This window comes from Schistocerca gregaria, chromosome 4, assembly GCF_023897955.1.
Source record: "Schistocerca gregaria isolate iqSchGreg1 chromosome 4, iqSchGreg1.2, whole genome shotgun sequence".
NCBI lineage: Eukaryota > Metazoa > Arthropoda > Insecta > Orthoptera > Acrididae > Schistocerca > Schistocerca gregaria.
In genome coordinates, this window is record NC_064923.1 from 74,417,500 (window position 1) to 74,489,588 (window position 72,089).

Consider the following 72,089-nt stretch of genomic DNA (forward strand, 5'->3'; position numbering starts at 1 on the left):
CCTACTCTCCTCTTGTCTGCACTGCTCATCGTCCATGATCAAGTAGTACAAGGTTATATTCGAGATAAATACCTTGAGAAAAGACTTCCTAACAAATAAATTTGTATGAAAAGATAAGAGGTTCTCTTTTTTAACAATGATTTCTTGCTAATCCAGTCTATATTTTATATCCTCTCCAATTCGATCAATAGCAATTATTTTGCTGCGAAATAGGAAAATTCATCTACTGCTTTTAGTATCTCATTTCATAATATAATTTCCTCAGCGACGCCTGATTTAATACGGCTGAGTTCCAGTGTCCTTTGACTTTTGCTGACGTTCATCTTTTCTAGACTGTATCTATTCGACTCAACCGCTCTTTCGACTTTCTGTTGTGTCTGACAGGATCACAGCTTCATTAGCAAACCTCAAAATTTTAATTTATTCTCCCATAACTTTGGTTCACTTTCCAAATTTTTCTTGGTTTCCATTATTGCTTACCCAAAGTACAGATTGAATGACATTGCGGATCGCCTACAACCCTGTCAAACTCCCTTCTGAACCGCTGCTTTCTTTTCACTGTAACTATATACTTTATAATTTTTTGAGCATTTCATCACATTTTGGTGCATACGACGTCACATGGGAACGAAGTTTCTCGTGACGGCATTATCGTTTAAAATATTTTTGGAAGAAAGAGTGAGAATGTTTTATACAAGACGTTGCAAGGAATATCATATATACAGCTTACCTTCTATTAAAGTTTCAGAATGTCCTCAGCACAAATACTCGACGAATTTTTTTGAAGTGTACCGAGCATGTTTTATACAAGGAATTAATAGTGTTCATCTTACCTCCAACTAAAATTTCAAAATGTTTTCAGCATAGTTTTTCTCCGAATTTTTTTGAAGTATACTTATTCAAACAGATTCAATTCTTTCCTGAAAATTTCTCTGATTATCATTATTGTCCTCATCGACTACTATAACATAGGAAAAGTAAGGAACATATGCTTATTTATTTGTTGAAAAATGCGAGTTTAAGTATTGAATTGGGTGGTTAATTAACTTTGAGAGATTTTAAAGTGTTGAATCTGTTAAATGTACAGCTTGCACAAACGCCCTGATATCATGGAGCGGTTAGTAAGGTGTTGTTAAAGTGATGACATACTCCCGATAATTTTTACTTTTAGGACATCCAAATGTCGAAATTTGTCCCTCGATTGAGCGCACATTGTTGGCTGAGACGTCTTGACAAAACGGGCTATTATATAACAGGAAGAATGGTTCGGTTGCTAAATATGTCGGAAACAGGTACGTCTAGTTGCATAAATATTCGATGCACGAGGAGAGGGGTTCACGCATATTTTTCGCTGTGGTTGACTGGTTAATGGAATATCACATTCTCCATTTGACAGCTGACGCTCGTATACCGCTAACACGTTCGGCGTCTCTTTTAATTATGCATCACACGAATTGTGAGCGAATGTCGGACTAAAATGTGGTAACTACACAGCGTCAGAGTAGTTAACAGGAACGCCTCTTGCACTTGACATTGTATGCTGTCCTCTGGTACTGCTGGAGTTTACACTGTCTGAGCAAACGATGTTCACGGCATCCGGCATTTAACGAATAGACCCAGTTTCGAATGGAGGAATACTTTGGTGCATGCCTGAATTGAGCGTCTAAGAATAAACTGTAATCTCTTCCAAGGCATTTAGAGCGAAGAGATTAGGGTAATCGCATCTTCTTTTAAAATACACTAGATACTCTAATTTTTTTGGTACTCACATTACACCTCCGGGAAATAGGCTAGCAACGGCCGAGTTGCTGTTCTTAAGAAATTAAAAGCAATTAAAATGTATCGCATTAGAATAAAAATTTGATTATAAGGTAAACTACCAGATACTAACCATGTGAGACCTTCGTCTGTTCCTTGCAGATTGTGGTTGTGAGTGCAGCAAGAAACGATTTGAAGAAATATGTACCTGAATTGCAACTAGGCAGGAAACAAATTTGGGGGGCGGGAGAAGGGGGAGAGGTATAGTTTACGGTTCGTGAAGTCGGTGTATCTTAGAGGTGATCTGATAAGCTATGAGTGGAAGGGGATTAAGGTGACGATACGAAATGACACGAATTGTTTGGGGTAATAAGCAGGTTGGGCATGTGTGGGTGGTAGTAGACCATTACTCAAAGATGAGGGATGATGATGATAATGGATGATGATGATGAGTTGTCTTCAAATTTATGGGAAATGTAGGATTGGTGAATGTGACCTGGTGATATTATGTGAGTGAACCTCGCGAAGTGGTAAACTTAAAATTTTTGTACTCTTTAGTCACTATCATTAATCAACGCATGTTCGGAATATCTACACAGAATAGAAGGACTACGTCAAGAGGAACATTTTCTGCTTTAATTACGGATTATATGGTTTAGCATTCAGTGCCTTGCGGAAACCAGTTGAAATCGTAAGGTTCGTTATAAAGGACATGGCGGGCAGGAACCATTTTCTCATATTCCGTCTTTGCGATCACAGCAGGTGTTTCTTTTAAGCAATAACTGACTGTGAGGCAATACGATACCGTGATGCAACTGTAAGCCTCTCTAGCTTCTAAAACAGTGACCCGTGGTTAGCATTATACACTCTAAGGAAAATAAAAGAAGTCCCGATGCACCACGATCAATTTCACAAATCGCTCACAAACTGATATTCGTATAGGCATCGACGGAAAACGCAAAATGGTAAATTTCGGCTGCCAAAGGATGAATATGGGGCGCTGCAGCGCAATTTCACCGATCAGCTGGCGAGAATAGTAAACAGGAGACATATAGATACCAGTGCATGAAGTATTTGCGAAATTCATTCCCTGCACTCAAGTGAACAGGACCGGTGGTCCTACATAGGCCGTAACGCAAGAAGAAGTGGACAGTAACTACGCCTCGCAGACAGGCCTTTGAACAATAAGATATCAGCATTTGAGAGAGGATGCATAGTTGGACTCAAAGAGGCGGTTGGATTAATCAGCGAATCACTCGGCATTTGAGTAGGAGTGACAAAACTCATCGACGATGTTGACAGTACTGGCTGACCCATGGCCGAACACAGTTTCAGGAAGGAGGCGGTGACCTGCAGAGACGACAGAACAGAGCAATCGCCAGGGAGGCATTCAAAGCCGCTGATTCATCATTATCATCTATCTGACGTTCAACTGCCAGGAACCATTTCCTCATATTCAGATCGTTTTTGCGATCACAACAAGTGTCTCTTTCACTTTCTTCACTCTTTCTTTAAAGTGTTGTCGGCCACATTCAGCATAGAATTCTACTGACTGGCGTAGAATTGTCTTCAGTGGTGGGTCGTGCTTCAAACTGAGCCCCGATGATCAGTAAACAGGTGTCCAGATACGGCCCAGACGGCTCGACAGCCAGTGTGTTGACCTGGGATGCTGTTTCGTTTTATAGAACGACGCCTTTTGTTACCCGCGGCAACCTGACAGCACAGAGGTACCTAAACGATTTCCTACATACCGTTTTGTTGCCCTTAGCGGAAAGTCAATCTGACCTTGCAGTAGAGGAAGATAATTCCCGCCCAAACGCGGAGAGGGTTTCTACTGCTTGTCTCCGTGCTTGGAAAATTCTACTTAGGCCAGTAAAGTCGACGGATCTTTCCAGTATCGGATGTTTGGAGCATTATGGGCAGAGCCTTCCAACCAGGCTGGAATTCTGACGATCTAACGAGCCAATTGGACAGATTCTGGCACGATGTCTCTCGGGAGGACGTCCTACAACATTGCCAAGCCGAATGACCGCTTGCGTAAGGGCCAGAGGTGGACCAAATCGTTATGGCTTGCCCGAGTTCTGAAGCTCTTTCGCTTGAATAAATCATCAGGCTTTTCTCAAACTGTTATTATTTGTGTGTACACGTACAGCACATCTACCAATTTCCCTCCCTTTTGAATTATTCCTTCGTGGTGCGTCGTTTTCTTTGACTTACAGTTAGAATGTATGTAGTCCAGACGGCACCCATGAATTTCCCTGGAGTGTTACCCAACATGACAATAAGGACTAAGAACGTGATAGCATAGGTATATCGTATCCTAATAGTGGTGGCTTTTCTATCGTGGGTGGGGTAGGGGAGGACACATACCAGTGTTACGACTAGTATCATGTGGCCTACCACGAATCTCTCCCCTGAGTAAACCGTGAAAGTTATTCCCTCGTGTCTTAATACACTGTCCCGCCTTTTAGTCACTGCATTCAATATATACTCCTTTATAATGTTACTTATAATCAGTCTTGATTGCGAATTTTTTTTTCATATGACAGGTTTCGGTTCATTCAAAAATAAAGATCCGGATTTAATCCTCAACGAGCAAATCTAATTCAATAACAACGCCTATTTTAGCATTTATGACGACTTACAAAGATGACAACTGTTACGTGTGGAGATCCAGGCCGAGGGATGACAGGTGGTGGGCGGCCCTCTTGCCCACGGCGATGGACATCAGACGACCGGGCGGACCGCGGCACAACACCGAAATGGCGGGAACCACGGAAGCAGACCGTGGAGGAAAACAAGTCCACACCAGCACCATAGATATATAAATCGCCCTATGTTTTTTAGATCATATGAAAATGATAATTTTACTGTTTTTTTTAATTTTGATAAGTACAGATTTTAACCCTGACATCTACGTATTTTAATTAACTATTTTTAATTAAAAAATCTACTGAATATAGTATGTGCAAATGGAATATAACAAATGTACCAGACGCCACCTGTTCTGTCGGTAATAGTGTTATAATTAATATAAATGACGCGCACTGTGCCAACCAATTTTATGCGACGCAGCATGTCAAATTTGCTGGATTTGGACTGGTTACTCCTGTAACTGAAATATCAGATCTGAAGATGGTTCTGAATGAACCGAAACGGGTCACGTAAATAAAACAAAATTTCGCAATCAAGACTGATTATAAGTAACATTATAAAATCACTGATTGCTGTTATCCCAATCAGACATTATGTCTGTTTTTGAAAAATATACTCCTTTCCTCGCCGATTCTGCGGAATACCTCCTCATTTCTTATCAGACTACATAATTTGCACCATCGTTCGTTAACACCAGTTAGAATACGTTGCTTTCCCGTTTTCCCATAGTTCACAACCCACTTCCGAACAATGCTCTGCTCCAGACGTATATTTTCATAAATTTCTTCTTCAAATGAAGGCGTATGTTTGATCCTTATTGACTCCTTTTGTCGGGGAATGCCTCCTTTGTCTGTGCCTAGTCAACTTATTACCTCCAGTTCTTTGTCCATCATGTGTCATTTTGCTCCTTCAAATCGTCTACTTTGTGGTCCCAAATTCGCCTTCCTTTGAGTTGCTCTGAATCCATATTCATTGCTTATAAGACTGTGTGTTCCATTCAAAAAATACCTGTACTTTTTCCTATCACTCACAGAAGGTAGTAATGTTATCAGCGAATTTTATCATTGACATCACTTAGCCGTAAAATTTAATACCCCTCCTGAAACATTCCTTAATTCCATCACTGCTTCTCAAATGCATAGTTTGAGTAATAGGGTGGAAAGACAACGTCCCTGCCTTATTCCCTTTTAAATTTCTCGATATCCCAATCTTATTATTCATTCCTGGTCCTTGTATGTGTTACATATTTCTCTTCTTCTGCTGCAGATTATACCTATATTTATAAGAATTTAAAACACTGTGCACCGGTCTACATTGACAAACACTTTTTCCAGGTCGACAATTCCTATGAAAGCGTCTTCATTCTTCTTAGGGTTTGCCTCCGTTATCTCAGGGAACATTAGACCTGCCTCTCCGGTACATATATATTTCCTAAAGAGAAACTTACAGGAATTTAACAGAAACAGTATTTTTACGTTGTTCTATACATTACAAGATCCATTCACATTAAGATGATCAACACGTAAGCTCGACGTCAACATGCAATAACCAGTCACAGACGGGAGAACCAGCAATGAGGACTGTATGACGCGGGTCGGGGTGGATTGGGGAGGGGGGGAGGAGGGTACGGAAACAGTGGAGCATTTGTCGTATCGTGTAAACGGACTGGTTATCTGACACCCAGGTTTTTAAACTGTTCGCGTGCCAGCCCAGTAAAGTGTATCGAGAATGTCAAAACGCCAAATTCCAAAACCATGCCGAGGCCTTACAGCCATAGATGACAGGGATCAACAACTGCTGCAGAGACGTGTAAAGGCGAATGGGCGAGCGACTGTTGAGCAGATGACCACCCAGACCAACCAAGGGGCTACCAAGAGTGTCTCCTCAACGACCGAACTTTGCTGTGTAGGGGCCTCTGTAACACGCGCCTGGATCATACTGTTCATCGAGGACAAAGTCTGGAATTTACACTCCAGTACCGCATCTAGAGCTTCACTGAGTTGCGAACGTGGCCTTTTCAGATGAATCTCGTTTTATGCTACATGGCACAGATGTCCATTGGCGCGTATGGCGTGAAACGCCTGAAAGCAAACAGCGTTAGGGTTTGGGGAATGGTTTCCTGGCCTTCTGTGGGTGATTTCATATTTATGGAAGGCACAATATCTGGACACAAGCAGGTATCTATCCTTGGGGACCACGTCCACCCTTACATGCAGTTTGTTTTCCCTCGGCACGGCGGTATCCGCCATCAGGACAATAGAACGTGTAACAGAACTCGAAGTGGAAGAGCATGGTTCGAAGAGTACGAGTTTGTCGTACAGCCCTAGCCACGAAATCATCAGCATTAAAAACCAGTCGAGCATCTGTGAGATCACCTCGATCGGGTTGTTTGTCCCATGGATCCTCAACTGAGAAGCTGACCATGGCACTAGAGTCGGTATGACTCCACATCCCTGTCGGAACCTTACCAAGTGCCACTGATTCTCTTCCTGCAGTCTCGCTGAGGTCTACGCTGTAAAGGTGGCTATTGAGGGCTTTGACAGGTTGTAACATTAATGTGACTGGATGGACTGTGTATAGTTGTCAGCAACTGAGACCCATTAACTGACAGTTTCATTTTCCATTGTCCTACGAACCAATCTTCAGAAGAACTTTCCGTCGTACGAAAGCTGTGAGTACCCTTGGAAAGGCATTCACCTATCTGTGTATTAAATGATCAACTTATGAGATGAGACCCATTCTTTGAAAGACATTTGTTTTATATACTTTACGTAACTGTAAATATGCGCTTCTAGCGCGGACTCTAATACATCAATTTCGCAGTCAAAGAAACATTTTAACAGAAGCTGAACTGAACATTTCTTTTCGATCTAGATAAAAGCTCACAGTAAAAACCTTTGTAGATCTTCAGATTTTATCGTACTTCTGCTTGTAATGCGAAAGCGTAAAGAAGGTCGTCTTTAAACCATAAAAATGAGCGGTCTTGCCAGCGTGCTGACAACAGTTATTATTTAATAAAATTTAAGTAATTTATGTTTGACACTGTAAACCGGCAAGTCATTGTTATGAAAGTGTTGAACGGTCCAGGAATTGTCTCGAAGGAAAAAGAAAAGTAATGACTCTAATTTGTGACAAAAATGTGAACCAAGAATTTAGCACAGGATAGGCTGAAATCTGATCGCACCATACAGTTAGAAAAGTACTTATGTAAGTTATACTGTTTATAAATAAGCCCTAATTGCTTGTGAGAATTGTTTGACTATATTTAGTGTTTACCAGATTTCTTATTCTATTCTTTTCCTTTATATATTTTTTTTACCTCCATGTCATATTATTTTTGTAAATATCAAACAGCCTTTACTGCAGCAGAGAATACTGTGGCATCCTGGTCGTAGACAGAAGGCCGCTCCTTGTCTTCTACACAACTCATAGCTGCCCCGTTCATGAATGATTTCACTTGCAAATGTAATTTTTTATTGTTCATTGTTAACGGTCCCTTAGGTAATTATAAAATTCATACTGTTTATGCAAAGAAATCCGGGTTGTTCTTTTCAAAATAGTAGAAGCCTTTGCGTAATGAAAAACTATCCTCCTTCTGACGACGATCAGGAGCCGACCAGAAGACGGACGTCTTCGACCAATTTCGTGTTTCTTGTGGCATGGCTGTGCCAAAGTGGAAACACGACATTCTAGTATGGATTACAATATCAGATTAAAATTTAAAAAAAATTAAAATATATTTAACTTTTTTTTCTTTTATCATACTAGAACTCGTATACATGAGGTGACTGTAAAATAGTTTTTTTTTTTCTTTTTCGTCTCTCTCTCTCTCTCTCTTTCTCTCTCTCTCTCTCTCTCTCTCTCTCTTTTTATCGCAAGTGTACCACAGCTCTATCAAACTCTGACACTAACCCTATATGCTCCCGCTATATGTTTCTGTATGAAATTTAGCCTAAATTTATGTCACAATCTATAAAAAAAAGTACTATAACCGAAAGTATGTACCCAGAAACTGTTATTCATCTTAAAATCGTGTGGTAACCTTTGACTAAACATAACGTAATTTGAACTGAACTGTAACTGATTTAGGTACAACTTGTCTTTATATCAAATGCACAACTGCAATAAAACATTTATCCGGGCCTAATCAAAATTTCCACTTCCCTCGCGTCTTGAAAATATTGTTGCAGATTTTTCGAAAGCACAACAGCAGACAGCAAGCAGGCAGGCAGCGGCTTAGCTATATTTCTGTTTTTAAATAAAATTTCCAAACAATATTATAACTGCTGCACACCATATGGTGCAATGTTGTAATGCGTAATACAACCCTTCTTTAGAAATTGGGATGGGGAGAGTAACTATTCCTATGAAATCACATTCCAAGATAACGATTTTAGAATGGAATATCTACTCTAAAAGACAGAGTAAAACTTTGTGTGATATTCACACATAGCATTGGTCTGAGCAACATTATACTCAACAAAATGAACAATGATTGGAAAAGGGTACAATATTAACAGAGAATTTCAGTGAAAACCAGAGAGCTTAACCAGTTGATATCTTAATGCATGAGTCAGGGAAGTGAGACGGTCTTTCTCGCAGCTGTAAGCAAGATAACTAGCTGACAATAATCATTCCCGCAAACCAGCTGCGCAGTGCTGCACTATTGGCACGAACTTCTTCTCTTCACAAATAACAACTTCACTCAAAATTTCTTTTCGCCTTCCAATATATGCACCATATACAGCCTTGCTGTCTTTTAGAACAAACTTTTCTTCATCTAACAGTTACAATCACAGATCAACACAGCACCACTGAATACGTCCATCACCTACGACACTCAACTACGAATGTATCAAACAGCGCAGAGACAAAGATTGTGCCTCGACAAGACCAAGACTTGCTCTTCAAAATGGTTCAAATGGCTCTGAGCACTATGGGACTCAACTGCTGTGGTCATCAGTCCCCTAGAACTTAGAACTACTTAAACCTCTCTCTGACATGGAGATCGATAACTTACAAAAATCAAAATGACTTGCCCACCATACAACCCTGGACACCTGTATATTGGGAAGTGACACTCATTTCTTCTCATAGCACGCCAATAAACAGTCCTTCCTCCTCGTAGACGTTTCCAGTGTCCTTTTTCCATCTACACGTTCTCTCCGTTGCTTCGAGAAGTAGAAATGCTTTTACGATCTTAATATGGAGTGTTGTCCTTTTAATTTTACCAGTTGGTTTTTTCATGTGATGAATCTGCCCTTATGAGAGTTGTCTCCTCCTCGATTTCATCACATTTTTCCTGCAGACGCTTTGCTTTAGCTTCCCCGCTGTTCCAACTGATTCTATCCTAAAATTATTTATATTGCTGTATGCTTTTATTTTCCTGACTGTTTTTTTCGTCGTTCGGTTGAGGTTTCCCTTATGCAGAATTTCGACAAACATCTTACACATAAAATCTAATTCAATAAATACATTTTGAGACAAAATTGCCGCACACGTGATTCTATAGAAGCTAAGACTGAAGAAGAACTTGGGAGGGATAATGCAGCATAACTGGCAGCTCAACAAAAGATCTTTTGAAACTACTGGCTCTTGAAACAAGAAACTGAAGACAAACTAAACGTGAGGTGGCACGGGCCAACTGTTTTGATCAATAAAAATTGGCATTTCAGTCTTTGATCGCTATTTTTTATTTTCAATGACCGGTTTCAGGCTAGCTGCCCATCTTCAGATCATGTTTTGCAGTTAGAGAGTAATTTGTCAGTACAGTTCTGTACTGATAAGTTACTCTGCAATATATGATCTGAAGATGGGCAGCTAGCCTGAAACTGGTCACTGAAAATAAAAAATAGCGATCAAAGACTGAAATGCCATTTTTTATTAAATGAACGATCGCGGAAATCCCATTAAAACGATCATGTCTAGTTTTGATAAAATGTTTTGATCACCATCAGACAGAAGAGATTAAAAATAGAGACCAAATGGCCCAAACATTGGCAGCTGCTATTCCACTAAGTCTTCAAGAAAGAATAGACACAATCGCCTGTCAGCAGTAAGTGGAAATATTCCTTCAAAATAAAACACTGTTACAAGAAAAACTCGAAATACACGCTTTAAGTTGCTCGGCTCTCGGCTTTGCAGGATCAGTAATTGGTGTATCGGTGATCTTTCCTTATCTCGCACGCAAACTCATACCAGCGTCACAGCTGCCACTAAAAAACAAATGCGAACATTGTGCTTTTTCTGAAATCGCTGCAATGGATTACAAGAACTGTTCCGTCAGCATCAACCCGGTGTTTACTTTGTATGCAGAAGCCGTCTGTAACTCCAACTGCCGGTTTGCTCGTTATAAGTGCGTTTTGGTTCTGGCCGTTTATTGCATCTTGAACACTGACAAAAAAGCAAACAGCTGTAAAAAGAAATTGGAAGAAGGAAGTAATGGGCGAAGTTATTCCCCCTGTGTTTTGCTAGAAGAATATCAAAGCGAATGGTTATGGCAAACTGTTACGGCTCTGATGGCTGTTCCAATACACTGTTTTCGTTATCGCAGCGTAGTTTTGTTTCGAAAAATCTGTCGCATTTTGCATTTAAAATACGCAAAGGTCGACGACAAATGTATGCTTTTATATTTCATAGTCTGTTTATACTGACCATTATCAACGTAAATGCGAAGGTAGGCGATTTATAATTGTAGTAATGCACTGAGTGAGTTTTACGCAGACTCTGACACGGCTTCTACTGGTACTCGAGAACGGAATTTTTTACCGACGAGAAAAACTGCGCTGTTCAAAGACCACTTTGGTAAAGTCGTAAGACGTAGACACATGCATTTTACAACATACAATAAAGAAATAAAATTTCTCAATCTCTGATAGCTCTCTTACATAACTTCAAGTTTGTTGTTCAGCAACATAAAACAAGTATCTGATTACCTGTTTCAGCATTATCCAACATGCGAATACCCGGGCGTAGTACGAAAATTTGTTAAAAGGTAAAAAACGACACTTGTATTCTGTACTCATTAGAACGAATACTTTCGCTTAGAATACAAATTCGCTGTTGCGAAGGCGCAGATGGTGAAAACGCCCGAGAATGGTAAAGAGTGATTCCTATTACGCAGTATTTGAGCCGGTAAGTGAAGCGGATGCATTGAACAAAGTGTGTTTGAGAGAGGAAGAGAGTGAAAACGAGTCAATCTAGGAAACGGCTATCACGTACGCGAGCAAATGGAACGTGTTCGTCTGTTATTAGATAAAGTCATACAACAACCGTTTGATTTTACCAGTACTTCCGCTCTCTGAAAAATGAGGAACGTCGCCAGGAATGAAAATGAATGGAAAACAGAAACAGAAAAAAAGGGAGAAATATTTCTCGTAAGTAAACTGAAATCTAGTGACACAAAATACAATGTGTTTCACGTGCTATGTCGTGAATAAGTTTGCAGTTTCTGGCGAGTAACGAGCAAGCAAGGTGGTGGGCTTGAAAATGTGACATGGAACATGCAGTAAACAGCAAACGCCCCTAAAAATACGTGTATTTAGGATTATTTGTATTCCTCAGTTATCAACACAGTCCTGGGTCCGCATTAACTCCGATAATATGGAGCATATACACAAGTCATTCATAGATTATAATCATAGGATACTGAAACGCCACAACAAATACAACAGCAAGGAGGACACGCTACATCGCGTTCACTGTCTGCCATATTACATAGGAATAAGACAATTTCAGCAACGAAATTTCTTTTAGACTGTTACGCATGTTGAGTCAGAAAGTACTTAATAACTTTGGAATGATACAGACATTTATGGAGGTGACTTACAGAATCGGCAGATGTGCCATTTTCTAGGAAACAACCTCAAATTTAATTCATATACTGCATCAGTACCTCATTTAGCCACCAGGCTCACCAGTGTAGTGAAAAGTTAAAGTGGCTACTTTCGCTGATGGGAAATGTGCTCGCTATGTGTTTTGGTTTCACGAAACGAACTCTGCAATAAATGTTTAACATAAGATCGTGTGTATGTTGCTCGTCTACCAAAAAAATTAGCAGACCTCAAAAATCTAATCTACGCTGCCTTGCACAAGATACACACGATTTGCTGCAATGAGTGTTGGAAGATATTGATTGCGGGTGGAATGTTTGCTGCATCATAGATGGTAGTCACATCGAACCAAAATTACACTTGACGCTTTTATGTGAAACTTGAGATTGTTTGCTAAAAAAAATGATGCATCAATAGATTCTAAGTTTGAAATCCTTTTTCACTCACCCTGTACATTCATTTTTGTCCAATCATTACATACTTACAATACTTTTTCTGGTAGCTTTGGCTACACTCTGATCCATTATTAACTTAATTCCCTGTTTATTTCCTCTTTTGACGAAAAACTGGACTCGTGTTTGGGACGGGGAAAATTCAAATCTGCGACTAGCCATCCAGAATTAGGTTTCCTGCATTTCCCTAAGTTGCTTGAGCAAACGCCGGTATGTTTCCTTTGGAAAAGACACGACCGGTTGTATTTACCCAAGGATGGAGAGAGATCTTTGTACGTAAACGATCTGGCACAGAGTATGGACAGAAATCTTACGATTGTTTGCTGATGAGTCGTGGTGTAAACTAAGGTGTCGAAGTTGAGTGACTGTAAGAACATATAAGACGACTTTGACAAAATTTCCAGTTGGTGTGATGAATGGCGGCTAGCCTAAATGTGGAAAAATATAATTTAATGCGGATGAGTAAGAAGATCAAACATACAATGTTCGGATACAGTATTTCTAGTGTCCTGCTTCACACAGTCTAGTCATTTAAATATCTGAGCGTAACGTTGCAAAGCTATATGAGGTGGAACGAGCATTGTGAGAATTGTGGTAGGGAAGGCGAATGGTCGACTTCGGTTTATTGGGAGAATTTTAGGAAAGAGTGATTCACCTGTAAAGGAGACCGCATATACTGTAGAACGCTGGTGCGACTACTGTAGAGTACTGATCAGGTGTTTGGGATCCGTACGAAGTCGGATTGAAGGAAAACATCGAAGTAATTCCGATGTGGATTGGTAGATTTGTTGTCGGTAGGTTCTTTTCGAGAAACGCTACTGAGAAAATTTAGAGAACCATCATTACAAGCTGACTGCCGAACGATTCTGCTGCTGCTAACGTACATTGCCCATAAGGACCACGAAGATTTGTTGTTGTTGTGGTCTTCCGTCCTGAGACTGGTTTGATGCAGCTCTCCATGCTACCCTATCCTGTGCACGTTTCTTCATTTCCCAATACCTACTGAAACCTACGTCCTTCTGAAGCTGCTTAGTGTATCCATCTCTTGGTCTCTCTCTACGATTTTTACCCTCCACGCTGCCCTCCAGTGCTAAATTTGTGATACCTTGATGCCTCAGAACATGTCCTACCAACCGGTCCCTTCTTTTCGTCAAGTTGTGTCACAAATTCCTCTTCTCCCCAATTCTATTCAATACCTCCTCATTAGTTATGTGATCTACCCATCTAATCTTCAGCATTCTTCTGTAGCACCACATTTCGAAAGCTTCTCTTCTCTTCCTGTCCAAACTATTTATCGTCCATGTTTCACTTCCATACATGGCTACACTCCATACAAATACTTTCATAAAAAAATTCCAGACAGTTAAATCTATACTCGATGTTAACACATTTATCTTCTTCAGAAACGCTTTCCTTGCCATTGCCAGTCTACATTTTATATCCTCTCTACTTCGACCATCATCAGTTATTTTGCTCCCCAAATAACAATACTCCTTTATTACTTTGTCTCATTTCCGAATCTAATTCCCTCAGCATCACCCGACTTAATTCGACTACATTCCATTATACTTGTTTTGCTTTTGTTGATGTTCATCTTATACTCTCCTTTCAAGGCATTGTCCATTCCATTCAAGTGCTCTTCCAAATCCTTTGCTGTCTCTGACAGAATTACAATGTCATCGGCGAACCTCAAAGGTTTTCTTCTCCATGGATTTTAATACCTATTCCGAATTTTTCTTTTGTTTCCTTTACTGCTTGCTCAATATTCAAATTGAATAACATTGGGGAGAGGCTACAACCATGTCTCACTCCTTTTCCAACCACTGCTTCCCTTTCATGCTCCTCGACTCTTATAACTGCCATCTGGTTTCTGTACAAATTGTAAATAGCCTTTCGCTCTATGTGTTTTACCCCAGCCAGCTTTAGAATTTGAAAGAAAGTATTCCAGTCAACATTGTCAAAAGTTTTTCTAAGTCTACAAATGTTAGAAACGTCGGTTTGCCTTTCCTTAATCTTTCTTCTAAGGTAAGTGATGAGGTCAGTATTGCCTCACGTGTTCCAACATTTCTACGGAATCCAAACTGATCTTCCCCGAGGTCGGCTGCTACCAGTTTTTCCATTCCTCTATAAATAATTCGTGTTAGTAGTTTGCAGCTGTGACTTATTAAACTGATAGTTCGGTAATTTTCCCATCTGTCAACACCTGCTTTCTTTGGAATTGGAATTATTGTATTCTTCTTGAAGTCTGACGGTATTTCGCCTGTCTCATACATCTTGCTCACCAGATGGTAGAGTTTTGTCAGGACTGGCTCTCCCAAGGCCGTCAGTAGTTCTTATGGAATGTTGTCTACTCCCTGGGCCTTGCTTCGACTTAGGTCTTTCAGTGCTCTGTCAAACTCTTCACGCAGTATCGTATCTCCCATTTCATCTTCATCTACATCCTCTTCCATTTCTATAATATTGTCCTCAAGTACATCGCCCTTGTATAGACCCTCTATATACTCCTTCCACCTTTCTGCTTTCGTCGTTTCTTCCTCGGTTTATTTGCCAGTGGATCAGGAAAGGAAATGACAATTAGTGGTACAGCGTGCCCTCCGCCAACTACCGTACGGTGGCTTGCGGAGTGTATTCGTAAATGTAAATGTAGACACGTTCGAATTGTCGAAATATGGTGAAGGAAACAGAACGAGGTGGCGTAAAAACCGTACTAGCATTTGGAATATATCTGAGTATCCAATCTGACTTATCTGACAGAAAACACAACCATATACGTAAGAGGGTGACGGTTCCTTGACGTTTGTTTCCGTGATGAAGCACTAGTATCGTCCGAACTCCTACGACAACTAATAATTTGTGACTAGAGGTTAATGGGCGAGGGACGCTGCATTTCAGCGTGCGATAAATTTAGAATGTGGGTGGACAGAAAGTGTGTCCAGATGGCCGAAGATATTACGACAACTTTTCTAGGGAAGCTTGTGGACGCACGAACGTTCTTGGCAACCTCCTGTGAGTATTAGCCATGATACGACGGATTGATTTCGTCAGCACTCATCTGGCCTCGTGACTACCCCGTATGGCACAGATTTTACCGATGCCAAAGGCAATAGCACACAGACTGCACGCGGCGATTGGCTACTCTGAAAGCGCGGGCCTCACCATCAGAGCCTGATGCGACACGCTAACTCTTCCTCCCCAGGACAGCGGCCTTGGTCACGTCTACGTCCAATCAGGAACAGCTGCCCTATATGTAAGTACGATGATCTGGACTAACGGGAAACCTGATTGATGAACTGGCCCCTCCCTCCTGAGTGGCGACTTTGCAGTAGTGCCTATTTCTGCCTCCTTTCACACGTTAGGACCTTCTTCATGGAATATAGTTATGTTAATACAGAATTTCCTTGGACCCTACAGCGCGTGATGGTTATCGCCCGATGACTAGAGATCATGCGGAATCTGGTAAAAATCCGTTATCCTATGGTCGCATCGGCTGTGCCTTCGTGTTCTGCGCAATTTATCTTCCTCGACAAGACCGTTCGTACGAAATCACATTCCAAGATGACGATTTTAGAATGGAAGATGTATTCTAAAAGAGAGAGTAAAACTCCGTGTGATGTTCATACATAACAATGGTCTGAGAAACACTACAATCATCAAAATGAACAATGATTTGAAAAGGGCACAATATTAACAGAGAATTTCAGTGAAAACCAGATAACTTAATCAGTTGATATCTTAATGCAAGAGTGAAACGGTCCTTCTCGCAGAAGTAAGCTGACAATAATCATTCCCACAAACCAGGTGCTGCGTGGAAATACATGACACAATGTCGTCTGCATTAACATGATAGATTCGCCGCTTTGCCCTTGGTGTCACACGCCTGTCACAGATGAACATACACTGAGGTGTGGTAGCTGATTCGGAAAGAGCCATTGCACCAAAGTCACTTTTGCTCTCAGATGAGACCTATTTCCCACGTACGATGGCATACACAGTCAATTCCATAAAACACCTATCATTCTCCTGCTTGTTTCATGAACGAGACCGGAGCATTCTTTATTGTTAGACATTTCTGCAAAATCGTTTAATCTCTTATCGCCCACAATTCCAGATACTGTCAATATTATGCCAACTTTTTGTTTTGTGTTGTTGGACAACTCGCTCCCTCCCACCCTGCTGCTGGGGTGTCCCAGGAATGAGAAGGTGATTTCAGTGTGAGTGTGTCGTACCAGGACGTGTAGCAGTGTCATGGCAAAATGGAACATTCAGCTGCTGAGAATTCTTCCGGGTTGTATGGCCGTGGTCCATGGAACTCTTCAATCCCTGACGTTTCGTCCATGCCTACGTTGGACATCTTCGGAGGTACTCCTGCTTGTGCTGAGTCTTGCCGACTGAATTACAATGTCGTCGGCAAATGTCAACTTTTTTATTTCTTCTCCGTGGATTTTAATTTCTACTCCAAATTTTTCTTTTGTTTCCTTTATTGATTGCTCAATATACAGATGGAATAACATCGAGGATAGGCTACAACCCAGTCTCACTCCCTTCTGAACTACTACTTCCCTTTCGTGCCCCTCGACTCTCATAATTGCCATCTGGTTTTTGTACAAGTTGTAAGTGGCCTTCCTGTATTTTACCCCTTTCACCTTCGGAATTTGAAAGACAGTATTCCGGCCAATGCTGTCAAAAGCTCTGTCGAAGTCTACAAGTGCTATAAAAGTAGGTTTGTCTTTTTTTAATCTATCCTACATAGAACATTCCTTAAGAAGACTTGCCCTGGGCATGCCCGCAGTGTAGGTGCCGAGGAGTTGTTCCCCTGGAAGACGGCGGATTCGCGTTCTCCCACCGGCATGCTAGATAAGGTATCGGGATTCATGAGATAATGCAACGCTATGCCACTGCGCAACGTCCAGTGCTGATTGTCATGTGCCCATTTCAGTCCTAGTAGCCGATGTCGTTGTGTTGTCATTGGCACATGCATGGGTAGTTGGCTGCGGTGGTCCATCGTTAGGAGTGTTCGGTGCACTGTGTGCTGAGACACACTTGTACTCTACCCAGCATTAAATTATGATGTTAGTTCGCCGTCTGTCCGGTTTTACCAGTTTCCCCAGCCTGTGGCAGCCGACATCTGTAATGAGGGGCGGCCGCTCAGCCCCACGATATCTTGACTTGCCTTCACCTTGGTTTCGCCACGTGTGGAAGACACTCACCGCAGCACTCCTCGAACACCTGACAAGTCGTGCAGTTTCTTAAACGTTCGTGCTAAGCCTCTGCACCTTCACAATCTCCTCTCAGTCAAACTTAGATCGCGCGCCTTCTCTATTCTACACCACGCTCACCGATGCTACATGCATCGTCCGTGTGTCCTATTAGCAGCCATTCCTCGTCAGGTGTCGCTGCTGTCGCCAGGACAGGTTTATGTCAATAGTAGGTTGGTGGTCAAAATGTTTTGGTTGATCAATATATGCATAATACATGAACAGGGTTCGATTTCTCTAAATAATAGTTGCTATTTTGTCTGTGTTTTTTCCCTTCTCCGTCATCGAAGTGAACATGTGAAGTTTCAGTTAAATTATTAAAGCGCAGCACAACTGAGCAACTATAGGTAATACCCCATTTATCATCCTTGTCAATATGTCGGTCATGATTGTCGATAGAACATACATATCTGCCCATTTCTAAATAATTTCTATGCGGTTTTAGCATTCGAGCTTATGTTCTTCCCTAATTAACGTATCATCCATTTTTTTGTGGAGACACAAAACTGAACTGGAATCAGGGCTGACAGGTACTCAAAAATATTTAATGCATGCAAATGACATTTTCATTGCCATTTTGCCATACGACACTCGACTTGCGGCAGAGCCTCCTCACATTACAAGTCCACTTACAGTTGCGACTTTTTTGTATCTGCATCTACAGTAACAGAAGACCTTTTGTCTCTCCATCTGCAGTAACGGAAGATTTAGAACCAACATCCACACCTGAGGCGGAAATAGGCCTCTGCAACAGGCTGCTTCCGCGTTATGAGTCTGCGACGGTATCTCACTATCACGGAGGGTGCTGAAGATAAACTTGGGCAGATACAAAAACAAATGCAGCCAGTGTACCTCCAACCTAGAAGAGTAGTTTCACTGTTAATGTCGAGAAAAGAATCACTCAGTACAGAATGACGTAACGACAGAGAAATCTTCTTCAGGAAGAAGGGAATGTCTCATATCGTCAATTTAATTCTTTTCGTAGTTTGTAAACAGACTGTGAAAGTTACCCTTTCCAAAAACAAATTTAATTATCTACTATCAAGTGACCTCCGCTTGAAATGGAATCTATATAAATCTCGAGTATTGTGACTGCTGTAGATCAAAAGTCTTACACATTAACACGGAAACTTAACATAATCAAAAACCTTCACAAAAGTATAGTACCTCGACAGTTTTGTTTATGAAATAACTTTGTCTTCTACGAATCTCGATTTTCTTTTTATTTGCATTTTTAAGAAACGTTTCGGGAAGTGATTCTCATTTTTAAATGCGTTTCCCGGGTGTTGTTCCATTTATTCCTGACGTTCTCCATAAGAGACATGAAATATTGTTCTGTTGTCTTGTCTTGTCTATAGTATATAAAAAATAAAAATATATGTAATATACATATACATAAATTTTTAAATAACGATCGATATTTATTAAAAGTGGACCACAGGAGAACCTTAAGTAGGAGTTCTATATAAATTTCGGCACAAACTGTATATAGTAGTCAATAGTTAATTGTGCTAATTTTTATACATTACAGTAAAGGCAACATAAAAATGCAGCACCACATGGTAAACATTGTGAATAAATGGGAATAAATGGCAAAGCACACAGAAAATGAACCTGAAAATGAAGAGCGCTTCCCGAAACACGTAAAAATAGAAACAAACTTCTTGTTTTCGCAGTCGCAGAATTTAACTGCTCATTTCTAATGCATCAAATCAAAATACAGTACTTCAAGTGAAATTAGTGGTAAGTGAATAGTGGGTTGTGATACAGTTTATCGTTGTGAACATTTCCATGGTCGTCACATGGCATGGCTTAAATGATTCAGGGGTATAGGTTGAAACACGAACAGATGAATGCACTGAGTTAATCCAAAATATGAGTGTATAGGGTATATTGCCGTCGTTGTGGTCTTCAGCCGAGACACTGGTTTGATGCAGCTCTCCATGCTACTCTGTCCTGTGCTAGCTTCTTCACCTCAAGTACTGCACCCGACATTCTTCTTAATCTGCTTAGCGTATTCATCTCTTGGTCTCCCTCTATGATTTTTACCCTCCTCGCTTCCCTCCAATACTGAATTAGTGATCCCTTGTACATTTCTAAAGCTTCTATTCTCTTCTTGTCTACGCTATTTACCGTCCATGTTTCAGTGTCATACATGACTACACGCCATACAAATACTTTCAGAAAAGACTTCCTGACAGTTCTATGTTCAATGCTTCTCTTCTTCAGAAACTATTTCCTTGCCATTCTCAGTCTACATTTTATTTCCTCTCTACTTCGACCATCATCAGTTATTTTACTTCCCAAATAGCAAAACACTTTCACTACTTTAAGTGTCTCATTTCCTAATCTAATTCCATCAGCATCACCGGACTTAATACGACTACATTCCATTATCCTCGTTTTGCTTTTGTTGGTGTTCATCTTATATCCTCCTTTCAAGACGCTGTCCATTCAGTTCAACTGCCCAACCAGATCCTTTGCTGCCTCTGACAGAATTACAATGCCCTCGGCAAACATCCAAGTTTTTATATCTTCTCCATGTATTTTAATTCCTACTTCGCATTTTTCTTTTATTTCCTTTACTGCTTGCTGAATATACAGATTGAATAACATCGGAGATAGGCTACAACCCTGTTTAATTCCCTTCCCAACCACTACTTCCCTTTCATGCCCCTCGACTCTTATTACCGCCATCTAGTTTCTGTACAAACTGTAACTAGCCTTTCGCTCCCTGCATTTTACCCCTTCAAATCAGAATTTGAAATCTCTCTCTAAGTCTACAAATGCCGTAAAAGTAGGTTTGCCTTTTCTTAACCTATCTTCTAAGATAAATCGTAGTGTCAGTACTGTGTCTCATGTTTCATCATTTCTACGGAATCCAAACTGATCTTCCCCGAGGTCGGCTTCTACCAGTTTTTCCATTCATCTGTATAGAATTTGTGTTAGTATTTTGCAACCGTGACTTATTAAACTGATAGTTGGGTAATTTTCTCATCTGTCCTTCGGGATTGGAATTACTATATTCAAGTCTGAGAATATTTCGCCTGTCTCATACATCTCGCTCACTAGATGGATGAGTTTTGTCATGGGTGGCTTTCCCAACGCTATCTGTAGTTCTAATGGAATATTTTCTACTCCAGGGGGCCTCTTTTAGACTTAGGTTTTTCAAAGCTCCGTAAAATTCTTCTCCAATTTCATCGAAGTCCTGTTCCATTACCATAATACTGCCCTCAAGTACATGACCTTGTATTGACGCTCTATATACTCCTTCCTCCTTCCTGCTTTCCCTACTTTGCTTAGGACTGGTTTTCCATCTGAGACATGACGAAGTAGAAATAAACTTTCACGTTGTAGCCTAATTGTCAGTGGAGATCATTCTTAGTACGAAAACAGAAGCACTTAGTTTTTGTGTAACTATTTGAATGAGATAGATCTAAGAAAGCTTTTCATATATCTTCAGGTTTAAGTGTTTAATTGAACAGGTTTACCGATACAGTGAGCTTCTGTTGATTGGCAGACGAGAAGACTAAGTGAGAAATTATGGTATGGGCAGCCATAACAATTTTATTGTCAAATTTCGATCTTGGACGTTGAAGGTGGTGTTAGTCCTCTAGGTGTCCCATCAATACGGCAAACCATACTTCTGGGTGACCAGATGGAGACCTCGGTTGGAATAGGTGGGTGCACAAATTCGTTGCGTTTTTGATTTTGCTAACAAATACTATGGAGAATCTTATGAACAGGTTGATGGGGTAGCCATGGGTTCGCCACTTGCTCCAGGGATTGCCAATCTCTACACCGAGCACTTTGAGGATTTGTCACTAAAAACGGCATGGCTTAAACCTAAACACTTCTTCTGTTACGTTGATGACACATTCATTGTGTAGGAACATGGAAGAGAAGCCCTGAATGAATTCCACGAACACCTGAACAGAATTCACAAAAACATACAGTTCATAATGGACTTAGAACATGATGGATGTCTTCCATTTTTGGAGATCCTTATAAGGAGAAAAGCAGACGGCACGCTAAGACATGCAGTATACAGAAAGAAGACCCACACGGACCTGTATCTCCATGCTTCGAGCTGCCATCACCCAGCACAGCGGCACACCGTTCTAACGACGCTGGTTCACAGAGCAAGAGCCATCTGTGACAAAGACAGCCTTCCAGCTGAGCTGCAGCACCTTAAGGATGTGTTTCGTCAGAATAGTTACAGCAAAATGCACATTAGACGTGCATTGAGAAGAAAAAGAGTGACACAGCCATCCGCAAAGAAGAGGAGAGAAAAAATACTCGCATTTATCCCCTACATTGGGTCCCCATCAGCCAAAATTGCGAGAATAATTGGGGAAGACAACATCAAAGCATTCTTTCGACCACCTCCAAAAACGAAAGAGTGGTTGGGCTCGGTGAAGCCAAATTACAGCTACAAGTTACCGGTATATATAGTATACAGTGCGACTGTGGGCTCCAGTACATTGGTCAAACACGACGTTGCATATCACAATGCTGCCAGGAGCATATTAGATGCGTTCGGCTGGAGCACAAGAACAAATCGGCCGTGGCAGAACACAGCCTCGATGAGGGACACGCCTTCCAATTTGAAGAAACGAAAATGCTTTGCCGAGTCAGTGGCTTCTCGGAGAGCGACATCAAGGAATCAGTCGAAATAAGATTACATGACAATCTCATCAACAGGGACCATTTAAGTTCGGCGTGGAGCCCTGCAATAGCAGCTATACGCTGGAACCGTGCTCAGCTGCTAACGCTGCAAGGCTCCCCCCCCCCCCACCTACCACCTCCACCACCGGTCCAGCTGCGGTAGGAGGGGGGGGGGGGGGGACTATATATAGAGGACCGCTACGGTCCACACGACGCACAAGTGGGAACCAGCTGCTAACGTACCTGGATACTTACCCAGCAGTACAAGTAGTAGCGCCAGATGAACTCACCCACTTTCCATACGATTCCAGACACCTGCCTGACAAGCTGGACATCTTCCTCCTGAAATACATTGACTTGGCCACAACCACAGAGGTCATCAACACGCTACATTTCGACCACAGTCCGGTCTTTTTAAGATTCGAGAACGACCAGATCATCCCCACAGACAGCATCCAGACCACATACCACACTAACTGGGTATGATACAAGGAACTTGTGGCACATCATATACCAGACCCAGCACCAAGATATCAATCGACAGGAGATATCGACAGAGCCACAGAATAACTAACATCATCAAAAGCTGTGCCGAAGCGTCAACCACCAAAATCACCCACAGTAGAGGCAGGAGCAACCTACCACTGGACTTAGCCCAACTAATAGCTGGAAAAAACCGAAGAAACGCTCGGAAACATCATGTCACCCACAAGACAGGAGGCTAATAGACCAAATGCCCAGAGAGATAAAAACCAGGCTACATATGCTCAGATTTACCAGATAGCAGCAAGCTCGCAGGCGGCAGAACAAAACCCAGAAAAATTCTGGGGAATCATCAGGGCTAGACGGCAACCCCAGTCAGCCGCAAGACCTCTGCATGGGCAACAGCGGCTGGTGTATACCCCTAACGAAAAGGCGGGCGCCTCGTCAGACACATACGAGCTCCAGTTCCATGAAAACGTAGTGGAGGATGATGATGAAGAAACAGAAAGGCTCGAGAGGAGAGTGGAGAGACATCTCGAACGAAAACTCAACGCCAGGGTCGACACCGCCTTCGTAGACACCAACGAACGAGCAATAAGTTTACATCAGGCGGATCGGTAACGAAAAAGCCTCTGGACCCAACCGTATGAAACCCCCAATTCTTAAAAACCTCCCACAACCTGCGAACTCTCGTCTAACAAGTATCCTATACCACTGCCTGAAACTACAATATTTCCCTTCAGCCTTTATGATTGCCAGAATTATCTCAAACCCCAAACCAAACAAAGATCACCTATTCCCACAAAATTACCGCCCTATCTGCTTGCTAAATCACCTATTAAAACTTGAAATCCTAATCCTTACCCCCGAAGAGTTCGGCTTTTGTGCTGGACATAGCACCACCCAGCAAGCCATCCACCTGGTGGAGCATATCTGTGCCGAGAAACATGATGGAGATAGTACTGCAGCCATATTCCTCGACATGACGGCCTTCTCTACAAGCTGTCGAAGCTAAACTGCCCAAACCACCTGCTCAAAATGACATACTCATTTATAACAGGAAGAAAATTTTTCACCTCAGTCGATGGAGCGAAAAGCCGAATAACGGAAATAGAAGCGGGTGACCGACAGGGATCTGTGCTTGGCCGCCTCCTCTATCTTGTGTACACAAACTATATCCCCAAAGACCCAGGAGAGAACATAGTGCTCTATGCCGATAATACAGCGCTATATCACAGTGGGTGCAATATAAACTGCATAACGTGCAGCCTCCAACGCCACTTTAACTAAGTCAACAACTGGTGCAACTTGTGGAAAGTGAAAATAAACCCAGACAAGTGCCAGGCCATATTATTCACTCACAAAATCAAAAGACCTATCAGAAACCTCGACCACAATGGATAGCCACTCCCATGGAAGAAGGTAATAAAGTATCTGGGACTCAACATCGACAAAAGCCTAACTTTTAGGCAACACATCACAGAGGCTAGGAACAAGAGTTCTGCCCAGCTCTACCAATTATACCCCATGCTCAAAGGTAGGGGCTTAACAATAGATTCAAAGCTCCAAATCTTGAAAACCATAATACTGACATTTACTCTCTATGGATCAGAGGTTTGGAGCATGGCAGCAGACACACACCTGTCCTCCCTTGAAGTAACTCAAAATATTTCGAATAATCACCGGATGTCCCCTGGTTCTCCAGAAATTAGGAAATTATGCTGGGTCAACCAACTCTAGCTCATCTCGCAAAAACAAAATCAACAAAATTCTATGAAAGCGCTCATGCCCCGTCATTCCCGATCATTAGTTCTCTGAGACCGGATATTCTCCCGAACCACAGGTCCCGTTACAACCATCACCATCAATTCAGATGATAGCCTATGCCTCATTGCGTCGACTCCCATCACAAACTTCACTAATATAAAACTAATCAACTTTCACCTACAAAACAAATAATGTTCATATACCAGGGGAACATCCCCCAAGCAATTACAGACAAAAACCGAAATCAAACTCATAGGTAGCATTTCGTAAGTCACGGCGTCGTTAGGATGCTGGTACTTCAAACACCAACTGGGGAAGGAAACCTCATCCATATCAAGTCCAGACGCCGGCACGCACGCACTCCGCTGCTGGACTCGGTGGGGCTCACTTCGTTACCGTCGCCAACGCCAGTAGCCCAACGCCATGTCGGGACGCGGAAAGCGAGGCAAGCTGGCTGTCGTGGCCAAGCTCCTGCTCACGCTGGCGGGAGATGGCCGGGGCAACAAGAAGAACAGGCGAAGCAGACCGTAGCACAGGAGGCAGTGCAACAGCTGCCAGAAGGTCGGACACGTCGCCAGGGCGTGCAGGGACACAGTCGCGTGTTTGAAGTGTGCCCAGGCGCATGACACGAGGGACTGCGGCAAACCGCAACACATCGCGCCTACGTGCGCGAACTGCGGCGGCGCGCATACTTGAAGAAGCAGACACGCGCCGCCTCAAGGGAGAAAGCGGCACGCAGAGAAGAGGTTGCGGCCCGAAACAGACCGCACCACCAAGTAGTCGGCGGGGCTGGAGTCCCGCACAGCGCCGCCAGCGACGACGCAGTGGCTGCTCTCAAAGCCGCAATGGAGGTATAGAGGGCAGCCACTCAGAAGGAGCTCGTCGCTGTCCATCAGCAGCTTCAACAGCTGCGAGAACAACTCAGGATGGTGCTGAAGAAGACACCCGTCCCCGACGCCACCTCTACGATGGATCGACAAGCAGGGGTGGACGTGGCGACGCAGACGGACATTCCGCCGCAAACGGACGTGGCTACTTAAATGGACGTCCCCCCGGAACCTGTAGCAATACACGAAACCGAGGAGACGCCCATGAACGTGCCCCGTCCTCTCCTTCCCCAACTCCCGACCGAGAGATAAAGCAGCAGGGGAAACAAGAGGAATAGGATGGGAAGCTACGTACAGACGTCATTCCATTCCCAGACAGCACCATTATGCCCCAGGTGCTGAAGAAGATCGCCACCATGCTGCAAGAAGGGCGCTACAACACCCACAAGAACCACTACCTCTTCTCACAGGTCGAAGGGAAACGGAGGCCATCGCTTCCGCACAGGCCGTTTGAGTTACGTGGCGGACATCGGGCAATCATGCTCGAATTTGCCTCCAAAAAGGACATGTGTATCATCAATGCGAACCCCGTCTTTACGCCGTGCGACTGGTACTACATCCTGGAAGACGCAGTCGTGCTGCTACGGAAGGAGGTTCGCGACGGCGAGAGGAAGCTGTCAGCAGAGTTGGCGACAGCACTACACAACGCTACGCGTGAAGGAAAGAAGACCCAAAACCACAAGTCCACCCGCTATCATCCCTGCATGCTAGCAGCTAGGAATAACCAACGGAACATACTAGGACACATCATAGTCAAGCAACTTTAACCCACCCCGAAAGGAACTAGGAGGAAAAGCTGTCATAAGCTAAAACTCCTTCACCTTGGGCCATGGCCTAGGCCCATCTGTACAGCACCAGCGTCCATCGACACTTCGCCAAAAGATCACGAGAATGACACGCACCGAAACGTCACGGATTTTCGACACAGCTATCCGGATGGAAGCCCGAGAAGATTTCATCAACCGACCCGATGTCGGCCTGCTGCTTTTAGTCGACGCTGACCCCGATGAAGTGCTCTGGTATCTTCGCTCTGCTGAGGGCCTTCTTGCACAGCTCGTGTATTCAGTGACTCGAACCTCGTGACCACCTGTTGTCGCAATACTACCGCCAATCCCCAAACTCTGTGCTTCCCTCTCGGGCCAGATAACCCCCCCCCCCGCCCCCCAATATATTGGAAATCAAATACCTTTTAAGGACACAACCCACAGATACCAACTCTTCCTTATACATATTGGCAACAGGGCCGCAAAACGAATACTCGATAGTGATACTACACCTGAGCCAGTGGCGCCAAACAGAACATTCTACTAATTCAATGGCGCCATAGCTCAGTGTAATATCTGAGTCTATATTTTATTCAGAATAACATTCACGACAGCATTGTGTGTGTAATGTGAATGAACATTCTCGTTATTTAATAAAAAGGACATCATCGTTAATAAAGTAATAAATAACTATCGTCAATGACATAGTTTAATAATTTGTAAAAAATTATATCTCTCACATTACCCATGGAAAATGATGATGAAAAGCTCAATCTTTTGTTATCTGTGATTCTTCTAGAATAATCCTTTTTGTTCGAACTGCTGTACTGATAGGATGTGTTAGATGTCTCGTAACACAGAGGCCCATAAAAAAAATTCTATGTTGCTAATTCAATATTTTTTTTAAAAAAGTAGAGGTTATGTGTCATTGAAATGAATTTTCTTTATTTGGAGTTTTATTTCATTGTGATTCTCGTCCTATATAAATGTTAAACTTTCTGATCAGCTACAAAGGAGGGCAGCCATTAGCGCTATTGCTCTAAGCATGGTTTATTGGTAAATGCTGAATAATAAGCGATTAACATTGAGAAATATTTTCAAATGTTAATGTATATGGTGAAGGTACAAAAAGATTTAATATATATTATTTGTTAGTAGTAAAACACGACCTGAGGGAGAATCGATAATTCTATTATGTTAGCCGCCATGTTAGTGAAATATTACAATGGCAGTTTTAAACTGATTTTTTGTACTGACATGAATGTCGTTGGTCATAATGGCGATAATAATTGTGTATTAGTTGCCCAGAACCCACTCTGACGTAATAAAGCCGGTCGCGGTGGCCGTGCGTCTCTATGCGCTTCAGTCCGGAACCGCGTGACTGCTACGGTCGCAGGTTCGAATCCTGCTTCGGGTATGGATGTGTGTGATGTGCTTAGGTATACTTAGGTTTAAGTAGTTCTAAGTTCTAGGGGACTGATGACCTACGATATTAAGTCCCATAGTGCTCAGAGCCATTTGAACCATTTTTGATGTAATAAATTCCAGTTAGACTGTGAATAATCTCTAAATACAGTGAACTTCTATGAATGCAAACAGCATCTTACATGATACAAATTCTTATATGCTGGTGTATGAAGCCTGGTTATATCACAACAACTTTTATGAAATATTTTGACAGGGAAAAATACTTTAGTGTTGTGTGCGAGAGGTATTGTGTGACAAAACTGTTTATTTTTATTATAGAAAAGTGTTGCCACTTCGAATAAAAGTAGCATTAAATTCGATAAACGATTACAAACTAGTAAAGAAACTATTATGCAACTGAAGATTACTAAAAATCATTAATCTTGCTTAGTTCAGATTACTTGTCATACATTTGGCTACTTTGAAAGGTATTGTTGTTGTTGTGGTTTTCAGTCCAGAGACTGGTTTGATGCAGCTCTCCATGCTGCTCTATCCTGTGCAGGCTTCTTCATCTCCCAGTAGCTACTGCAACCTACATCCTTCTGAATTTGTTTAGTGTACTCATCCCTCTACCATTTTACCCTCCACGCTGCCCTCCAATACTAAATGGGTGATCCCTTGATGCCTTTTTCTAGTCAAGTTGTGCCACAAATTTCTCTTCTCTCCAATTCTATTCAATACCTCCTCATTACTTATGTGATCTACTCATATAATCTTCAGCATTCTTCTGTAGCACCACATTTCGAAATCTTCTATTCTATTCTTGTCTAAACTATTTATCGTCCACATTTGACTTCCATACATGACTACACTCCATACAAACAATTTCAGAAACGAGTTCCTGACATTTAATTCTAAACTCGATGTTAACAAATTTCTCTTCTTCAGAAACGCTTTTCTTGCCATTGAGAGTCTACATTTTATATCATCTCTACTTCGACCGTCATCAGTTATTTTGGTCCCCAAAAAGCAAAACTCCTTTACTACTGTAAGTGTCTCATTTCCTACTCTAATTCCGGCAGCATCACCCGATTTAATTCGACTACATTCCATTATCCTCGTTTTGCTTTAGTTGATGTTCATCTTATAAATTCCTTTCAAGAAATTGTCCATTCCGTTCAACTCTTACCATGTCGTCGGCTGACCTCCAAGTTTTTATTTCTTCTCCATGGATTTTAATACCTACTCTGTACTTTTCTCTTGTTTCCTTTACTGCTTGCTCAATATGCAGATTAAATAAGATTGGGGATAGGCTACAACCCTATCTCAGTCCCTTCCCAACCACTGCTTCCCTTTCATGCCACTCGACGCTTATTACTGCCATCTGGTTTCCGTACAAATTGTAAATAGCCTCTCGCTCCCTGTATTTTGCCCCTGCCACCTTCAGGATTTGAAAGAGAGCGTTCCAGTCAACATTGTCAAAAGCTTTCTCTAAGTCTACAAATACTAGAAACGTAGGTTTGCCTTTACTTAATCTATTTTCTAAGATATTTCGTAGGGTCGGCATTGCCTCACGTTTTCTAACATTGCAAGGTATATATGATTGCTTTTGTGCATGAACTAAGTGCCATTTGCACTGCTTGACAGACAGCACAGCTGCGCGTTCTCAGGTGGAGTTTTCTGAAACAAAATAACAATTATTAGCCAGGGAAAGCAGTTGTTAAATAAAACTTCATGTTACATTAATAATAAGTAATTAGTTTTATTGTAATCTTGCTGAAATTGTACGAAACGTAGTCAAACGAATACAGCGCGCCACGTCAGGAACATGTGTACCCATAAGATAAAAAAAAGTTTTGGACATCTGATGTACCATGCCCACGAAATTAAAAAAAAACCCATTACTTTTTAATCAGACCTCACACGGTGAATAGTAAAACGCAACCACACGTTAATCTTCGTCTATCTATCGTAACTGGGTTCCAGTTTTTTATGTGGAGGCATACTACATTTTTCCTCCGTAAAATGTTTCAAATGGCTCTGAGCACTATGGGACATATCTGCTGAGGTCATCAGTCCCCTAGAACTTAGAACTACTTAAACCTAACTAACCTAAGTACAACACACACATCCATGCCCCAGGCTGCATTCGAACCTGCGACCATAGCGGTCGCACGGTTCCACTGTAGCGGCTAAAACCGCTCGGCCACATCGGCCGGCCTTCTCTGAAAAATACGATGGACATGTGTTTATTAGAAGGACGTATTGGTGTTTGAAATTATTTCGTTGTAATAGCTCTATTTGAGTATGATTGTCTCCCGTGATACAAATTAAAAAAAAAAAAAAAGAAAAGAAACCGTCACGTCAGGTACTACGTCACTACAAAGTAGGATACAAGCTGAACCGGGTAACGTGTCGAAATATGCAAGTTGTGTAACAAACAGAAATCGTAGTTGTGAGCTGGTGGCAGAGGCGTGAGTCATGCCGTACAGGGACATGAAGGGCCCAGAACACGATCACTGAATGAGCTCAGGTTGTTGGGTTGGGGGGGGGGGGGGGGCGTTGTGGCGCGGGGTGGGGGTGGCGTCGTGCGTCACGTGACGTCTGCTGTAGCCGCTGTCTGCTGCTGCTGTCTGCCAGCGTCGCTTTAACGAGCGTCGAGAGGTCAGCGTAACGAACGACCGGCCGCCGTGTCACCAGGTCCTGGGCGGGGCCGCGCTGACACCGGACCCTCATCACGAGAGCAGGGGAGGGGGGAGAGGGGGGGACAGAGGGTTGCTGACGCTGACACCGCCACTCGCCGCTATTCACCGTCGCCCTCCAGCCTGCTGGCTCTGTATAACCGCCGGCACCGCACGCTGCTGCCACTTTGCGTACACAGATCAGAACAGCTCAACAAAGCTGTTACTACACACACTACTCATTCACTGAAATCGCACACTCGGACGCCATAGGGCGATTTCTTGCTTACTTAAAAACAAAACAAAAAATAATAAGTCTTCCGATCGGTTTCACGTGACCCGCGACGAATTCATCTCCTTAGCAAACCTTACCAAATGGTTCAAATGACTCTAAACACTATAGGACTTAACATCCGAGGTCATCAGTCCCCTAGACTTAGAACAACACTACCGGCCATTAAAATTGCTACACCACGAAGATAACGTGCACATGCGAAATTTAACCGACAGGAAGAAGAAGCTATGATATATAAATAATTAGCTTTTCAGAGCTTACACAAGAGGCTGGCGCCGGTGGCGACACCCACAACGTGCTGACATACGGAAGGTTTCAAACCGATTTCTTATACACAAACAGCAGTTGACCGGCGTTGCCTGGTGAAACGTTGTTGTGATGCCTCGTGTAAGCAGGAAAAATGCATACCATCACGTTTCCGACTTCGATAAAGGTCGGATTGTCGCCTACCGCGACTGCGGTTTATGGTATCGCGACATTGCTTCTCACGTTGGTCGAGATCCAATGACTGTTAGCAGAATATGGAAAAGCTGTTTTCAGGAGAGTAATACGGAACGCTGTGCTAGATCCCAACGGCCTCGTATCACTAGCAGTCGAGATGACAGGCATCTTATCCACATGGCTGTAACGGATCGTGCAGCCACGTCTCGATCCCTGAGTCAACAGATGGGGACGTTTGCAAAGACAAAAACCATCTACACGATCAGTTCGACGACGTTTGCAGCAGCATGGATTATCAGCTCGGAGACCAAATGGCTGCGGTTACCCTTGGAGCCGCACACAGACAGGATCGCCTGCGATGGTTAACTCAATGACGAACCTGTGTTCACGAATGGCAAAACGTAATTTTTTCGGATGAATCCAGGTTCTGTTCACAGCATCATGACGGTCGCATCCGCGTTTGGCGACATCGTGCTGAACGCACATTGAAGCGTGTATTCGTCATCACCATACTGGCGTATCAACCGGCGTGATCGTGTGGTGTGCCATTGGTTACACGTGTCGGTCACCTTTTGGTCGTATTAACGGCACTTTGAACAGTGGACGTGACATTTCAGATGTGTTACGACCCATGTCTCTACCCATCATTCTGTCCCTGCGAAACCCTATATTTCAGCAAGATAATGCACGACCGCATGTTGCAGGTCCTGCACGGGCCGTTCTGGATACAGAAAATGTTCGACTGCTGCACTGGCCAATACATTCTCCAGGTTTCTCACCAACTGAAAACGTCTGTTCAATGGTGGCCGCTCAACTGGCTCGTCACTATACGCCAGTCACTACTGTGGCATCGTGTTGAAGCTGCATGGGCAGCTGTACCTATACACGCCATCCAAGCTCTGTTTGACTCAATGCCCAGGCCTATCAAGGCCGTTATTACGGCGAGAGGTGGTTGTTCTGGGTACTGAATTCTCAGGATCTATGCACCCAAATTGTGTGAAAATGTAATCATATGTCAGTTCTAGTTAATATATTTGTCCAATGAATACTCGTTTATCAGCAGCATTTCTTCTTGGAGTAGCAATTTTAATGGTCAGTAGTGTACTTAAACCTCTTAGATCTAACCAACCTAAGGACGTCACACACATCCATGCCCGAGGCAGGTTTCGAGTCCGCGACCGTTGCATTGCGGTTCGGACTGAAGCGTCTAGAACCGCTCGGCCACAGCGGTTGGCATACCATCCCATCTCAGAGGATCTTTTGCACCTGGTCCTCAATTTTTAATGAATATGTTCCAGTCTCTGCTTTCCTTCACAATTTTTACCGTCTACAGTTCTATCTAGTACCATGGAAACTATACCTTGATGTCTTAACAGATGTCCTATCATCCTGCCCCTTCTTGTCAATGTTTTCTATAATTTCCTTTCCTCCACTATTCTGTGGAGAACCTGCCCATTCTATAGCTTGTCAGTCTACCTAATTTTCAACATTCTTGTGTAGCCCCACATCTCAAATGCTTCGATTCTCTTCTGTTCCTGTTTTGCATTAGAATACTGGAATTCGAGACCCTCGTCAAATGGGGAGAAGATAACTATTGGTGTGAACTTGACCCAGAAGATCAACTATTTTATGTTAAATAAGTACACATTGGAGATAAGAATTGTATTTCAGTTATTACATTTACTGCTCGAAAGTTCTAAATTCGTGGCATTGACTAAATTTATTCAGAGTCTCTGTCTCAAAACCATTTTCAGAAGGACTGATTTCTTTAAATTTTTTAATTAGCTAAATTTTCATTCTTGCCAATGGCATAAAACAACTCGTGTGTCCAGTTATTATGTATGTCGTGCACTCACCCTTCGCAGCTACAACTGTAGGGACGACAGCAGTTAATCTATTATATTTGCTTATTTACAGTCTCGTAAATACAACCTTGCAATTCTTGGTGGAATCTGGGTGCAATTAGCCATTTCTCGCACGGCTCTTTTATCAACAGACCTCCATGTACGCGGCAAAAATGTGACGTAAGAACGCAGCAACAACGTGACACAGTGGAATAACAATCTACTGGTGTATGTGAAATTCACTGTTGCCACCGCAAGATACTTGTTTTTGAGGTTTTTAACATGGCTGTCAATCAGCGACTGTTGTATAATGCAAAATTTTGAAAAACACAGCCCTCAATCGCGAACACTATTAATTTGTAACTTAGATTCGGTATCACAAGGGACAACTTCTTCGGACAAAATTAAAACTAAATGTTACAGCATAACGTATCAAAAAATACTAAAGCTGCGGTCGTACCCGACAGTCAAAATTAAGATGAGATGCAACAGTGGTGCAAGCCACTAGGGGCTACCATGTGTCCTCTGCTCCAGTCAACACAAAACTGAAACATCATGTGACTTGTGCGCCACGTCAACTTCAAGACAATGCCGCCATCTGGTGGCTAATTAGTAAAACAAGCTATTTTGTAAACATCTCTCGTAGCTGCAGAGAGGGAAATAATCAAACACCTAAACGGTGTACATGAAGTAATTACAATAGCGGGATATTGCATGATATAAAATACAAGTAATGAATGACTGGCTGTAGTACAACAATTCCAGCATAAATGTATAAAGAAGACATATACGACATAATCCATTAAATGACATTACTGCTTGCTATAATAGATACGTTATAAAACCAAAAACGTTTTTTGATTTACGTATATGAGCCGTAAAAAGAAGAAAGAAAAGGTATCTCTGAATCTGCAAGAAGTAGTCGGCACATAAGTGTTAGATCTCGTCAAGCAGCGGCTTTATACAACTGAAATAACTTCTTCCGCGCAACTGCAACTGCTCGTTGAGAAAAAGTCCGTCATTCGAAAGTAATTGCTTGAAAATTTCCAGCTCCTCCAAAATCTCAAGTTCACGCTCTTTTTTTCCAATATGCAAAAAATGACTGTAGCAGAGGACACATGGCAGCCCCTAGTGGCTTGCACCTCTGTTGCATTTCATTTTAATTTTGACTTTCTGACGCCGTCATGTATGACCGCAGCTTTCATATTTTTTGGCACGTTATGCTGTAACATTTAGTTTTAATTTTGCCCGAAGAAAGTGTCCCTTGTGACACCGAAACCTAGGTCACAAATTAATTGTGTTCGCGACTGAGGGCAGTGTTTTTCAAAATTTTGTATTATACAACAGTCGCTGATTGACAGCCATGTTAAAAACCTCAAAAAAAAAAACTTAAAACTGCTTTTTGTTATGAGGTTACCGGTTTCGGTCTTCAGACCTCACACCATGTTGGTAGACGGTGGCAGTGAACGACTCCACGAACGCTAACTGCTCAAGCCTTCGGCGAGTCGCAGCGCTTGCCACCATCTACCATCATGGTGTGAGGTCTCAAGATTGTCTAAAACAGACCGAAATCGGTAACCTCACAACAAAAAGAAGCTTCTTGCATTTGTGACTATGTCCATTTTTCCAAGATAAATGTTTTCAAAAATTGTAGAAGTGAGGTACCTGACCGTAGCTCTAAGACGGCACGCTTCCCTCTTAGTCAAGGCGCCGGCAGCACGGACTTTCGCAGCAGGAATAGCTGCGGCCGCCTCGTGTACTCCGGAGGCTCCAGGATGAAAAGTTATACTCAGACATGCGACCCCAAGCGGAATACCGAAGTCCAGTCTTCCGACAGACAAACTGCACGGCTCGAATCGCAACACGACGAGCCGAAAGAGCCCTTCCTGTTCCGCCACCTTCTGCCGGCCGACTCACTCCTCACACGGCCACTTGCTTGTGTCAGTTTTCAGTGCCAAAGAAGAATCAAACTTTTGAGTGCATGGTTTTGTACTTAAACTTTCTTTGTACGTCGTTCTGAAACCAGAAAAATTCAATTATAATTCAAGATTTATTTTTCAATTGTTGATATTGTTTCAGAACAAAAGAAGTCACCTCAGAGTTGTAAACATTCCATTGTTATCGCATAACAGGTAATCGGTCAACTTAACCCCAGGTGAGATGAAGTTGACTGACGCAGATTTTTTGTTTTATTTTACGACCTGTTACAGCAAAAGGTAAGAAAAACCAAATATTTTATTACTGCAGCTAAATATACATGCTCCGAAACAAAATCTAATATATTAATTTCATTGATTTAAGACATATTTGACTTTAAACTCAGGCGGAGCTTTCTCTGACCCCCTGCGATGCTCCAGCGAGAATTGCACAACACGGAGAGCTTCCTGTAGCGAGCACTTGCGAGAACGTATTGTACGATGGAGGGAGAAGGAACCCTAGCAGAAAGCGATGCTGCCTGCCAAACGTAGCCACGACTTTCGGGACGGACACCAGAGGTCACTATGAGGCAGGTGAAAAAGCGTGGCTCTTACACAAAAAGCTTCGTTTAAATACAGGGTGGCGCACGAAATGTGTTACCAATTTTTTTTTCCCACAATTTACGACGCACATTAGATATCCCGCTGTGATTTCAACAGCATTACCAACAGAGCTTGGAAAAACAAATGAGTTACGAGATGACGCGTAATTCACGATACTGCCGCTAGAAGACTAGTAAGCAGCAATGGCTGACAATGGAAGACTGACGACACAGAACCGATCGGCAATTATTACTTTTTTATGAAACGAAAAGCCTTGTTGTGACTCAGAGGCGTTTGCGACAACAGTTTAACGCACGATGGGTCCCTTGCAAGATGACCATCCACGATAAATTTGTACAGCAAGGAACAGTATTGGAAGCGAAGCGACCTCGGCCTAAGCCTGTTTCTTCGCTGGAGAATATTGAAGCGGCACGAGTTGCTGTACAGAGAAGTCGCGGGAAATCGTGTAGAAAGGCAGCAGTGCAACTGGGAATATCCATACGCACTGTTAAATGCATTCTCTCTTAAAAGTGACCTCCATATGTACCCATACAAGATGACCTGTGCACAGAAGCTCACTGAAGAACACAAGCAGCAGAGATTACTGTTTGCTCAGTGGGCAGAGGATAGGGAAGAAATTCTCAACAAAGTTTGGTTTTCAGACGAGGCGCATTTTCATTTAAACGGTGTGATTAACAAACAAGATGTACGCTTTTGGGCCACTGAAAACCGACAAGTGTTTCATGAACGACAACATTATCCTCCGAGGATTACAGCGTGGGCAGCAATTTCCAGTCATGGCCTTTTTGGACCCTTTTTCGTTGAAGAAACTGTGAACAGCTAGCGTTATTTGAGCATGCTTTGCAATAGCTTCATTCCACAGCTTCAACATGCAGTGGTTCATGCAAGATAGAGCAAGGCCACATACTGCAAACACTGTGTTGGAGTTTTTACACGAGCATTTCGACATGCGGATCATTTCACTCAGGTTTCCAGGTCGCTTCAATGACGGCGGACAAGATTTGTCCCCCAATAGTCCAGATCTCAATCCATGTGACTTTTTTCAATGGGAATATCTAAAAGAAAAAAATTTCCCGGAACGTCCACGTGATTTAGTGGAGCTCAGAAGACATATTCTTCAAGCTGGCAGAGAAATTACGAAAGACATGTGCCGTAAGGTAATCGCTAACTTCAGTGTTCGTTTCAAGGAAGTTAGGAAACGAAATGGTGGACATATTGAGCATGTGCTGAGTTAGAACAAATCTCCATGGATGGCTCTTCATTGTAGAATATTTTCCTTTCAGATTGTATTGACAATAAAGTTTATATTCAAAAACAGAATGGTAACACATTTTGTGCAACACTCTGTATATAAGAGGGGCAGACGTTGCCTCATTTGGAACTTTTCCCAGAGTGACTGCGAGCATGGCAGTGCTGAAGGGGAGCTCCTGGATTGGCTAAAACAAAGAGACAATAAGAGCAAGGAACGACTTTTTCCAAGGAAACTGTTACGGTGGTGTAGTAATGGTAACAATCTCTCAAGAATAATTTTGGTTGGTAACCGAAACACAACACTTTTGTTTTTACCCCAGGGAAATTTAATTTATGCCTCAAAAGAGGTTACTCAGAAGTTAGGAACTATTGGGGAAAGTGTAATATTTCACATTACTACTTCAGCTACAGTAAAAGCCAGTTTGCGATGCTATCGATTAATACAAACTGTCACGTTTGCCATACAGCTTTGCTGAGCAGGTAAAATTAGGAAATGAAAGAAAAAAAGAAACTTACACCTAAACCCGGATGTAAACTCTAGACCTTGAACATTGTGTGGAAAACGTCTAGTCACTGCATTTTATAAATTTTCCCACATATAACAGCTCTTGTAAAAGTACATAATGTCTACTAAAGAAACTAAAGTTAACATTTCTCATGAATAAAGTTACCTAACTGAAGGTCACGTCCTCTTCGTGATGAATTAAGACGAAAACGTAAAATAAGTGAAAACGGTAAAATTAGTTTTCTTATATAAAAAGTAAATCTATACTTGTAAGACAACTTTTTTTATATATAAGTAGAATATATATTTCGCATAAGTATTTATTAGGCAACACTACTTCACCTCTCGCCTATTTTGAGTCATTTGCCGCCTGACGGGTTGGGTGTCTTCTAAATCTACATAAGTCCCTCCGCTGTTCCATCGCTTAAAGACTGGTCAGCCTAGGCCAGATGACTGACAATGAAATTTTAAAGTTAAGGTAAATAAAAGAAAACAAAAATAATAAGAAAACGACTGTCCTACTCCATCTATAGGTGTCTTAAGGCGTTTTACAGCTAAACAACACGTTTCCTCAATTTAAAAAAAAAACAAATGTGTGTGAAATCTTATGGGACTTAACTGTGAAGGTCATCAGTCCCTAAGTTTACACACTACTTAACCTAAATTATCCTAAGGACAAACACACACACATACACCCATGCCCGAGGGAGGACTCGAACCTCCGCCGGGACCAGCCGCACAGTCCATGACTGCAGCGCTCGGACCGCTCGGCTAATCCAGCGCGGCCCTCAATTTGAGTTACAATGTGAAAGCAGTAGCAATATAGCTTTTAATGCTGAATTTAGAGCATCAAAACATTTGCCGTACCATTTAGTATTATTTGTTAAACAGGTGGTTTGTGAAGCCTAATTTAGGTAACATTTTCTGTAATTTTTATGCCTGCTACAATTATCTGCTGCTCCGTGAGAAACATTATATAATTTCATAGGAAAGGTTTTTTGGAGATCGCGTAGTTGCCATATTGATCAGGTAGCCAAATGTAGCTTTCTTTTTCTCTTTCGGTTATAACTGATGGTCTGGGTTGGTTATATGCGTCATTTCCATTGTTGCTTCCGTTGGCCTGTTGAGAATTGGTGTGAATCATTTACTCCGACAATCAAGAAGTTAACTAGCACGCGATCGAAAACGCTGTGTTATTGGCTGAAGTTCTGATGACGTCACAGGAGTAAGATGAAGCTATACCTGTGTTACAGGATTGTGGGGCTAAGTTTTCCTGTTCTTTTTTGCAAACAGTTTAGATATTTAGTGCTGGAACAACTTTTAGGTAACAATGGAAAAGAATTTTGTGAAGCCTGATAGAGGAACCCTTCCGAAAGTTGATGCAGTTTTAGTCTCTTCAGAAACAACCCAGAGTTTTACGTTGCGGGTGCAGGAAACGTGAAAACTGCACTGCGTGGCGATTGTGACGAAGTACTGCTACACAATAGTGAGTCATAGAATTGCCTTGAAACTGAGGGAATCTGGAATGGATTAATAGCGTATATATTGGGTGCTTTTAATAAGGGCACAACTACTCACAGATGTCCAGTGTGGTCTGTAATTATCGTACGGTAGAGAAACTTGGTAGATATGCTAACGCGTTAATGCGGAACCGTTTTCCATTACAACAAAATTAGTTACGATTTTTGCCTCCATGGGAGAATCTGGCACTCTAAATGCAAGAAAGACTTAGAGAAACGTTTCCACATGTAATGGATCAGGAACGAGACATGGGCAGAACAGATCAAACGGGAGGGAAAGGCATATGTTGAGCATATTATCACACACTGCTTTCACAGTTTGTTCAGTATGAGCACTGGAGATGTCGACGAGATGCGGCATACCTAAAACGACGTGATCAACAGTTGCTCGGAGCAGTTCCGTTGGAATCTGAGCAATGTGCGCCTGTATACTGCCTTTAGATCAGGTAGAGACCGAATGTGTCCCTGGTAAATGCGTTCTTTCAGATATTGCAAGAGGGAAAAGACACATGGATTCAGATGAGATGATCTCGCAAGCCATGCATCTGGAAAAACTCTAGAGATAAAACGACCGCGGACTGTTGCATTAAGAAGACCTTTCACTACGAAAGTGACTGGGGTGTTGCCGTATGTTAAATGAAAAAAATGGTTTCCATACAGTTGCGCTCATACGAAGCACGTTTGCCGAAAAGGTTTTCCAGGGCAACTTGTGAAAGCTTGCACAATAAAACAAGTGGAAACTTTTTATTCAGAAGATATTTCTATTGTTAAGTGCTATAGTTGTTGCCAAACGGCTGCTGTTTTCCAGGTACCTCTGTGCTCAACTTTGAAGCATTGTCGTGTTTACCTTCAACTACTTCACCTATTACAGTTTTTCTGTTCCTCCAGGTCATTAATTTAAATCACAGAGATACTATATCTATAAAATAAGACGTTAGTGCAGCAGAAATTTCAAATACCTGTTGGTCTACTGCATACTTAACTGCTGCTGAAACACTATGATTTGAAAGTGCTTAGTAGCCATCGAGTTTCATTTTACCGTGATGCTCTGGTACTATTAAGTTTCCTCGTAATTTCAAAGTGATGTTCAGTTTCTCTTTTTGTCAAAATCATACAGCTTTACAACAGGCTGAGGAGAGACAGTTGGGAAGCGGCAAATCATTGTCTTCAACGACTTAATTCGGAAGAGTAATTTTTAAACGGTTTCTCAGATTCTTCAGGATAAGGCCTACGTTAGGCGTGAAATACAGTTTCCTAAACCCAGCGATGTGTTTCATCTCGAACTGATGAGATACAAAATGAATCTAATAAATGAAAACAGATATTAAAACGTGATGTGATACCGAATTTCAAGCTCTTACGTAACAGTATTACGAATAAAGCAAACTTAAGAAGACAGTAGTATTAAGTGAATAGAAAGAAATAAGAAAAACTTGCTCGAAATGAGAATCGATCTGGCGAACATTGCAGTAGAAGTCCAGCACGATATGCATTACAGAACAAGCGGCAACCTGTTATCTGGAGTGTTTATCACATCAAAATGATCCTCACAGAAATAAATACACGTACTAGGCGTCCACAATATTATTGGAAGAGCGGACGCTTCGTGAATCAGCATGTAGTGGGGTTTGAGTATCTGCGTAACTGACCTGAAAGCATTTTCAAAGCGTTTCCTTTTTCTTAATCACAACTGTACTTGTTTACTATAATGTTACCGCGTGTTTCCGATAACTATCGTGTGCAATGATATCGTGTTTGAATGATAGTATCTACAGCCGAATTGCAACCAGATTTTACGCATCTTGACAGTCTCTGAAACACTCAAAACATTTTTACAGAAATATGTAAAGGTTTTTTTGGTAAAGCTTTTTTTAAATTATCGCTACCAGTCACAAACTTTGTCAGCTATTGCATTACTTATTTATCAAACGACATGTTTCGAGGTAATACCTCATCTTCAGGCTGAATGGCATTGCAAAATCAACTTTACAATAAGGCCATACTGATGTTACAAAGTCTTTTCGTAAGTGCTGTGGTACCTTGTGGAACAAGGAAAAAACTTAGTAACAGGTGATGTAACTTTGGAAGCTGGACTGAAGTCTGCACGAAAATGTTTTGTAACGGCCACTCACTTTTTTTTCCTTCTTTCGTGACAGTCTCATTATGATGCGCTGGGCTGCCTCCATTTCCGTGGCTCTCCTGGTCACTGTTCACAAATTGTCACTAACATAGCAGCAACTTGAAAACACAATTACAAGCAGTTCTGTAGTGCAGTGTACAAGATAGCGGTCAAAATACAGCTGGTTTCGATTTGACCATCGATTTGTCGATCTAAGTGGTGTCAGATGTTTACATGCCTTCTGCGGATCTTGTTATCGTATTACAGATGTATATTGACGAAAAACACTACAAATTGAGCACCTCTTACAATATTATTGAACACATAATGCTATAAACTTACTTTACATATTTCTAATCTACTGCTGGGGCTAGAATCAAACGACTGTCATGTTATGTATCTTTTATTGTAGGAGTACTGTAGTGAAATTGGAAAAGAAATGTGAATTTTTGAAGTCTGTCATTTCATTCAGGATCTCGTTATTCCCCATGTGGCCATGGATGAATATTTCCATTTCTTCCAAGATGTCCATTTTCCAGCTCTTATGTAGGTTATGTAGTACTTTGATATCGTTGTCTATTGTAACACTGTGTCCTGTTTCATTTATACGTTTCTCTATAGCTGATGTATTCGGTTTGCCAAGTCTGAAAGCCGGCCTATGTGGCCGCGCGGTTCTAGGCGCTACAGTCTGGAGCCGCGTGACCGCTAAGGTCTCAGGTTCGAATCTTGCCTCGGGTATGGATGTTTGTGATGTCCTTGGTTTAGTTAGGTTTACGTAGTTCTAAGTTCTAGGGGACTGATGACCACAGCAGCTAAGTCCCATAGTGCTCAGAGCCATTTGAACCAAGTCTGAAACAGTCAATGTGTTCTATAAAGTGGGTTTTAAAATTTCTTCCCGTTTGGCCAATGTAGTATTTGTTGTAATGACTGCATGTAATTTTGTACATTCCTGCTTTGCTAAGTTTCTCTGTGGGATGTGAGATGTCATGTATCAGTTTCTTTTTTAAGTGTTGTTGTTGTTTTTGTTGGTGGTGGTGGCAAAGGTGATCCTGATGTCTGTTTTTATAAATAGCTTGTCTGTTTTGTCTGATATGACACCCAAATATGGTAACGTTATGTTCTTGGGTTTTTGGATGTTGTGTGAGGAAGCTGTTGTTTTTTTTTGTTGTGCGTTGTGTTAGTGTGTCTATTTCATGTTCATGATGGCCATAGTCGGCAGCAATAAGTGGGAATTTCTGAGCTCTGTTTAAGAAGGATATGAAAGCAGCTTCTTTATGAGAGTTGCGATGTATGGAAGATTTTTTTAATGACTGTGTCTGTGTATGTTGGTTTTCTGTATACAATGGTATTTTGGGTTTGGTCTGTGTTGCTTGTTGTCATGTCTAGAAAATTAATTTTGTTATCTTTATCATTTTCTATGGTGAACTGGATGTTGTTGTGTAAATTATTGAATCTGTTTAATAGAGTTTCTATTTCTTCACCAGTTCCACAGTATACAATGAATGTGTCATCAACATATCTGCAGTTGGTAAGTTGGCAGTTGATGGTTGATGGTTGCAGTGCTGACACATTATCTACGTATCCAGGAATGCTGGTAACTGATGGGTTATGCATGGAGATCATATCAACGTGTACCGCATCAAAAACAGCCTGAAGATGACGCAATGAAGCGTTGAAACTGGTAGCAATAACCTAAAATCATAAGGACGGCCGTAGGTGTTTTTATTCTTTGTCATGATTATCTTAAGCTGTTTAGTCAGCCTCGTCCTGAAACCAATTCAACAAGGTTTCTAATGCACTCGTTCAGTCGTTTCCATTGTCTGTGTTTCCTGCACGTCAACGTCAACGTTTTGGTTTTGGATCTACTCTCACGTTTCTGTGTCCTTTGCGACTTCCCCTCCTTTTGTAACATTTTACGGGTCGCCACAGTTAATTTTCTAACACTTGTAACGCTTCGGACGTTTGGTTATGCGCGGTCCTTAATTTTTGTGATGTACTGTTACTTTTCTCACCAGTGGTGTTCGTGATCTCATGTGTTATTGTAATGCCTTTTCAGGCTGCAGCGGTAGTTGGTGGTTTTTCTACTTGTGTTTGAGATTCGTGCGATTTCAAGTAAGCTTTTCGTCTGACTTGGTTTATTACTTTCCAGCTTCTTCAGTTATGTATCAAATAATTACAGATGGAGAGATTAGTACTTTATCCGGATCCGTCTCAGATGCCCGTATTATGTTTCCCATAAGCTGTACCTAAATAATAGTTGTTGGGTTTAGTGAAGCCGTCTCAGTTCTCACTGTGAGTTTATTAGTTGATCCCTGCGTTACCTTTAAAGGTGTGGCCTGTTGTTCCGTAGTAAGCACTCGTGTTGCAGGAGTGTGCAATACACTTAAAATGTTGGGCTGTCTCCTAAGTTCCTTTGTTCACCGTCTGCATACGAGAACAAGATTTTGTGCGTGCCGTTAACTTGAGCACTACCTGAATTTAAGTGGCTGGCAGATACGCAGATGGCTCAGATCAGATATTACTAAACGTTTAAATCCCTGAATGAAGATATATGATGCGATATGTTGCCATGGTTTTCGCGTTATTCAAGAAAAACGCGTTTCAAGGTATCTTTTCTTCTTGAATAATTCGAGAACTACGGCCTCTAGCAAAAATGTATCTGGTACAAATTTTAAGTACACCAAATTCCTTATGAAAAGGATCTATCGATTGATTCTATAGGACAGAGATTGTGTGTAGGGAGCGAGAGAATGTGTGTGTAGTATTTGAAGGTGTTGTGGGTTCCATAAATTCCATAAGTAGGGGTCAGATGCCTCACCCTGCAAATAATGCAGTTGTCTGTACCAAATAAGCAACGCCAGAAGATAGTAAGGCAGAACGAGCTGCAGAGAATTGATGAATGGTGCAGGCCCTGGCAGTTGACTCTGAACGCAAGTAAATGTAACATATTGCGCATGCTTAAGGAAAAGAAATCCAGTACTGTACAGCTACACTACTGATGACAAACAGCTGGAGCGTCTGCCGTAATATATCTAGGCTTAACTAATCAGAGCGACCTTAAGTGGAGTGATCACATAGAGCAGACAGTGGAAAAAGTTGGTACCAAATTCAGACTCAGATTCATCGGAAGAATGTGAAGCAAGTGTAACTCATCCACGAAAGAAGTGGCTTATAAGGCACTTCTTCGCCCGATTCTTGAGTATTTTTCATCGGGTCACGGGATCGTTTAGCTGGCGAGAGAGCATTGCGGAGGTGCTAAACAAAGTCCACTGGCAGACGTTACAAGAGAGGTGTTGTGCATCAAGGAGAGACTTGCTATATAAATTTCGATACAGCACTTTCCAGGCGGAGTCTGGCAACATATTAGTTCCGTCGACATACATCGTGCGTATTGACCACGAGGAAAAGATTCCAGAAATTGGATCCACTACAGAAGCTTCCGACAATCATTCTTCCCACGAACTATTCGCGAGTGAAACAGGGTTGAAAGGGTCAGATAGTGGTAACGAAAATACCCTCCGCCACACACCATTAGGAGGTTTGCGGAGTATGATGTAGATGTGAAACAAGTATAGGATACTTTTCCCCAAGATGTCTAGGTATTGTACGCCTTCTTTTCTCGTCAAGAATACATACGTAATACAGCTTTTGGATACAGATGTACAAACACTACATCAAGTTAACAGAAAATATGTCATTCGTGTTATCCTGCATATAACCTATTGGAGAAGATGACATCTGCCCTATCATATGTTATGTCACATTTCTAAAATATAGCACCGTAGTAGGTTAGAATCACGATGTACATATTAGTCTAAGGAACAAAATTGGCAACTGCTTTATGTAACTAATGTTAAACATGCCAAAAATATAAAATGATTTCAGTTTCCTCGGCAGATGCAACTTCACTTTCTCAGTATCCTTTCAGAAAATGTGAGTCTTCCATTGGCCTTTCGCAGTGCCGATTTCACATTACCTTCCTCTTTTACATATCCTCTAACCGTCAGCCGTTAATACCCATACATTGTTACATGCTCAAGATGTTTCCAGCTAATGATTAGGTTAGTCGTATTGTGTACTACCGGGTTTCTTCTCCGTAAGATAAGCATCAGCTTGCATTTATCCACGTTCTATTCATTACCCAGAGTGCATATTTTAACCCAGTCTTTCTGCACTTGGTCACGACAGTCCAGTGACAACACTTTCCTGTAGAAATCAGCATCGTCACCAAACGGTTTAATAGTGCAGCTGATCCTGTCAGTTCTTTTATGCGGTTTGGTGATATTAAGCATGCTATTTCACCTTCTTGCAACATACCCATTGTCACTTTCGCCTCTGTTTAACATTATGCAGCACTGATTAAGAATTTAAATTGTTGTTGTGGACTTCAGTCTGAAGAATGGTTTCATGCAGCTCTCCATGCTGCTTTATTCTTTGCAAGCCCCTTCATCTCCAAATAACTACTGAAACCTACATCCTTCTGAATGTGCTTGCTGTATTTATCTCTTACTCTCCCTTTACGATTTTTATACCACCCCCCCCCCCCCCCACCACCACCACCATGCACATATACACACACACACTTCTCCTCCAATACTTAACTCCTGATTGCTTTGTCTCCCAGAATGTGTCCTGTCAGCCAATACCTGCTTCTAGTCAGTTTATGCTATAAGTTTCTGTTCTCATCAGTTCTATTCATTACCTCCTCATTAGTTACGTGATTTACACATTTAGTCTTCCACGCTCTTCTATATTCAAATCCTTCCATTCTCTTGTTGTCTACACTGTTTGTCGTCCACTTTTATGGATACGATCGATATAAATACTTTCAGAAAAGACTTCCTAACACTTAAATCTATATTCGATGTTTACAAATTTCTCTTCTGCAGAAACGCTTTTCTTGCTATTGCCAGTCTACGTTTTCTGTGTTCTCCACTTGGCTATCATCAGTTATTTTGCTGCCCAGTAACAAAATACGTCTACTATCATGTCTCATTTGCTAGTCTAATTCTCCCAGAACCACATTTAATTTGACTACATGCCATTACCCTTGATTTGCTTTTGTTTATCTTATGTCCTCTCAAAATATTGTTCGTTCCGTTCAACTGTTCTCCCAAGTCCTCAGCTGTCTGACAGAATTACAGTGTCATCGGTATCTTTATCTCTGCTCCCTGAACTTCAATTCCTACTCCAGAGTTTTCTGTGTGTAATTTTTGGAACTTCCTGTATTTCAAAAAATACTTCCGATACCGGAACACCCGATCTGTCATTATGACACTATATTAAATCCTTTGATAACTCTTCAGTCAACAGCTCGCCATCATTATATATAAACAATCGTAATTTTACTGTTCGCCCCTAACAGATCCCCTGACCGCTACTCCTGGCACTATGCGGCCATCTTTAGTTTGACTGATTGTTGGTCCGATTGGTATTTGTCTCTTCAGCTACTTCAGTCATTCTCGGTTGTTGTGGTGAATTCGGTCTATATTGTCTTGCTTGATTCGTGTAATTATTGTTGTTGTTCTGCTGGTATTGGTAGACCTGTCCTGTGTTGCCATACATTGGATTATATCGATTAAAATTCCTATTGTTCCTAAAATAGCCCCTCGCTGCACCATTACTAAAGTTTCCATTATGTTAATAATTATTGTTTGCATTTTGTCCATTTCTAAGTCTCCTCGGAGAGTGTAGTTGGTTATGATTATTGTTACTGTTACCATTACTGCCATTCCCATTCCAGTTGCAGCTCGGATTCGCTTCTATTACTCTTCTTTGATATGACATTTCTCTTGCCCTTGCATTGTCTTCCTCGATTATATCAATATGATCAAGCGTAGTCATAAATGAGTCTATATCCTTATCATTTATATATAACAGCTGATTCCTTATAGTGGTGGGTAGTATGGACTTGAGTATCGTAAGAATATCCGGCAAAGGAATCGGTACATCCCAATACAAAGATTTATTAATGTATTTATCAAAATATCTCTTTAGAGATCCTCTAGAAAATGAGAAAGGCTCAGGATATAATACTTCCTGCCTAAGTCTTTCTTGTATTCCAGCAGACCAATATTTTGCTCAAATTCTCTGTAACATTTACAAGAAGATGTTTGTTCGGATGCCCACAATGCTCCTGATCCTTGTATATATCCAGATAAAAAACTAATCTTTTTCCATTCTGTCCAAGATCGTGGAAATAGACCTCTGAAGCTTCGAATAAAGACTACAGGATGAACATTCCTTTTGTCAGGGTTAAAGATTTGAAATTGTCTCTGTTTAATCATCTTCTCTTCAACGGTACTACGATTCCAAAAATCATCCTGTTCGTACTTTTCCCTGTGGCTATCCGTTATATCGAATCTAGCTTGTGAAGTTCCAGTTCTATCTACATCGGATCTTGACGTGGACGGAATGTCACGCGCTGATTGAGAATTTTGTTGCCTACTTCTCACTGTTTCTAAATCCTCCTGGGAGAGATTTAGTGATCTATCTATATTTTCTTTCCAACGCGAGAATTCTTCTCCAAGTTGTTCACGAACTTCCCTTAACCCTTTGTTGAAAAAATTCTCCTCGGAACTCTCCGAATTTGACTGTAAAGCCACTTTCACAGTTTCTTCTATCGTTTCCGAAGAAAAAATTTGCCACTTTAATGTCATTTCTGAAAACTTTCCCGCAAGTACATTCATTCTATGTTCCACTGTCGTCTGTTTCTCCTTCACTTCGTCAAATTGCTTCTTTAGATTATCTTGGGATTCTATAATTTCCGGTATCATAGCTACGGAACACTGTATGTCCTCTTGAGCTTGTATTACTTGAGGAAACAATTTTACATGTTTTTGTATCGTGTCAATTTTGACGGATACATATTCGGTTAGTTCCGCTTTTAATTTACTATTGCTTTCTTGGCATTGTTGGCGGACCTGCTCAATTTGAGCAATAAGATTCTGTTCGGTCCTTACTGCCTGTTCTTTTATTTCCTGTGTCTGGGTATTTAATCTCTGATCTAATTTGGTAAAGGTTGCTCTTAATTGATTTTGTAATTCTGTTTGATTTTCGGATAATTGATTTTGGAGTTCATTTTGTATAACGGATAAGTCTAGTTTTACCTCCGCTTTGACTTCGGCTAATAGCGACAACTGTTGCATAATAACAACTAATGTGTCAAGAACACTCTGATCAGCTGTTGTATGAATGTTTTCTGAACCAGCGGGATTAATTATGTTGCTGTAACTAGTCACAACAGTCTCAGAATTGCTATCCGTGGCCTGTGCTTCTGTGCAAACAGCTGAAGGCTGTTGCACGTCTCGTTGCTGATTCAATGACATCTTAAATGCCGTTCTAGTTAATACCATTAAATAATTGTTAATATCAGGTTCTAGTCACTAAATACAGTTTCAAATTTGCTGTCGTAGACACTTAATTTTCAAATTACTTGACAGATGGTATACAGTTCAATGTCCAGATACGAAAATCACACAATATACAGTTCTAAAATCTAGCTGCTATCTGGTAAAAAGTTCTATCTAAATCGATTTCAAATTATTTTAACGACAGGATAAAAAAAATAGATTTCTCTGGCCTTGTTCTGTAGTCTCGGTGTTGTCCAATAGTTGAAATCGTTTCTTGGTATCAGCAATTTTTTACTATGGGCACCAAATCTCTCTTCAGATTAGTTACCTCTCGTTCTCGTTGGTTTTCATGAAACAAAAAAATACATATATTATATAACAATCCAAGAGAGTCCTGTCACACTGGCGCCGCTGTAATTTTTCCTCCTATCTATGTAGTTCTCAATTCGTTCGAGCAATCAGTCATTCGTGATAGGAAACACAGTCACTCAAAATGATTCAGAAATTTTACTTGTTAGAATGAAATCAGGCGATTATTATTCTTCTCTGCAGGCTCGTGCTTTGCGGCAGTCTGCTAATCTGTACAAATAAAATGTCTCGTAATTTTGGGAGCGTTGTATAATCAGTCGGGAAACCTCAGATCAAGCGGATATTTGGCTTTGATGAAGTTTAACCTTCCGAACAAGTAATGGAGCTCTTGGATGATTAAATGCAGGTTCGTATCCGATCTTTAGGAAGTTCCCTTCTGATTAACAACTACACAATATATCGATGAATATCATTAATTCTCAAATCTCAAATACACACCTTTTGTATGAAGGAGCAATAAATATATATTTCCCTTTTAATCCTACAGTTCGTATCAGTTATCTTCTGTCATAAATCCCAATATTCAGATTACAATTCTTCAAACCAATCTCAGGCTAATCGGCACGAAGACAATATCGGAAGCTTTTTTTTCTAACAGCCACCAGAGAGTACTACAAAGAATAATTATGCGCTCATGGCATAGTTATTGTATGAAACTAGTTTACGCATGGATTCTGCGAGTATGAAGATAGAAAATTAGTAAACGTCATTCAAGGGTAGAATTGTATCAGAATAACTCATGAAATATAAAGAGATATTACATGTGGTTTACTTTATTGTTCGCTCAATGTACAGATTGAATAATATCTGCGATAGGCCATAACTATGTCTCACTCTTTCCTCAACCACTGCTTCCCTTTGACGCCCATCGACTCACAACTGCCATCTGGTTTCTGTACAAGGAGTTAAATAGCCTTTTGCTTCCTGTATTTAACAGAGTTTCAAGGAGTATTTCAGTCAACGTTGTCAAAAGCTTTCCCTAAGTCTACAAATGCTACAAACGTAGGTTTTTCCCCAAAGTCTGCCTCTATTAGTTTTTTTTTCAGTCTTCTGTAAGGAATACGTGTTATTATTTTCCAACCATGACTTATTAAACTGATAGTTCGAGCATTTTCACACTTTTCTTTGGAATTGCAATTATTACATTCTCCTTTAAGTTTGAGGGTGTTTCGGCTGTCTCATACATCTTGCGGACGAGACGGAATAATTTTGTCCTGCCTGCCTTTCCCTAGGATATCAGTAGTTCTGGCGGAATTTTATCTACTCTCGGGGCCTTGTTTCGACTGAGATCTTTTAGTGCTCTGTCTAATTCTTCTCGCAGTATCATTGTGAGTTAAACTAACAGAAAATATGATTAATAAAATTCTTTTCCGGGCTATTATGCCGTGGTCTGATGGATTTCGCATTGTAACCCAACGTTTCGTCCCCATCTGCGGAGGACATCTTCAAGCGGGTTCGTGGCTTCTGTTAACTTCCGAAACACACACTGTCTCACTACTGACTGCAGCAAATTTTTGTTTTCGCGTGCTCCCGCGCATAGGCGTGACGTCACATGTTTTGAATACGCGAGCGCAATTGGCCGTTGTCGGTTGCCGCCGTCCGCTGTTGCTATCATCCCATGGCGGAAGACTGGTACACATCTTCTTCAGCACCGGCATCCAGATGTCATTCAATTTCACGCCCTCCTCCTTCCTATTAAAATTCCTGGGGTGTTTCATAATCTCTATAGCCTCTCTGTAAAGCCTTTCATGATATCCGCTTGTGGCTGCCAGTACTTGAGTTCTATCAAAATAAATGTGGTGGTCTCCTGACTGCAAAGCGTGTTCCGCAACAGCTGATCTATCAATCTCTCCCCTTCTACAATTGCCCTTGTGCTCTTCTAGTCGTTTTTTGACCGTTCTTTTTGTGGTACCCACATATACCTCCCCACAACTACACGGGATCCTGTAAATTCCTGCTTTTTCCAGCGGTTTACGAGCATCCTTAGCCAATCTCAGGTGTTCTTGTATCTTCCGGGTAGGTTTGTAAATCACCGCGATATTCCGTTTCTTCAATATTTTCCCTATGCGGTCAGTGACGTCCTTAATAAAAGGCAGGAAAACTTTCGATTTTGCAAGCGCTTGTGCATTGCTATGATTTTCACGCGGCGGTCTTAACGCTCTTCTTATCTCAGCAGCCGAGTAACCATTCCTGAGTAATGCATCAGTGAGGTGTTCCAGTTCCGTATCCAGTAGCCCAGGTTCACAGATGTTCCTCGCTCTATCCGCCAACGTTTTTATTATGCCTCGCTTTTGTTGTGGGTGGTGGTTCGAATCCCGGTGTAGATAACGATCCGTGTGCGTGGGTTTCCGGTAAACTGTATGGCCTAAGCTACCATCCTGTTTCCTGTAAACTAGCACATCCAGAAAATTTAGTCTCCCTTCTGCCTCCTCCTCCATGGTAAACTGAATCTTCGGATTAATACCGTTTAGATGTTTGTGAAAACGGCCTAGTTCCTCTCTGCCATGCCTCCACAACACAAACGTATCATCTACGTAGCGGAACCAGATATTCGGTTTTTTGTTGGCAGTTTCTAGAGCCTGCGCCTCGAATTTTTCCATGAAAAAGTTAGCTATAACCGGGCTTAAGGGGCTCCCCATTGCCACGCCATCAGTCTGTTCGTAGAACTCATCGTTCCATTTGAAATATGTGGTCGTAAGGCAATATTTAAATAGTTCTGCAATGTCGGGAGGAAAAATTCTATTCAGATGTTGCAACACCTCATTGAGAGGAACCATAGTAAATAGCGATGCCACATCGAAACTGACTAACATGTCCTCCGGCTGGACCACTATGCCGCTTAATTTACTGATGAAATGTGCAGAATTCTTGATATAGGAGTCCGATCGTCCCACATGCGGCCGTAATAGCGTTGTCAAAAACTTGGCAATAGAATAGGTGGGCGAACCAATGGCACTATAGGTCTCAGAGGAACAAGTTGTTTATGAACCTTCGGCAAGCCATAGAGTCTTGGTGGCAGCGCAACTGAATTGAACAGACTTTTCTGAACGTTCTGTTCGATAGAAGACTTCTTAATTAACCGCGTAACCGTTCTAAGAACTTTATCAGTCGGGTCTTTACTCAACTTCTTGTAAGTCTGCGGATCTAGTAAGACATTAATCTTCCTGTGATAGTCAGTAACATTCAAAACCACCGTCGCATTTCCCTTGTCAGCGGGGACAATGATAATACTATCGTCCTCATTTAGGCGTTTTATTGCAATCCTCTCACCCACGGTTAAATTACTTTTTGGAGGCTTTGCGCGAGCTAATACTCTCACAGTTTCTATGCGGATTTCTTCGGCTGTAATCGCGTCCACACTACGAATGCCTGCTTCTACACTGGCGATTATCTCCTCAGTGGGCACAACTCGCGGACTAATGGCACAATTTCCACCCTTGGCAAGCACAGATCTCTCACCGTCAGATAATAAGTGTTCGGATAAATTGATAACAGTACGGGAAGCGTCTAACTGGCGGATCGTCTGATTAGGATGCAAATTATCAAATTTCTTCCTCTGTCTACTAGACGTTGTCAACATGTGGTTCCTAATCACGCCATGCAACAGTCTGTCAATTCTATCCCAGTCACCACTACACAATTTATTACTGATAGTAATATGGAGAGACATTAACTTACAGTTTGTGCTTGCCAAGTCCCGGCGGGTCTGTTGAATCCGCTCTCGTAGTAAACCGTCTTCCGTCCGTTTGAAAATACGCTGCGCCTTGGCCGAACTGCATAGTCGCTTAATCCTCAAAAACTTCGGAATAACACCGACCGGCCTGCAACGAGACAGAAATGTGAGTGAACACAAAAGCTGCACTCTCTTCTTCTGGAGATTTTCCATGCGTCGCACATTCCTTGACATCTCCTCCCCGTAGAGGCGTCTAATTGTAAAATGTAAACTTTCACGGCCGGAACTGTCATGATTAATAAAATTCTTTTCCGGGCTATTATGCCGTGGTCTGATGGATTTCGCATTGTTTTTGAGGATTAAGCGACTATGCAGCTCGACCAAGGCGCAGCGTATTTTCAAACGGACGGAAGACGGTTTACTACGAGAGCGGATTCAACAGACCCGCCGGGACTTGGCAAGCACAAACTGTAAGTTAATGTCTCTCCATATTACTATCAGTAATAAATTGTGTAGTGGTGACTGGGATAGAATTGACAGACTGTTGCATGGCGTGATTAGGAACCACATGTTGACAACGTCTAGTAGACAGAGGAAGAAATTTGATAATTTGCATCCTAATCAGACGATCCGCCAGTTAGACGCTTTGTGGCGTCGCAACTAGTGCGAGCGCACAGTTTTCTATCAAATATTTACTGTGAAATGTAGACAGACTGTAAAGTAGCCATCAGATTAGCATATGTGCTGTAGCGGGCAGATTACCGGTGTCCGTTCGTCTGACGTCACGACCATATGGCATGTCTGTACCGTGAGAATGTAAGACCTGTGCGCTAACTAGCCGCGTGTATAACGTGGAACTTTCATCTTTAATAACTTCTAACTGAGGAACCTGAGGAAATTAAAAGTTAATATACTAGTTTCTGTTATGAATAAAAATAAGTCATCCAAATTTGAGCTTTGAAACCTGCATATTTTGGAAATTAGAAAAATCTTACAGAAAACGCAAATTTCTACAATTTTCGAGTCTAAATAAATACCATTATGTATAGATCACCTTCAGTGACCATCCAACTATGAAACAAAATCACCTTCCGTGCTTTTGTATTTATTTTGAGAATTTTACTTTTAGAAATTCACCTATAACTTTGTTAAAACCATAAATGTTTTGAATTTTTGTGAACAGTTATTTTATATGAGTAGGTGAGAGTGAATGAGTGTGCCTGAGTGAATGAAAGAGGGACATTCGCCATTCTTTGCAAGTGTATAAAATCTAGGTTGGAACTCGCAAGTGTTCAGACGATGTAACCGTGGGAACAGAGTCGCCAGTGGTTCCCCATCTTAGTGAATGTCGGATGTCCAAGAGTGTATGGTATTGTACAAGCAGCCAGAACGTTCGCGAGTATTTAAATAATTTCTGGAAATAAAGTAAAGTCTAGTTTTCCTTTCGGTTTGTTAAATTATACAGTAAATTTTGTGTAACAAGAAATCATGACGTAAATGATTCAGAAGTCATGACTGGTGCGTGCTAGATTTTGGCGCGAGGCGCACCCAAAGAGTTAATTCTGATTGGCTGTGTGATGTGTGAGCCAATGAGATGCGAGGACGGTTAGCAGACTAGGAGAGTGAGTCGCGAGTGGATGAGGAGTCGCGAAGGAACTGTGATCGAGAAGAGACATGCTTGATGTGTCCTCGCGAATAATGTGTAAAATGAAGTCATAAAACGGCTTCATCGGTTCGGTACTGTGCGATTTGAGACTGGAAGAGTCCAGTAACGCGTAGTGTGAGTTTGAGCGAGTTGTGACTTTTCGTTCCGCGAAAGACGCGAGTAACTTTAATAATTAAAAGCGTGGCGGTACTTCGTAAACTTTTACTAAGTGCTTATGGCGAGCATTAACGTTAAAAAACGAACTATTATTGAACATCGACTGCAAACGTGTATGTTAGAAAATCGTCTGTGTTGCAGTTAAGTAAATTCCGTAACTTTGAAAGCTAATTCTGGCGGGGTTTGAGTGTGGATAGAATTGTGAACTGAACTTTCTTCAAACGTAGATTAGCGGGCTGATGATCAGGCTTAAAGACAATAAAGAGCTTAAATAGAATTACCAACTTCGCGTTCTCGTTTGAGTAAACAATTACTACCATTCCAATAACTCAATTTATTTAGGAAGATTGCTCATAGATTGTATTTCAGCAAACATGTATCGCGGCCTCCGGTGAGCGGCTATTAAATTGCAGTTTCTTCAACACTGCTTTTCTGCAATTTTTCCAGTAGCTGCTATCAGGAGAGGCGAGTGCAGCAACTACCTAAGAAACGAGGTAGGTGGATTTTCTTTCAGGGAAAGGAAACTGCGCGATAAGAGCCTGACCCGTCGCAGCTTCCCGTACTGTTATCAATTTATCCGAACACTTATTATCTGACGGTGAGAGATCTGTGCTTGCCAAGGGTGGAAATTGTGCCATTAGTCCGCGAGTTGTGCCCACTGAGGAGATAATCGCCAGTGTAGAAGCAGGCATTCGTAGTGTGGACGCGATTACAGCCGAAGAAATCCGCATAGAAACTGTGAGAGTATTAGCTCGCGCAAAGCCTCCAAAAAGTAATTTAACCGTGGGTGAGAGGATTGCAATAAAACGCCTAAATGAGGACGATAGTATTATCATTGTCCCCGCTGACAAGGGAAATGCGACGGTGGTTTTGAATGTTACTGACTATCACAGCAAGATTAATGTCTTACTAGATCCGCAGACTTACAAGAAGTTGAGTAAAGACCCGACTGATAAAGTTCTTAGAACGGTTACGCGGTTAATTAAGAAGTCTTCTATCGAACAGAACGTTCAGAAAAGTCTGTTCAATTCAGTTGCGCTGCCACCAAGACTCTATGGCTTGCCGAAGGTTCATAAACAACTTGCTCCTCTGAGACCTATAGTGCCATTGGTTCGCCCACCTATTCTATTGCCAAGTTTTTGACAACGCTATTACGGCCGCATGTGGGACGATCGGACTCCTATATCAAGAATTCTGCACATTTCATCAGTAAATTAAGCGGCATAGTGGTCCAGCCGGAGGACATGTTAGTCAGTTTCGATGTGGCATCGCTATTTACTATGGTTCCTCTCAATGAGGTGTTGCAACATCTGAATAGAATTTTTCCTCCCGACATTGCAGAACTATTTAAATATTGCCTTACGACCACATATTTCAAATGGAACGATGAGTTCTACGAACAGACTGATGGCGTGGCAATGGGGAGCCCCTTAAGCCCGGTTATAGCTAACTTTTTCATGGAAAAATTCGAGGCGCAGGCTCTAGAAACTGCCAACAAAAAACCGAATATCTGGTTCCGCTACGTAGATGATACGTTTGTGTTGTGGAGGCATGGCAGAGAGGAACTAGGCCGTTTTCACAAACATCTAAACGGTATTAATCCGAAGATTCAGTTTACCATGGAGGAGGAGGCAGAAGGGAGACTAAATTTTCTGGATGTGCTAGTTTACAGGAAACAGGATGGTAGCTTAGGCCATACAGTTTACCGGAAACCCACGCACACGGATCGTTATCTACACCGGGATTCGAACCACCACCCACAACAAAAGCGAGGCATAATAAAAACGTTGGCGGATAGAGCGAGGAACATCTGTGAACCTGGGCTACTGGATACGGAACTGGAACACCTCACTGATGCATTACTCAGGAATGGTTACTCGGCTGCTGAGATAAGAAGAGCGTTAAGACCGCCGCGTGAAAATCATAGCAATGCACAAGCGCTTGCAAAATCGAAAGTTTTCCTGCCTTTTATTAAGGACGTCACTGACCGCATAGGGAAAATATTGAAGAAACGGAATATCGCGGTGATTTACAAACCTACCCGGAAGATACAAGAACACCTGAGATTGGCTAAGGATGCTCGTAAACCGCTGGAAAAAGCAGGAATTTACAGGATCCCGTGTAGTTGTGGGGAGGTATATGTGGGTACCACAAAAAGAACGGTCAAAAAACGACTAGAAGAGCACAAGGGCAATTGTAGAAGGGGAGAGATTGATAGATCAGCTGTTGCGGAACACGCTTTGCAGTCAGGAGACCACCACATTTATTTTGATAGAACTCAAGTACTGGCAGCCACAAGCGGATATCATGAAAGGCTTTACAGAGAGGCTATAGAGATTATGAAACACCCCAGGAATTTTAATAGGAAGGAGGAGGGCGTGAAATTGAATGACATCTGGATGCCGGTGCTGAAGAAGATGTGTACCAGTCTTCCGCCATGGGATGATAGCAACAGCGGACGGCGGCAACCGACAACGGCCAATTGCGCTCGCGTATTCAAAACATGTGACGTCACGCCTATGCGCGGGAGCACGCGAAAACAAAAATTTGCTGCAGTCAGTAGTGAGACAGTGTGTGTTTCGGAAGTTAACAGAAGCCACGAACCCGCTTGAAGATGTCCTCCGCAGATGGGGACGAAACGTTGGGTTACAATGCGAAATCCATCAGACCACGGCATAATAGCCGGGAAAAGAATTTTATTAATCATGACAGTTCCGGCCGTGAAAGTTTACATTTTCTAACAGAAAATAGTTTGAATATTTCCTGAACAAGATTACATAACGATAATGTAAGGGTTTGGAGCTGTTGACGTGACCCACGCTAGTCTTACGAATACATCTTGCAACGACAAGTGACTCAAGCAGACGTTTGGGAGCAAGGCTTCTACAGAGTGCAGCTCTTAGGGCCCACCCAAAGGCTCAATTCCTTCAATCCAGCTGTCCGACGTCACGTCGAAGTCGTGTCTAAGTCACAAGCGACAAACATGGAACACGCATTATCGGATTACAGCGTAATTAGTTGAAGCCGTATTTGGTGGTTTTATAATATAACTTATGTCCTATGAATAAATGCTGTTTCAGAACACCAGGAAATTGAAAATACCTCGAAAACATATCGTTGTCGGTAGGACTTGTAATAAAATGACAGGAAACGTGGTATAGGTTTTTAAAGATTTTTCTTATAGCTATGATTTCGTATTGGGTGATATGAAAGTATGCCCACGGTAGTAGTGTATTGAAGATGTATCAAAAACTCGTTCTTGGTATTACTTGTTATAATTAAACGTCCGTTTATAACTTATTCGTGACGAATGCCATCAGGAATCATATAATGTAAGGCACGTGTGTGCAAAAGTTACGTTGTCGAAATTAGTGAGGTAGCATCGTGCATCTTCTAAATGTAATAGTCGAGCTGTAACATTATATTTTATGTAGATATACAGCTCTTTCTCTCGTGAATGAGTTTTTTCCCATTGTATAAATACGCCAAGAAATAAGGACCAACGAATTGCATATCTACTTTCCGTATTTCTGTGGAAAACTTACGAGCCAGCTAGATAAATAACACGTTAACTGTCACTTGGAAATGAATAAAGGTTACCAGAGATTCCCCAGTCGCGCACAGGAAGTGGAACGTTATATGGGTTGTGGTCAGTTTGATTATTGCCCCGGAACAGGAAGGAGTTGAAGAGGCGGGAAAGAGGCAGCTTTCGTCCATCAGCAAACAATTACTGTGCACTGCGCTGGTGTTCTTCACTTCAACACGTGGATGACTTTTCATGGGGAAGAATCGTCGTGAATCCGAAGAGGAGGAAGTGTTTGGAGTGTGCAATACGAAACTACTGGGTTACACCTCAGTGTTTTAAGGGCATGGATAACGTTTTGAGCACGAGGCACTGCTGCCTGAAGCAGAGATGGTTGACCACGGTCGGCTACAGCAGGTTCAAAAATGGTTCAAAGGTTCAAATGGTTCAAATGGCTCTGAGCACTATGGAACTTAACTTCTCAGGTCATCAGTCCCCTAGAACGTTGAACTACTTAAACCTAAGTAACCTAAGGACATGACACAGATCCATGCCCGAGGCAGGATTCGAAGCTGAGACCGTAACAGCAGCGCGGTCCCGGACTGAAGTGCCTACAAACTCTCAGGCACAGCGGCCAGCTCAAGGAACTTTATGCACACCAACTTGTGAGAAGACGAAACTACACTCCTGGAAATGGAAAAAAGAACACATTGACATCGGTGTGTCAGACCCACCATACTTGCTCCGGACACTGCGAGAGGGCTGTACAAGCAATGATCCCACGCACGGCACAGCGGACACACCAGGAACCGCGGTGTTGGCCGTCGAATGGCGCTAGCTGCGCAGCATTTGAGCACCGCCGCCGTCAGTGTCAGCCAGTTTGCCGTGGCATACGGAGCTCCATCGCAGTCTTTAACACTGGTAGCATGCCGCGACAGTGTGGACGTGAACCGTATGTGCAGTTGACGGACTTTGAGCGAGGGCGTATAGTGGGCATGCGGGAGTCCGGGTGGACGTACCGCCGAATTGCTCAACACGTGAGGCGTGAGGTCTCCACAGTACATCGATGTTGTCGCCAGTGGTCGGCGGAAGGTGCACGTGCCCGTCGACCTGGGACCGGACGGCAGCGACGCACGGATACCCGCCAAGACCGTAGGATCCTACGCAGTGCCGTAGGGGACCGCACCGCCACTTCCCAGCAAATTAGGGACACTGTTGCTCCTGGGGTATCGGCGAGGACCATTCGCAACCGTCTCCATGAAGCTGGGATACGGTCCCGCACACCGTTAGGCCGTCTTCCGCTCACGCCCCAACATCGTGCAGCCCGCCTCCAGTGGTGTCGCGACAGGCGTGAATGGAGGGACGAATGGAGACGTGTCGTCTTCAGCGATGAGAGTCGCTTCTGCCTTGGTGCCAATGATGGTCGTATGCGTGTTTGGCGCCGTGCAGGTGAGCGCCACAATCAGAACTGCATACGACCGAGGCACACAGGGCCAACACCCGGCATCATGGTGTGGGGAGCGATCTCCTACACTGGCCGTACACCTCTGGTGATCGTCGAGAGGACACTGAATAGTGCACGGTACATCCAAACCGTCATCGAACCCATCGTTCTACCACTCCTAGACCGGCAAGGGAACTTGCTGTTCCAACAGGACAATGCACGTCCGCATGTATCCCGTGCCACCCAACGTGCTCTAGAAGGTGTAAGTCAACTACCCTGGCCAGCAAGATCTCCGGATCTGTCCCCCATTGAGCATGTTTGGGACTGGATGAAGCGTCGTCTCACGCGGTCTGCACGTCCAGCACGAACGCTGGTCCAACTGAGGCGCCAGGTGGAAATGGCATGGCAAGCCGTTCCACAGGACTACATCCAGCATCTCTACGATCGTCTCCATGGGAGAATAGCAGCCTGCATTGGTGCGAAAGGTGGATATACACTGTACTAGTGCCGACATTGTGCATGCTGTGTTGCCTGTGTCTATGTGCCTGTGGTTCTGTCAGTGTGATCATGTGATGTATCTGACCTCAGGAATGTGTCAATAAAGTTTCCCCTTCCTGGGACAATGAATTCACGGTGTTCTTATTTCAATTTCCAGGAGTGTATAAACATCTGTAACGCCGAGCTATTAAAAATTAACTCGTATAATAAATTACGAAATTGGGCAGTATTAAACACAATTGATGAGGAAATAAATCTTCCAGAAGAAGGGACAGGTTAATGGCTGCCTATGTGAAGGCGTTTGAAGAGCTGGGAGAAAAATGGACTTCATCATTGGTTACGTTTGGCTTGTGCTAAGTCAATACTTTTACTCCCAAAGGCAACTATCTAGATGGACGCATGCCACTTACCAAACAGAGAAGTTTGGAGTGAAATGGACTTCTCACAGCAAGAAAAACGACTTCAGCATTGTCCTGCACCTGTATAACTGGGCGTTACTTTTGGCCCACACTGTCCTTCAAGAAACATTGCTACAAAGTACCTGGCTGAAAGCCGGTGAATGGAACAATATTCTGAAGACACACTCAAACGTCGCGGGGGAGCCAGGCCTCACATGCTGAGAACTTCTGCTCTCGTCTTATGCTTGCCAGCTGCAAAGTACACCTCGCCTGCGTGGGATGCATCTGCCCCTACTATGCCGGTTGATACCGCAGTCAGGGGGATTGTCCGAATCCTGTCGGGAGGTATGAAGCCAGCTAGTCTAAAAACTCTGCCCGATTGTTGTAATTGTTCGTAAAGTGTCAATGCCGCTGCCGATGCGGAGAGGGCGTAGCAGGAACGACGCTCATCATCCATTGCACGATCGTCAAGCTGTAGTCTATCGACTCAAATTCATAAAGAGCTGGAACATCGGAATCTAACAGCTTCACCAAATGGAAGAGTAACCTGCGGCCAGGTAAACCTGCAGAGGAAGAGTTAGCCTCAGGAAACGATCTGCCCTATCCTGTTTTGAGACCGCTCAATCTTCTTAGGATGGGCGCCACCCATTTGAAGACCAACTTGGAAATAGATAGGGGCACCTCCCTTGTTGATGGAGACGCATCCTGAGAGTGTGGAACAAGGTCCGAGCCACCTATTCATATGCCCTCTACCGAAACTCCTTTGGGCAGCATTAGAACTGAGGAAAATAACAAGGTCATCAGACCTGCTCCGTTCTAGAAATGCTTACTAGACACGAAAATGAAATCGGACGTCTGTTAAGGTATCCATGAATAGTTTATCTGGCAATGGAGAGAGCAGGAAAGGAAAAATAGTAGCAATAGATAAGACTATAGTATGCAAAATATATTACAGAATATCTTGGCTGCAAAATTTGTGTAAAAATGTGATAGGAGGCCATAATTTCATGGACATCTCTCTAGTAGTTGAATATCATGAACGCGTAAGTGCCATTGTACTGTTTGAAATTATTAGCGCGCAGTGTTATCAGAGATGCTGTGTCACCTGGAGGCCTGTTTGGACCATCTTTGCTTTGCAGGATGGAGGGGAGGTGATGCGTGCTGCTAATCATGAGATAAGGAGGCAGCAGTCGGTGGTGGTGTGTTATGAGGAGGAGGAGGAGGAGGAGGAGAATATTTTATAATGATTATTTTATGAGAAATAGAAGAGGATTAGAGGATTTAATTTAAGGTAATTTATTTCAGATTTTGTACTTTATTGCGACAGCTTGCAGTTTCGCATTCTTGGTTCAGACATTCACAGACTTGAGTGTAAGGAAAGGTAAACAGCCATGCATGATTTCAGTTTGTATTTGAGGGCAAGAATAGCTGTTGAATAATGCCATTTTTACGAGTTGCATTTTTGAAAAATCACGTTTGTTGTAAAAGACTATTACGTTTATCCAGTCAAGAACTTTGATTTTTGTGGATTAACGTTTGTGAAACAGAGATATTTTTCAATATACAACTTTTCTAATCAGAAAACTAATTACATTTGATGCTACAATTTATCCCAAGGGAATGCCCGCGTTCAGAGTCCATGACAAAAAATGAGTGATCATTTTTAATTAGGTTTATTAGGAGCCAAGTAAGTTTTGCCTTTATTTTTAAAGAGAGCACGTTACATCAGGCGCATCTCAGTAGTCAGTTGCAGCTCAGCAAATGCGACGCGCTTTCAAGACAAGAGCCGTGTCACGGTGTTTCCGCTGAGCAACTGTCAATTGTGCAACAGGTTAGCCAAAACTAAATAATGAAAAAATGTAACTTTGAGTTTTTTAGGGCCAATTTATGAGCGTTAAAGTTTAATGATTCTCAGTGTGGAATTCAGTTAGTATTCTTGCCATTATGATAGTTTAAAGAGAAAGGGAACCAGTTAAATACTTTCAAGTTACTTTTTCGCAGTTAGATTTTCCAACACATTCCCTCAGTCAAATTCTTACATTTAAAGTTTATCAATTCTTATGTCGAATGTGCGTGTACAGTAAGTATTAGTACAGAGTAGCGTTGCGTACACTGTTTAACACAAGGTTAAAAATACTGGGTATGCGTACTCAAATAGTACTCAGAGACATGTAAAGAGGCAGAACACGGTGTTGCGGCCGGCAACGCCTATCTACAACTGCCTGGCGTAGTTGTTAGTTCGGTTACTGCTGCTATAATGGCAGGTTATCAAGATTTAAGTGAGTTTGGAGCTGGTGTTATAGTCGGACCCACCAGCGATGGGACACAGCATCTCCGAAGTAGCGATGATTTTTCCCTACGACCGTTTTACGAGTGTACCATGAATATCAAAACTCCGGTAAAAAATCAAATCACCACTGCCCGAAAAAGATCCTGCAAGAACGGGACCAACGACTACTGAAGAGAATCGTTCAACGTGACAGAACTGCAACCCTTCCGCAAATTGCTGCAGATTTCAGTGCTGGGCTATCAACAAGTGTCAGCAAGCGAACCATTCAACGAAACATCAGCGATATGGACTTTCGGAACCGAAGGGCTACTCGTGTACCCTTGATGACTGCACGACACGAAGCCTTATACCTTGCCTCGGCCCGTCAACACCGACATAGTACTGTTGATGACTGGAAACATGTTGCCTGTTGTAGTTGGCAGGAGAGCCAACACAGGGTTACTAAAGAGGCCGAAATGCACGCGTTCTAGCTCACGCAGGCTGGCGTGAGGTCTGGAACATGACAAGGGAATTAGAATTAAGAAAAACGGACGTAGCTGGTGGAATACTTAACTTCAATCCATTAATGGTGAACGTCGCTCTTGACATTACATGATTCACAATATCAATAATAACTGATAATAGCGCCTTGCTAGGTCGTAGCAAATAACGTAGCTGAAGGCTATGCTAACTATCGTCTCGGCAAATGAGAGCGTAGAAGTCAGTGAACCATCGCTAGCAAAGTCGGCTGTACAACTGGGGCGAGTGCTAGGAAGTCTCTCTAGACCTGCCGTGTGGCGGCGCTCGGTCTGCAATCACTGATAGTGGCGACACGCGGGTCCGACGTATACTAACGGACCGCGGCCGATTTAAAGGCTACCACCTAGCAAGTGTGGTGTATGGCGGTGACACCACATTGCCTGGTCGGATAAGTCACGTTTCAGATTGTATCCAGTGGATGGACGTGTACGGGTATGGAGACAACGTCATGAATCCATGGACCCTGCAAGTCAGCAGGGAACTTCCAAGCTGGTGCAGGCTTGATGTGAGGCGTGTGCAGCTGAAGTGATATGGGACCCTGACACGTATAGATACGACTCTGACAAGTGCCACGTACATAAGCATCCTGTCTGATCACATGCATCCGACAGACTTAGACAATCCCAGCAAGAGAAAGTGACACACAGAACGTCCATAATTGCTACAGAGTGGCTCCAGGAACACTTCCGCTGGCCACCAAACTCCCCAGACATGAGTATTATTGAGCATATCTGGGATGCCTTGCAACGTGTTGTTCAGAAGAGATCTCCACCCCTTCATATCCTTACCGGTTTATGGACAGCCCTCCAGGATTCATGGAGTAAATTTCCTCCAGCAATATGTCAGACATTTGTGGAGTCCATGCCACGTCGCGATGCGGCACTTCTGCATTTACAAGGGGGCCCTACACGATATTAGGCAGGTGTACCAGTTTCTTTGGCTCTTCAGTGTACGAAATAACAATCTCATTTTTGTTAAGATAACTTTCAAAAAATGGTTCAAATGGCTCTGAGCACTATGCGACTTAACATCTGAGGTCGTCAGTCGCCTAGAACTTAGAACTAATTAAACCTAACTAACCTAAGGACACCACACAGACCATGCCCGAGGCAGGATTCGAACCTGCGACCGTAGCAGTCGCGCGGTTCCGGATTGCGCGCCTAGAACCGCTAGACCACCGCGGCCGGCGATAACTTTCAGAAACAGCGAATTGGGAAGCATGGAAAAAGTGTTAACGGCAGCGTCAAACTAGTCGAGAGATGAGTTTCTGTAAACAAATGAGGATGAGGGGGAAGGGAGGGGCTGAAACGTGGGGCCCACACAGCCTACTGACCTCGAATGGCTCCAACGGGTCCGCCGAGCTTAACGCCGGGGGAATGACGTTGAACAGTGTCACAATCATTGTCTTCGTAAGGCACTGTGCAGGGGCTTGGAATTTAGAGCAGGCTCAAGATCAGATGATTTTAAACTTTGCCATCCTCTCCTTGACTTAACGGCCAAATATCTGAGGAGAAAATTTCTTACATCGTTAAGGATTCGAGCAGGCTCTTTATGACCTATGAGCACTGCCGGGAAAATGTCTTTGGTGGCCTCGTCTGCGTCGGCGCTTGATGACGTGAGGACATTCCAGGAACTCACCAAGATTACAAATTAGTGAACACGCGTCGATTTATTAGTAACCAACATATGCTCATCAACTTGTGATAAATTAGGCTTTCTGAAGTCTTATTATCCAATCTTTACATAAGAGACATGGGGTTTGGCCGCTTTGTGCAAGACGCAAAGAACACTCACTCCATATTTAATTTGTATTTTTTTTTTTTTTTTTTTTACTTTATCAGCTGCCCGCGCGCTCGGAAAATGGGAAGTGGCGCCAAATAAAATGAAATCTTTGTTATCTTTCCATAGTTTGGGGCTTCAGTCTTAATACTGTTTACATGAAAGTTCCGCTATTTGACTGGTTAGACAGTTTATAATAGTGCACTATCATGATTTTGGCCTTTACCCATAGTCAAGTACCACAATGATAAGAGAAAGATGAAACTTTTGTAAAGGAAGTTGTCAAAATATATTAAACTTTGCTATATAACGCTGTGAGATCTGCATTACACAACCAAATTTAAAACATTATTTGCACAATGACTGTTTACAGCGATCTGATCATGCTTAACAGTGTGGTACTTGAAAAATGGCCAAAGGCTGAAATCACGATTGTGCACTATAATAAACAGTCTATACAGTCAAATCGCGGAACTTTCATGTAAATAAAACTAAATATGTATTACGTTCACTGTACTTTAGTTAATTTCAGCTAAATGTAAATGCCAGTGATCAGTCTAAAGTTTTTCACCATGTACTTTCCCGTGGTGCAGCTATAGCGACTTATTCTCATCGACTTTTTTTCTGTTGTATGGCCGGCAAGGGTCTCTCAAAACGTAGCGCATTTCGCAGTACAATACTGTATGTTTATAAATGAATATCCGGGTTTGATTGTAGCGACAGCTGCTTCAATCTGTTTTCTTAATTCAGGGAGTCTGCTGGTAGCAGAGGCACGTACATACGATCCTTGATGAAGCCCCAAAGGAAAAAAATCGCATGGCGTTAGGTCTGGTACAATGAAGTTCAACCAATCGCGGATTGCGGCGGAAACATTGCGCGCTGCGCATGTGCACTGGTGCATAACAAATGCGTTGCTCTTTCATTTGACGTCTCATTTACAACTGCAAGTTTAATAAATATTATAAACCGTTAAAACCCCGATATTAATTTATAAATACCCTGTATAATTAAACATTTTTTGTAAGGTGTCCTAGTTTTGTTCCTACGATTAGAGCCCATATCTCAAGATAGAAGCGCAAGAGCTGTACCTAGAGAAGGCAAATTTTCTACTGGTTAGTCTGTCCGCAATCACGTATGTTTAACTGGACGAATTCACCCTCATCACTAATACGGTCACACTATCGGAGAGAACTGTCTGTTCACTGCAAGTTTGAAGTCAATAATACAAACACAAAAACTTGTTTACTTTTTCCAACAGTAGTTCAATTAGAGAGATTAATATGAAATCATTGTAGGCCTAAGAGATTTTTTTCTTCAGCTTTTCCTTCTCTTTCTCTCCCCCTCTTTCTATATATTTTTCTGTCTATCTCTCAGTATCACTGTTTGCGTTTTTTTTTGTGTGTGTGTGCGTGCGTGTCAGTGTGTATACCCTTATGCATACATTTCTAGAACGAGCAGATTTTTTAGCCTAGTGTAATGCAGACATTGTCAGATTGTTAGTGTACTGTCAAAGTCTGAATCTAATAACAGAGACGGCGAGATTTGCAACTGTATTGGCTACTTTACAGCAATTGTTCTAATTCAGTTCTAATGACATGGTAACATTTGATAATTTTTTTGTATTAATAACGTGGGATGAAATTAATGACGTAATTCTAGGCCACAAGTTAGTAAAGTGGAGTATTAGATTTTAGAGGAAAATGATTAACGTACTTTGTAGGATTGATCAGCTAGTCTCTGAAACGCAACCGAGGCCCCAACTTTCAAAGCAGCCGTGTCAGCGAGGGAAGGCGAACGCACTAGCGGATGTCCTTATCCCCGGCGAGAGAGTCGGCTGCATACTTTGCGCTGCCGGGAGTCCGACCATTAAACTTACAATACTTGTGCTCCACCTGGTAATTAATTTTGGGTTCTTTCATTAGAGTTGTTATTAAAGTCAGGAATCCTGGTGGCCGAGCTAAGTTGTGTGCAGGTATTCGTAATTGAATTCCGTGTAGCGTGGAGCCATTCCGTTGAAGGTAAACTGCTCCGCAATTTCCTCGAAGCGTAACGATCTTGTGTCCACTTGAATTGCGAATACAAGTTGCAGCAATGAAACGAAGTGATTGTCCACTTCAACTAACTAGGTAACGTGCCTACACTGCACCACCTTAAATAGAGTTATACATGTGCGGCGTTTTCGTTATTTGCGGCATTCTACATCTACAGCTCTTGCAGCCAAGATACTGAAAAAAATAGTGTACGGAAAAGAACTGGGGATCTGGTACATGACGCTCAGTTTGACTTTCGGGAAGGTAAAAACCCTAGAGTCACAGTTCTGACGTTGCGATGAAACCAAGACATAAGATAAATCAAGACCCGTTTGTAAGATTGTCTACCCAGCAACGTAGATAAGTGCCATGATGTCGGAAATTGTGGAATAATAGGAGTACGCTACAGGGAAAGAAGGGTAATATACAGTATGCACAAGAACGAAGACAAAATTCTAACACTGGCCTCTCAATACAAATGCTTTAATAACTTGTTATTAATAGTATGAACTTGTTCCAGAGAAGTAGCTGCTTTCACTCATTTAACACTAGACAGAAGTACCGTCTGAACTTTCATCGCATTTCTTTGACGCAGAAAGGCGTGCAGTATACTGTTCCATCGGTTTTCTGTAAGCTACCACATTAATTAAAAACTCTTAGCAGTAATCCACGCAGTTTCAAATTTGAATTTAAGAAATACCTTACGGCTCACTCCGTCCTCTTGGGGAGTTCCTGGAAAAAAAAATTAAATTTCTTTGTTACATTCTCAGCAATTTGTCTACATAGGATTCGTGTGCATTTTATTCAACCTGTTATTTACTTCTGATGTTTATTACATGTAATGACTCATTCCAGTACGGAACTAAATGTCTAAAATAAAGTACATAAAAAAAGAAGAGCGAAAGATCAAAAAGGAAGGCTTGGATTTAAAGAGCTGTATGAAAGGGATGTGTCTTTCCCACATACTGTTCAATTACAATGGTCGGATTGAAATTCACAGTGAAAGGCTGTCATCGATACAATTCGCTGATGACATTGCTATTCTCGGCGAAGACCAAGAATTAGAGGATCTAGAATGAGATTTTCAGTCTGCAGCGGAGTGTGCGCTTATAGGAAACTTCCTGGCAGATTAAAACTGTGTGCCGGACCGACACTAACTCGGGACCTTTGCCTTTGTCGGTCAAGTGCTCTACCAACTGAGAACTGAGCTACCCAAGCACGACTCACGCCCCGTCCTCACAGCTTTACTGATGGCACCTACTCTTCTGAAGTCCAAACCCTTGTTGAGTAACAGCATGTTTCCTTATAGATGGGGTTCAAACTGCGTTATGCACGCCAAGTGGAATCGTGCACACAGTGCAAACATAGCATTCACTTATTACCAATCACAGGCGTGTTTATGGTATAAATCAGGAGCAACTCTCAAATTAAAGCCATGATAATCAACTACGGATCTGTAGTCCTCCCACTAGACTTGGGTACCAGAAAAATTGGAGATGCATAAGGTGGAACAGATGGCCGAAATGCCACCTGCCAGATGTTCTAAAACTGGCTCTAAGCACTATGGGACTTAACATCTGAGGTCATCAGTCCCCTAGACTTAGAACTATTTAAACCCAAGTGAATTAAGGACATCACACACATCCATGCCCGAGACAGGATTCGAACCTGCGACCGTCGCAGCAGCGCGGTTCCGGACTGAAGCGCCTAGATCCGCTCGGCCACAATGGCCGGCGCCAGTTGTTGGTCAAAAATCTTGCATCTCATTTAGTATGGGCACAACCGTTATGGTTACTGTCATAGTTGATCGGTAAGTAGGATGTTTTAATCAACCTCATTGGTGATCCCCAATTTGATTGTACATACCTCAGGATATTGGTTTAGAACCGACAAGGAAGTTCCTGATCCACATCCCCCCCCCCCCTCCCAAACCGGGTGTGTGGGTGTACACGCGATAATGTCTTCCGATATGGCCCGAAGTTCAGTTCTGACACAACTGAACTGAGTGTCCAATGGCCGACTGGGAAAAATAGCCTGAAAGGATTCCGAATTCTAGACTTATCTTCTAAACGAAATGTGAACTACAACGAATTAATGACTTCGTCAATGGTGTCCATTAAAAGACGTGCAGTCATCTGTACAAGAGGCCATAATGGATTAGGTACTTATTTAACAGATTTCAAACAGGTTGTTCATCTAGGATAGGTGATTCATTAACTGGACTTGGCGATAGTTCACCTTCTGGATTCGAGCCCTCTTGCTAACGCAGAAAACTACGCTAGTTGAAGCTTAAATACTACACAAGCCCTGAATTACACCTTTAGCATCTTTATTCACAAAGCCAAGACAGTTAAGGTGATCTTGAATATCTGAGCCCTAGTTGTGACACTATCACCCAACTACTCAACGTTGGCCAACACTACAGAATGAAGTTCATAGCAACAGGAACAGGCAGCACTTAGCTCTTCCACAGTGGCCACAATCAGGACAATGTCACGGTCAGAGGCCTCCCTCAGCAGATGGGACAATTTGCTATCTGTCTTCAGTTTTGATACCCCTCACAGCGAATTTATGTAGTAATTGTTCTTTGTTAAAGCAAGATATTCCTAACAGTGTTCGACTATGATCCTTCCTTCAAGTTACAATCTGAAACAGCACAAAAATAGTCAGTACACGAACTGATATTAAAGCATATTAGGACATACAAGAGATTAAAACCTTGCCCCTTGATTGAAGGACATTCTGCTACCATTCAGGCGGTAGGCATCTAGGTGGAGTGGTATGGTGCTTGCGCCCAAATGAAACAGTCTAGTGCACTACTCGAATTTACCAAACAAACTTTTTATTTTGACAAATTGCAGAAGTCCATGGTTAAACAATTTTGTGCGATACATTTCTCGCAGCCACTCAAATCTTAAACTTTAACTGTTCTTAGTACTCTAAGATCATGAAGCAAAGATTACTCACACTTCAGAGATCGAGAGCAGTGACGGCTTTAAACACCAAGACAGGTATTCAGTTAAATTCAAATATGATCCAATAATTTGTCGAATGAAAGAATAAATAAAATTAGAGCACAGTTAGGAAATGTGAAAGGATTCAGAAAAATTTCTTGACAGCTACTCCAAATTTTACATGAGGCTTGTAGTCAAAGAAATCGGTAACTATGTAATCGATAGCTAAGGATTTACTTGAGCAAAGAAAATCAAGATGTATTTGTGAACAATATAGAGATGTTCTATACATGTAAGTTTTACCAGGAACGGCTGTTTGAGTCCTAATAGCTTTTAACAGGTTTTATGCATTAAGTTTTTCAGCTGACTTAGCGAAGACCGTTATCTGAAAAATCTGAAATTTCTTTCTTTTACAGCGCTCAAGCCATGAGAAAATTTCAAGTTACAATTCCGTACCTAAATTCACGATAAGCCACTCAGTTCTAACCGGCGCGTTAATGGCTCAATTTATTATGTAACACAGACACGTGATTATCTGCAGGAAGGCTCCACCGAAACAAACCAAGTTGTTATGACAAAAGGAGCAAAGTCGCAACAGTAATCTTGCAACCACAACACAACAAAACAGTTTGCCACGACAGAGATTAAAATAGTGGATCAAAAAACAAACCTTTAGTCACACAGGTTAGCACGCCAGGGAACTAGTAGTTATGCTCTCTCGGATTCACGCCACTCACGTAATCTAACATCAAGGCAGTGTTCTACCTTAGTGTATTTAAAACAGCTTGGCTATAACTGAAACAATACAATCACCGAACAATCCAAAATACGTTACATATTTGAAAAACTCAAAAGGAACAATTTAACAAATTGTCTACGACCTAAGGCTTTCTTTTTAGCACCAAAAATTAACAACTCTTTAAACAATTACCGTGTTTGGTCATGATCCTTAGCAAACCTCTTGACTAAGACGTAATACAGATGGTGAGTTTCAGTGGCACGATCCACGCGCCCTTCTACAGTACAACAGTAACTGGCACACAATCTGTCGACAAGAGTCACAGAATGTTACATTTCACTATTAGAGTATACAGATTCGAATTTAAACAGTTAATAGAATTGTGTTTGAACTGCCACATACGTAACTCAACCCACACAGTAGAGACATTTTAAGCGTGTAACTATTCTCTCCAGTTACAAGGAAATTTATGTATCACAGTAATCAAAATACAAATCCGAGCGCTCATCGGAAAAGATTACAACACGCGCGACATATACGTACCACACTGCATAGATGTTCAGTAGGCTTGTGGAAATTTAACCCAACGGCCTAACTACACTGATCCTATCTCACAGTTTAACGAACGCAACTCAACACAAGTGTCTCGCCCACGGAAATAACAAAACCAGCTGCATGGCGCCCTGCCCAACACACTACACACCGTCTGCAGACGTAAATACAACTAAACTTTGTTCACGCTGTATGAGCCTCTATATGCTCGTTTTGGCCCCTCATGGCCTTCTCAACTTGGCAGTTCCGAAGCTCAGAACCAGGAAACGGCACTCGATCGACCGACCTCTGGCGCCTTGCCAGAAAACTTACATGCACAAAACAGTATCCTTGATGAAGACATTGAAAAATAAATTTTGTGTTAACGGTGGCGAATTAACTTTTCCCCTGTGACCACAAAATGTGGATGCTGTTGTATCGCGGTGTGAAATGTTTGGAATTACAAAGTCTCCACTGCAAATTCATCAAGCCACAATTGTAAATTTCAAAATTACGTGGGATTATCTTCAGTGCACACTTAAATGTACCGCTAATCCTCTCCGCTGTCATACCTTACGCATCGGCAACAATTAAACTAAACTACGCAAGCATTCAGTCGCAAGTCCATTGTTTCAGTTTAGCTTTCTGTTTACTTGCACACAAATGAACGTGTTTACGACGTGTAGTTTGTAACGTATTGTGCGACACGCCGCCCGAAAGAAGAAAAGTCGTTTCGTGGATAGCTGACCATCCTGGAATATTTACGTGAGACAGAGTTGTTTTATATTGTCGAGTCTGCGAGAAAAACGTTTCGTGCATAAAAAAGTTTCAAACAGACCAGCATGTCAAGACAAGTCTTCATGTCGCAGGAATGCAGAAGAAAGGACCACAACTACTTCTGACAACAGGAACTTGCAGAAGCAGGGATTTGTCCAAAGGTAATCAAAGCAGTATGTTTTACATGGATATGTGAAGCATTCATTGCAAGCAAAATTCCTCTTCACGAAGTTACAAAACCTATGATCAAAGGCTTCCTGCGCAAAG